This window comes from Prinia subflava, chromosome 2, assembly GCF_021018805.1.
Source record: "Prinia subflava isolate CZ2003 ecotype Zambia chromosome 2, Cam_Psub_1.2, whole genome shotgun sequence".
In the NCBI taxonomy this organism is placed as follows: domain Eukaryota; kingdom Metazoa; phylum Chordata; class Aves; order Passeriformes; family Cisticolidae; genus Prinia; species Prinia subflava.
The window spans coordinates 12014628-12086716 of NC_086248.1; the positions used below are offsets into that span (position 1 = coordinate 12014628).

At 39.1% G+C, this 72089-nt stretch overlaps 2 protein-coding genes across 6 annotated transcripts in view; both read right to left on the reverse strand.

The window, feature by feature from the left end:
• Nucleotides 1-22210: 22210 nt before the first annotated feature.
• Nucleotides 22211-56187, reverse strand: LOC134547828 (AT-rich interactive domain-containing protein 1A-like). The gene is made up of 4 exons (XM_063391940.1): nucleotides 55605-56187; nucleotides 25937-25989; nucleotides 23071-23194; nucleotides 22211-22477 (listed from the first exon to the last, which is right to left on the reverse strand). Exons 1-4 carry the CDS (start codon nucleotides 56185-56187, stop codon nucleotides 22473-22475), a joined length of 765 nt encoding a protein of 254 aa, XP_063248010.1. The 3' UTR covers nucleotides 22211-22472.
• Nucleotides 56188-69790: 13603 nt separating this feature from the next.
• Nucleotides 69791-72089, reverse strand: part of MYCN (MYCN proto-oncogene, bHLH transcription factor) — a 5963-nt gene continuing 3664 nt past the window's right edge. For 4 of the 5 annotated variants that reach the window (XM_063424670.1, XM_063424685.1, XM_063424679.1 and 1 more), the window contains exon 3: nucleotides 69791-71354. In XM_063424670.1, the coding sequence (XP_063280740.1) occupies nucleotides 70753-71354 (602 nt within the window). In that variant the 3' untranslated portion in view covers nucleotides 69791-70752. The remainder of the gene's footprint in view (nucleotides 71355-72089) is intronic. The other variant, XM_063424688.1, reaches the window with a different exon arrangement.

The following is a 72089-nucleotide window of genomic DNA, read 5'->3' on the forward strand; positions in this document are numbered from 1 at the left end:
AGTTCTTTTTACACGATTTCTGGCATTTTCATTTGAGTGTCATGTGATTTTTCCTAATCATTGTCAAAGCAAAACTGTCCAGGTACAGATAACATATAAGAATGTAAAGATGTTTCCTGTCTCTTTCGGAGTCCTTATACTCACTTGAAAAGTTTTGTGTTTGAAACTATCTGGTGATTGCTTACCAGAAAGATATTGTAAGTGAGTTAGAAGGTTTCTAATGCAGAAATATTATTGTCTCTATTTTTCTGTTCAGCCAATTTTTCATTAACACTGTCTTGGTTTAAATAAGACCCATCTCCTTTATGGCTGAATTGAACAAACGATGTTTTTCCAAACTTTAGATAAACGGCAATCCTTACATAATGGTGGGCATTTCCTCTTTGGAGCTCACCACTGAATCAGGACATTCAAACAAACTCACGGCTAAGCTCTTCCCTGGGGCCAGGCTCAGTGTGTCCAAAGCTGTGCTTATTCCATGTGCTTCGGTCAGCAGATATGCAACCTTAGACAATAGCTTCTTTCTGCAAACAATTCCCAGTATTAAGAATGTCATCAGATATAATGGCTATGAGCAGGACAATTCTGCTTTCTTATGAAAGCATTCATAATGGAACAGTCACAGCATGCATGTGTGTGTCTGTGTGTCTGAGTATCTGTGTGTCTGTGTGTGTGTACGTCTGTCTGTATGTGTGTTTGTGTGTGTATGTCTGTGTGTCTTTGTGTCTGTGAATCTGAGTTTGTGTAAGTCTGTGTGAGTCTGTGTCTGTGTGTCTTCAAGTCTGTGTGTCTGTGTGTCTGTGTGTGTGTGTCTGTGAGTCTGTTCTGTGTCTGTGTGTCTGTGTGTCTGTGTCTGTGTGTCTGTGTGTCTGTGTGTCTGTGTGTCTGTGTGTCTGTGTGTCTGTGTGTCTGTGTCTGTGTGTCTGTGTCTGTGTGTCTGTGTGTGTGTCCGTGTCTGTGTCCGTGTCTGTGTCTGTGTCTGTGTCTGTGTCTGTGTGTCTGTGTCTGTGTCTGTGTCTGTGTCTGTGTCTGTGTCTGTGTCTGTCTGTGTCTGTGTCTGTGTCTGTGTCTGTGTCTGTGTCTGTGTCTGTGTCTGTGTCTGTGTCCGTGTCTGTGTCCGTGTCTGTGTGTCTGTGTCTGTGTGTCTGTATGTCTGTGTCTGTGTGTCTGTCTGTGTCCGTGTCTGTGTCCGTGTCTGTGTGTCTGTGTGTCTGTGTCTGTGTGTCTGTGTGTCTGTGTGTCTGTGTCTGTGTCTGTGTCTGTGTCTGTGACTGTGTCTGTGTCTGTGTCTGTGTCTGTGACTGTGTCCATGTCTGTGTCTGTATGTCTCTTTGTGTGTCTGTGTGTCTGTGACTGTGTCCATTTCTGTGTCTGGGTCCATGTCTGTGTCTGTATGTCTGTGTCTGTGTCTGTGTCCATGTCTGTATTTGTATGTCTGTGTCTGTGTGTCTGTGACTGTGTCTGTGTCTGTGTCTGTATGTCTCTGTGTGTGTCTGTGTGTCTGTGTCTGTGTGTCTGTGTGTCTGTGTCTGTGACTGTGTCTGTGTCTGTGTCTGTGTCTGTGTCTGTGTCTGTGTCCGTGTCTGTGTCTGTGTCTGTGTGTCTGTGTGTCTGTGTGTCTGTGTCTGTGTCTGTGACTGTGTCTGTGTCTGTGTCTGTGTCTGTGTCTGTGTCTGTGTCCGTGTCTGTGTCTGTGTCTGTGTGTCTGTGTGTCTGTGTCTGTGTGTCTGTGTGTCTGTGTGTCTGTGTGTCTGTGTGTCTGTGTGTCTGTGTGTCTGTGTCTGTGTGTCTGTGTCTGTGTGTCTGTGTGTGTGTCCGTGTCTGTGTCCGTGTCTGTGTCTGTGTCTGTGTCTGTGTCTGTGTGTCTGTGTCTGTGTCTGTGTCTGTGTCTGTGTCTGTGTCTGTGTCTGTCTGTGTCTGTGTCTGTGTCTGTGTCTGTGTCTGTGTCTGTGTCTGTGTCTGTGTCTGTGTCCGTGTCTGTGTCCGTGTCTGTGTGTCTGTGTCTGTGTGTCTGTATGTCTGTGTCTGTGTGTCTGTCTGTGTCCGTGTCTGTGTCCGTGTCTGTGTGTCTGTGTGTCTGTGTCTGTGTGTCTGTGTGTCTGTGTGTCTGTGTCTGTGTCTGTGTCTGTGTCTGTGACTGTGTCTGTGTCTGTGTCTGTGTCTGTGACTGTGTCCATGTCTGTGTCTGTATGTCTCTTTGTGTGTCTGTGTGTCTGTGACTGTGTCCATTTCTGTGTCTGGGTCCATGTCTGTGTCTGTATGTCTGTGTCTGTGTCTGTGTCCATGTCTGTATTTGTATGTCTGTGTCTGTGTGTCTGTGACTGTGTCTGTGTCTGTGTCTGTATGTCTCTGTGTGTGTCTGTGTGTCTGTGTCTGTGTGTCTGTGTGTCTGTGTCTGTGACTGTGTCTGTGTCTGTGTCTGTGTCTGTGTCTGTGTCTGTGTCCGTGTCTGTGTCTGTGTCTGTGTGTCTGTGTGTCTGTGTGTCTGTGTCTGTGTCTGTGACTGTGTCTGTGTCTGTGTCTGTGTCTGTGTCTGTGTCTGTGTCCGTGTCTGTGTCTGTGTCTGTGTGTCTGTGTGTCTGTGTGTCTGTGTCTGTGTCTGTGACTGTGTCTGTGTCTGTGTCTGTGTCTGTGTCCATGTCTGTGTCTGTATGTCTCTGTGTGTCTCTGTGTGTGTCTGTGCGTCTGTGTCTGTGTCTGTGACTGTGTCTGTGTCTGTGTCTGTGTCTGTGACTGTGTCTGTGTCTGTGTCTGTGTTTGTGACTGTGTCCATGTCTGTGTCTCTATGTCTCTGTGTGTCTCTGTGTGTGTCTGTGTGTCTGTGACTGTACCTGTGTCTGTGTGTCTGTGCATGTTTTAGGAAACATCCACCAGCACACTGCAGGAGCAGCCTGCCGGGCTCAGAAGAGCTGGTTCATGAAAGGTGCCATTTATAGTGCTTTCATAATACCTTAGAATGGAAACATTAGGTAATAGTAAAATCCCAGAACTAGACTTACTAAATTCTGAAAACTTACTCACATTACCATGCTTTATAGGGCTTTAGGGACTTCATAACAACAATCTGTGCAACTGCAGACTTTGTTTAATGAAAAAATAAATAGAAATAGTTACCCAAAAATTAGCCTAAAGACTGGTATTCCCTTGTTAGTGCCCTTTAATAATTTTCACTAGGCCTCCATTTGCACCCTGTCTAGAAAATAAAAGGCTTATTCATGCACAAAAACACAGATCTGCCTTCTCAGTGAGAAATTTTGTAACATTTCTGAATTAGAATCAAATGCAGCAGCTCAAGGTCTTTTTCTGAAAGAGGAAAAGCAGTTAGCTGCATATTGCATTACTTTCAGGAGATTTCTTCGCTGTTGTGTAATTTATCTGACAGTTGCCACAGGGCTTACATGCCACTTTAGTTACCCTACTGATTTTTAAGAGATGGATATGCGTGTGGAAATTAGGGGAGCATTCATTTTTCCCCCTAATTTCATCAAATTACATGCACTGTGATTTTAGATAAATCACACTATTGCACTGTTTCCCCTTGCACATTTGCTGAGTCTTGTGGGTTCTCTTTGGTTTGCCTTTAAGCAGTCACCATTTGCATCAACATGCCAAACGACCGGCTTAGTCTGATGTGTCCCCTAAACTGTGTCCTCTCAACAGCTCTCCTTAATGCTCTGTCATGAATTTGTTTGGGTTTTCTTATCGGGAGGTATCAGAGCCAAAGCTCCAGAATGTCTCACTTTCATACAAGGCTTCCTGTGTATTTTAAATGAAACAGATATAACAAAGGAACCAATGTGTATTTATGCAGTTCCAGTGTGGTAGAAACAAAGAAGTTGGTTGAAAAAGCAGACAGAAATATATCAGCCTTGCAATCTCAAGCAACCCTCAGGCAGGTACAGCACATATGCCTTCTGGCTTTAGTGCAGACAGAATTCAAAAGATCAGCCTTTTCCTGACCCCAGATATGAGCATCTGGCGAAGACCAGCATCCTTCACAATTTTGGCAGTTTGCAAAGACACACACTGGCCTGGATTACAAATCGGAAGCACTCATCGCAGCTGAAAAGTGTATTTTTTGCCATTGGGGTAGTAGGAAACCAAGAGAAACAGACACACACTTGGGAGAGGAGGAGACAAAGTAACACTGCTTTTTCTCTGCTCTTGAAACCTATGATGCAAATATTTATGCATGAAGCTGAGAGGAATTCTTGGGTCATCTTTCTGCCCTGTCTAAAAACATACATCGAAAAGGAGAGCTGACAACAGTGCCTAAGTTTGAAAACGTGCTGATGTCAGAATTTTGCTCTATTTACATGCCTTTGGCAAAGAGCAGCCAACTACCTGCTTATCGTAAATCTCCTCTCTTTCCCTTCATCCTCTCCACTGGAACCCCTCTGATTTTCAATACAGAGCACCAAGCACAAGTGGGTTATTCTGTGCATGAAAGCCGTGCTTGTCAAAGATGCTAAATGCACAGCCCCAGAGACCCACGTCCTCTGCAGTATAGCACAGGGAAAAAAAGATACATCATGGGTAGCAGCACTGTCAGCTCCCTTACTCTGACTTACCAGCTTCACTGAGCTTGAAGAAACACCCACTGGGGCAGAAGGATCATTCATCCTTTATAGTCAGGTTGTTGTCCTAACTGCTAAAATTGCCACGTAGGCTGCTAATTAGAGCCAGTTATGGTTATGGCTTTTGCAGTGCTGACAGCTGTGAACTGGTCACCCAAAGCTTACCCTGAAGGTTGGGCACTTATAAAAGCTATCAGATATAACAATCTGCTACACTGTGGCAGATTTATACCTGCCTAAAGATGAAATCAGAGAGAATAGAGCTGAAAAACCCCTCCAGAGATTGCTTGATCCATCTCCCTACACCAGAGGATCATGTCTGATTCATTTCTGGGAGCTGTTTGTCTAATCTCCTTACATAGGCCTCTTCTAACAGCGACTCCAATTTATTCCAGTGCTTTGTGAGAACTTCCAAGAGAAGGATTGTTTTAATGGTTAGCCTAAACTATCTCCACATTTTCTATTTGTCATATTACTTTCCTCTCTGCATGGTCCTGTCACACACCAGGTAAATATGCCTCTCCAGTCTTTTCTCTGTTTATGATTCTTTCTATCCTTCTCCAAGTGTGACATTTCCTGGATCATTCTCTGATGATCATTCTATCATTTTCTTTGGATTCTGTCCAGCTGGGTTACATCGTCCTCATAACACATATCCCAAAACAGAAGGGACACTGTCACAGCTGAGATTTTGCAAACCTGACAAATTCAGGGGTGTAATTGCAGTGTCTTACAGGTGATGTTCCTGACTATACACCCCAGACTATGTTCATGGGAATGTAGAAACAAGATGCTGCTCACCCATGTGAGTTACGTGAGTCAAATGACTCATTGCTGTCACTCGGTTTCTTCTTCTCCTTTGTCTGACACCTCCTCCCCCACACACCCTGGCCAAACTCCAAAATGTCTGCATAAGCTCTGAGAAGCTTGAAATGTCCTTCAATGGACAGCAATATTATGGATATTAAGGACAGCAATAAATAAAAGGCAAGAAGAAACCTTCATGAGAGTGCAACGTCACACCAGTGCCAGTGGGTGGGAGGAGAATAAGCCTTCCATTAGTAATATAGTGCCCAGCATAGGAATAATCCTGGCTGCTTTCCTGTCACCATCTAATTCCTGCCTTGGTCCTATGTTAAAAACACCCTACATGTCATCTGGAAAACAATCATGTAATTTAACACAGTACTTAACACCAGAGATAGGTTTGGGGACTGATTGGTTTTCTTAAACCTGATCTCTGAATCACAGACAACACTCAAACTGCATTAAAACTGTTATTTTCATGACAGCAAATAACTCTGAGCTCACGTATTAAACTGAAACTCTCATGTACCACAATGCCCCAAACACATAGCTGTCAAACAGATTATTTCTGTGATTGATATAGGATGTATGGATATGACGTCGAGAAAAGGCTGCATTGTGGGACAAATGTCCCTGAGCTTTTGCTTCTATAGTTCCCAGAGAACTGGTATACATTCAAATTACTTTATCTTGGCATAATAAAGTGCAGAATTTCAGTAGAAGCCATACTAGCTCCTGTACTAGGAAACCACAAAATTCCCTCAATTTAGCATTTACAAAAGATATGATTTTTAAAATAACCCATGTAAATAAATATACACACAAACACAAATAGATACATAGAAAGGCATAAAATTATATCTTAGCCATAGTACAATAGTTAGTCATATACTATGCACTCTACTAGGAGCAAAGGGTTTCTGTAAAAATTAAAATATTTGAATATGTATGCCCTTTGGGAATTTCCCTGTTTAAATATTTGTGCTTAGTAAGAAAATGTTGAAGAAATTTAAGAGTAGGCATTACATTTAATGAGGTTCCTGTATTTAAAAAAAAAAAAAACCAAAAACAAAACAACAAACTCTACAAAATCTATAACATATCAAAAAATTCCCATGACAAAAGGGAGCTATAATAGCCTAGGTTCTCCCTTAGAATAAGAAGTAGGCTTGTACCACTGTCAAATGATATTAGCTCTTCATCATACTCATGTCAGTTTCCTGATGAAATAAAGGCTCATATTTTGCCATCAGGGCTGAGCAGTGTCCTTCATCACAATTTTTTACACTGAAATGAACTTTTATTTTGCTAGGAAGAATTTTAGGCTGCGCTAGTCTAAATCTATATGGTGAATGGAAAGAAACAGCTTACCTTTCCATTCATTCCTTCAGGATGCTATCATTAAACTTCAGTGACATTAACTATATATAATTAAGTGTATATAATTTTAGACAATGAAGTTACTTGTTACTTTTCACAACATTCATCCATAATTTCACATTTTATTTTGTATTATAGCTGTAAATAGTACAAAGATACATGACATTTAAGACTCAGAAAGACCTTTGGCCTTTGACCTTAAAAGATCTTCATGTGGAGGCTCATGGTGCATTGATTTTTGACAGTACAGTGACAGAGCCATACAAAAAAGGTATTCATATTGATCAAGTCAGTGGATATTTCAGGTCAAAATGTCAGCAGTTGTCTTTTTCAGCTGACATCCTGGTCTGAGAAAGTTGGATTTAAGGTTTACGTGACTCTGATATTTTGATTTCTTGCCATACATGGCTGTGCCATTAGCTCCCTGGAATGCCTTTCAGTTTCTTCCTTGAAAAATGCTAAATAAGTTCTCACTTTACCTATTGACTGAATAAGAATACAAAAACAACAGACAGCTGTGAGGCATCTGCGTGTCACACAAACACTGTTGGCACAGTTCCTGCATTCAAGAGATCAGCAAGAGCCTAGTAAATAAGCTTTCTTCACTAAAGACCACTTTTGTCCATGATCATTGAAGCTGTGCTTTACTCATACATCCTCTGAATTCCTCTTTTCTTCAGTAATCACACATGCCTGGCATGATGGCTGATTCTATTCTACAGTCCTGGGCCATGTAATTATGTGAGTAATTGGCAGACAAGATGTTGTGAATACCTGAATCCCAGGTTAATTGAAACTAACACCTGCCTGAACTGTGCTGTTGTAATGGATGCAATAATACAACAAGATCAGGTCCTATTGAGTTGCATAATCTTTTCAAGACAAGGTTTTTGATCTCCCTCCTTTGATTTGAGAGAAGTGGTAAACTAAAGTATTATGCCTTTGTTGAAGCTTATAAAAGATGAAGCTGAAGCTGAAGCTGAAAATGAAGATCCTTCCAGTTAACCTACGTTGAGAAAAATCAGTGAGCACAACTCTTTTGCACCTTTCTGTTAGAAAGAAATAACTGATGGAGCGGTCAACACAACTGTAGTTAGTAACAGTATCAGAATTCACCTGAGAGTAACTCAAGTTGTTACCCAGGTAGTACAACCTGCAAAACTTGGATTAACGAGGTACAGAATGGCCAAAATTACCACTACCACCACTGCACATCCCAAGCTGTGCAAGCCTTATGGCACTGCTAAGAAGAGGTTGTTCTAGATGGCATGAGGCTGATTTTCTGTTGCCTTGCTCTTGGTACCATCAGCTCACAGGAAACACGTCCCAGTTTCCTGTTACTTTCTCCCTGACAAAATGCTGACAATGGCACACACCCCACAACACAGACAGACTGGCAGACCTGTCAGAAGAGCAGACAAAGCATTGCAGCAAAGAATTCCACACCAGAGGCCACAAGAACACATATCCTTCACTCAACAAAACCTTTAAGGAAAACATAGCTTTTCTTGTTCTTTAGTGAAATCACGGCACTTTTTTTTTTTTAATCAAATCTTATAGACTATTTTAAACATAGCTTTTACCTGATGTAACCAATTTCTGGGAAGTATTTCAGTTCAAACAGATCTCTATTGAAAGAGTGTACTGGGTCAGTGCAGAAAATGGAAGCAGTTTGGCAATAGAACCTAGAATATAGATAGACAGACAGAAAGACAGATAGATAGATAGGTATAGAGATATAGAGATAGAGATATAGAGATATAGAGATATAGAGATATAGAGAGATAGAGAGATAGAGAGATAGAGAGATAGAGAGATGATATAGAAATATAGAGATATAGAGATGAGATATAGAGAGATAGAGATATACAGAAAGAGAGATAGATAGAGAGATAGAGAGATAGAGAGATAGAGAGATAGAGAGATAGATGATAGAGAGATAGAGAGATAGAGAGAGAGATAGAGAGATAGAGATAGGGATAGATAGACATATATGAAGAAACTAATGTTGTGCAGTTGTTTGCAAAAGCAGAAGACGGTGCTCGATGATCCTAAAAGTCCTGGTTTTTTGAGTTCAACAAGAAATTTCTAAGTTTGAATACATGTTGGTTCTACTTATAATGGTGCAACCTGTATAAAGCCGTTATACACTATGGCAAGCAAATTTAAAAAAAAATAAAAAAAACAAAATGTAGCCAGAAGATTGGAGATTTTCAGAAGCCCAGGGTCCTCAGATTACTTACACAAGTAATCTGATTACAGATTTCTCTGGGAATTGCTTGACCACCCTAGTTGCCTCTGAATATCACAATCAATTTATTTGTCTCAGGACTGATGGGGGGCAAAAAAAGATTTCAGAAATGAAAAGATTTTACTGTAATGACCTGAAGCAAATGTGAGAACAAAATGGGTCCTTTAGAACTCATGAGGGGCACAATCACAACAATTAATAACAAGAACGTGAAGTGAGGAAGAGGAGGGAGTTGGGAAATGGAGTTCCCAAATTTCACCTGTTACATAGGCCTCTGTTTAAATGTAATACAGCTACAAAAGACAGGCTATATACTTTGGCTGACACCTTTGCAGAGACATTTTGACATGAATAAACTGATAATCTTAAACAGGGACAAGTAGTTAAACAAAAGATATTGTGTCTCTCTGGAAATCAGATAAATGTAGAAAGGCTGTAATAAAAGTAACTAAAATATTTCATGATAGACGATCAGTGTGGTTTTAGAAGCTGAACAGCAAACCTGGGCATGTTTATCAAGCCAGTGTTTGTAAAATCTTTCAGTAAAAGGCTCTATACATCTTACTGTATCATTTTTTCCACCCAACAGGGCCTGATTTTTTTTCAAGCTGAGCACTGTCTGAATAGCTTCCCTAATGTCTTTGTTTAGGTCTGGTCTATAGATCCCACCTTACTCCCACTGATGTCAGAAGGAAACTCTCTTAGCAGACATCCTGTGGGATGACAATACCTAATTCTGCATTTGCTTCCAGCCTCTCACATCCACCCCATCAGAAGTTGTGAATAATTCTTATACCTGGTAATATATTCTTATTTTTGTGAGCACAAAGGCTAATAAAGACATTCCTAGTACCTTTTTAAAGATTTTTTTTCTACTAGGACATTATCAAATCTCAATTACTTACTCCAGTGTTAAACTTGAGGTATGAAACAGCGCAAATAAATGGAAAATCAGATGAAAACTGCATAAATGTAGGCTTCATCTGACTCAGCTGCCTCAGTAAAACTCGCAGGTATCCTCTCCAAACCAGATTTCACTGATAAATATCTATGGTACATTAATGCCATCTTATCAAGTGTGCCACCCTCTCACATCATCACCTCTCCTGTAGTAAAGACAAAAGTATGGTCATCCTTTCCACCACACATCTTCTGTCAGAAAGCACAGAGAGTAGTGGAAATTAAGTTCTGTAGTATATATTTGGCTAAGATGCCAACAAAACCCTATGGTAAATTCCCTGAAAGATTTCAAATGCTGAGGTGACAGGCAGCCTGGCTGAGGCAGTGATGGGGGGGGAGAAAGACACTGCACTGCTAGGAGAGAGCCAAAGCTATGTTTCAGTCAAATCTGACCTACTTTAATGAAATCAGGTCATCTGTGAGCTCTTCATTACCCCCAGACTAAACAGTGCAAAACATAGCAGCCAATGTCTCTGCCTTTTCAGAGCACCGCTAATTCTCATTACAACATTGTCATGTATTCCTTAATATATATTGACTTAGTCATCTCACCACACCAAAGCTGGCAAACAGCACTGGGGGAGGAAGGAAGGTAAACATGATTACTGACTTGTAAAAAAAATAAACAAAAAAATTGCAGGGTAAACACAGCTAGGGCTCCAGAACGTGTCCTCAAGGGAATACGGAAACAAAAGGAGGCACAATGGTCTCAGGACATTAGGCATGACAGATGCAGCTCACCTATCACACCAGCTAACTCTGAACTGTAACCAGCAGCCTTCACACACAAAGCCAGGCTGGAGTCAAGCGGAAGCTGGTACTGCAGGCTTGCACTCAAATTCCTCTCACTGCTCAGTCTCCTGTGAGCTAGGAAGGTGACAGATCCATAACAAAAATACATACTGGCAAGCCTTAGCATGATGTCCATGACTGCCTTTCATTTGATACAGAGACAGGCTGTATGTATGTGTTTGTGCAGCTATGGATGTGTCCTCAGATATATTTTATTATGTACAAGTGTGAATCTATTTGTTCTTACACGAGTATGTCTGTGTTTGACAGTAATGTACATTGAGATTTATGCACTGCTTTGAGACCTTAAAAATATATATACCTGTGTATCTCTAGTTGTAAATACATATGGATCTAAAAAACACCTAAATGTAAATATGATTTTTTTTCATTTATGTATAAAAGCACATTCAGCAACAGACACATCCTTCTGAGCATCACATTAAACCTACACTATTTACAGTACACATTTCTCTATCATGAATAAGGTGTATATATATTAAAGGCTACTGTGTTGAAAGGAGAAATGTTTCTCTCTTATAAAAGAATCAATATGTTTTATTTCTATTTCTTGTCACAGAAGTGTAGCATTTACAATTTCTGTTCAGGACTATTAGAAGAGTATTTAGTTCACTTTGGTTTGGAGACCTCTACATGAGGGCATCTGGTTCCATGGGACATGTGGCATTTGGTGCCACAAGGAATGATGTCCACTCTCCTGCTGCAACTCTGATAAGCCACAGGCCAGCATAGGTCCTGTGCCACGCCTGCAGCCTTGTGAGGACATCTCTGGCACCGTAGTTCATCTCAAAAGGCACTGTGCACTAATTCATGGGCAAATGCATTGGGCCCTTGCATTCCTTTACCTGTAGACAGCTATCATTAAAATATTTTTAATGCATCCTAATGATTTTCCCTTTTCCTAACCCACATTTAATTGGTAAATCTATTTGGTGCTTACTACAGAATTCTCTTTCTTTACCTACTATGTCATTGTCCAAATTACCTCTCAGTCTGTCCCTGTCACCTCTGTGGGTGGCTGAGTGTATTTCACCTGGCCCAATGGAGAGGCCAACAGTGCAGGAGTCCACATGTGCCAATGCTTTGGACAGAAGGATTTAGGTGAAATGAAGACTTACAGAGATGACAACTTAGACAGCACAGTCCTGAAGCCATGCCAAACTTCCTCTGGCAATGCCAAGTTAAGATAGTTTGGAGGGTTCTTGCCTCTTTCACTTTTATCTATTTGTTCCTGTTTCTATTTCATTCCCTGCCTTGTACTTAAGAAATGACTGCACAGCTATGCAGGATAACAAATAATCCAGATCTTGGATAAATATCTAACTAATTCCCATTGAAACCAGGATCATACATAGAAATACTCCTCAAATTCTGACCAGTCATTATATTTTTTAATCATAATTTTGATGGCTGGAACTAGGAGGAGGGGCAGCTCCCAAGAGTCCAGCTGGCTGTGACAGACTCTGTGCTTACTGACTAAGACAAAATAGAGTAGCCATATTTTGATTTCTTGAAACATGTGGAAAGTTACTCCCTTCTATCTTCTATTTTTTTACAGCTTCTGCTGCTGCCCAAAATGCTCATTTCTTCTCATTCTAGCCAGCTGAAACTTCTGTGTCATCCATATGGTGGGTTTAAACTGACAGAGAAGAAGGACAGAGAAGTAAGGGAAGGGTGACAAATAAAGGAACAGGTAACTTCCCATGCACTTTTAATAGAGAACACATGACAGTGGATCAAATACAGGAAATCTGAAAAATGTTTAATAAGTATAACTAACAACTATGTCCAAACAAAAGTACTTCGTTCCTGTTCTTTAAAAAAGCTGGTGCTAGAGACTGCTGAGTCTCCTTTATAGGCTTGCAGTGATCCCTTCTCTGAAGGAGGCAGCAGGAGGGTAGGAGAGGCTTAAAAGTTAGGGTAGGACAGTAATTATTGACTGTAAAGACTAGCTGTAGGCAGCGTACTGAGTGGTGGGATTTGGGCAGATGAACATTGACAGCTCAGGGATGTTGCTGAGCTCGCAGTGCCCTGCTGAAGGGCTGGAATGTGCAGGCACACAAAAGCTGCCCTGGGACACCCCCGAGCACTGCTGAGCCAGCAGCACCCATTGGTGCTACCGTGTGCATCAAAGCAGAGGGTTTTCTTGCTCCTCTCGGTGGGATGAGTCTTTGCTCAGTTGTGGTAGTGCTTGTTGTTGCTTTTCCTGTGGAAGGAGATGAACAGGATTGATACAGTAATTTTTCCCTCAGAGGAACCTGAGGCTGTGCTGCATTCTCCTTTCCCACAGGGAAACACCCAACATGCTCTAATTCCTGCAGCAGCAGACCTCGCCCCGGCCCTGCGTGTGCTGCAGCTCCAGCAGAGCCTGTCTGGATGCACATCACACCCAGACTCACATCCCACCTCACCTCACCTCATTTACCGGGAATTTAACCCTGATGGCTCCAAACGTGAGGTCATTCATGGAGTTTTGTCTTGCTACCAAGGCTGTGAGGAGGAAATTGATGTCAGGTAACTGTTGGTGCCTCAACATCATACCTGGAGCTCCACCTGCTAACTCAGTATGTGCAGGGATCCGCTTGGATTCTCCACGGCTGAAACTGAGTTATGCTTTCCATGCACTGTCACTGACATAGACTACTTGTATTTATACTTTTCTGTAAGAGGTTTTAACGCTTAGATGCTTTCTCAAAAGGAGTAGATTTACTTCAGTTTGTATATTATCTTGAAGTAAATAACTAACTGAGAAAATGAGGATTTTAGCACTGAGAAATCCCCTTATCGGTTTTTCTGAAAGCTATTTGTTTTATATTCCAGTATCAAAGATACATCTAATTTCAGGCTTCTCTGGACTACATAAATGTTAAACAAACACTTAAAAGTAGACAGGCTCCCATCAAATGCCAGTAGCCTGGCCAGTGTTCATACCAGTGGTCAGAATTGGTCTAAGTCTGATTTTCTTAAAAACTTGCAGGAAAGTTTCATTGTGAAGCTTCACACCCTCAGTTACAGCTCACTAATCCCTCCAGCACAGTTTAGGGTGTCTCCACCTTGCAATGCAATTCAGCCCATGTAATACTATTTGAAACTGCAGGAAAAGAAAATGTGATAATCTTCAGATATATCTTCTGTCAAATTAATCATGAATTGTTGGTTCAGAGATACCAAATGTCAAAGATCTTTTTTTTTTTTTTCCTTTTTCTTTTACTATAGCCCAGGTATGTACAAGCATTTCTGTAAAAGCTTGTATATCTCTGAGGAGAACAGACAATGCTGCACGTGCAATTTTTTTCTAAGTAAAAGCCAGGCAGACCTAAGGACCCACTTATAACAAGGCAGATGTTCGTAATCCTAATTTTATTATCTCTAAACAGCAGTGTTTGGTTCAATAAACAAAAAGCAATAAATCAGGAAATGTCACAACCATGAAAAAGTGAAAGAGAAACATGAAAAAAATCTGGGCAAAACATTTCTGATTTAGATTATGTGTGACTTTTCTGACTTGTGCCTCAGATATGTTCAGGCTGTGTATGGTATGGGCTGGGTTTCAATAGCTGTAGTATGTCATGAGCACATCAGTGGATTACATAACTGGGAAGGAAAGGGAGAAGTCAGGACTGTATAGTCTGGCAGGCCCCTGAAGACAACAAGCAGTGGACACCATTGAATTACAGAATAACAACACCAGATAGAAAATCTAATCATATAGAGAAGCATCAAACCATACATAAAGGTGCTTGATACAGACTTTTTCATTTTTTCATAAATTACTTTACTAATTTAACTTTGTGTGGAGAACTTTGCTGAACTAAGCTGAGGCCAAAGAAGTGCCACATCATTTCTCTCATAATTTGTAGTTGAAATCCCCTCTAGGACTTATCTGATAGACTTATAGCTTCACATCCACCATAATTAAGGAACTTGCATGGGATTTTGGTTTAACTCATTATATATGCTAGCAACAATACTAAGCATATGCATGGAATTATTGTGTACTCACAGCATTTACTGCATGCATAATTCTCAGCAGTAGTGTGTAAACTTTTTTGCACATCACCACTGTGGACTGGGTTTGCAATCCATCCAATAATTCCCACAATGCCATTTCTATGTAGCTTCTGTAGGAAGAGAGAACATCCTAACATATTGTAGAATGATGCACTGGCTCGTGTGATTTCCTCCAGGCAAATGGAGTAAAATGAGGTTGGGAGGGAAGAAACAACAAACCCTGTGCAGATTGAGGCAGACATTATTTACAGTGATAACTCTTGCCCAAGAAGATGACTCTGTCTGAGCTCTGGAAACAATGGAGAAAGCCTTGAGATCTCCAGAGATAGCTCAGAGCATGAACCATGGAGGTTATTAATTACTTCCAAAGGGTGCTTTCTGTATTGACCCCAAGACACACTTAGTTTCTGCCAATATGTTCCACAGTTTATGCAGAACTACCTTGAAATGAAGCTCTTTAATCTTGTTCAACAAACTAAAATAACTTGACTTGGATAGATATAACCCCAAACCAAGTATTTTATTTTGATTTTGCTAAAGTAAATATTTGATTTTCAGATGAAACTTTTTGCTTTTCAGGTTAAAGCTGGTAATAGGGAAAAATTCAATATAGATATCTCTGCAATGAAAATACATTTGTTTCTTCTAAAAAAAATTCTATTTTTTTTCTGTCTGAATGTTCCTGATCAAGACACAGCAATGGTGTATTCAAATACACACAAAGTATATCCGTTAGATGCATGTACAAAACCACATATTTATTCACTCTTTGGAAAGATATCAACAATCTGCTAGCTGATAGGTCAGGATTCTCCATTTCAGCCAGCTGAGAAAGATGTTAAAATATGGGAAAGCTGGAAAAAAATCATAAAAACAAGCACAAAAAAGACCTCTTCCTTTCTTGGTATGTAAAGAAAATGCTAAATAAACAATTTGCAAGCTCAGTAACAAAAGTCAACACTTAAATCCGTGTGAGTTCTCCCTTTGTCTATTTATTTTTCTGTCTCCAAATATTATATGCAAACTTCAATACAAAGCCAAGAATTAGGTTCCATACATGGAAATGCCTTGGTGATTGTGAAAAATAATGCTGTGGTGTCTCTAGTTGGGAGGTTTGGAAGAAAAAGAATAAAAAAAAAAACCCGAGGAGAAAAAAAAAGGAAAAAAAAGAAACTGTTCCACTTCATCTAGCAGTGCTGCAATACATCACTCCAATTAAATCCCAGCCAATAAGCAAAGGGACGTGTTAAGTAAAATTCATGAGCTTTGAATGCATGTGAATGAATATGCCAATCAGAATCAATGCCACCCATTCATCTGGTGTAACACCATGGTGATGACAATGAGCTTGAAACCAGCCTTTGTTGTCATCAGCTGTGCAGTAGTTGCCACAGCCCCAGCCTGGATCAAATGTGTGGGACATTTAAATCTTCAGCATGGCACCAACACAGAGAACATCTTATTCATGCCAAAAAAGGGGCTATAATCAGACTCCAAGTAAATAATTCAGGATCAGTCCCTTACGAGGCACAGATTACCTTCTTTTAAAATAACCAAAATGCTGTTCCTCTCCTTGCTTGACCTTACTCCACGGACACAGGCACAGCATTTTGTAACTGTGGAGTGTAATTGTCCCTTTGGAAAATCTGTTGCTATATTAATGTCTGTAACTGAGTCTTCTCTGGGCCCTAACTGATACTGCACTAAGGAATATCTTTGCAGAGACCCTGTATCTCAGCCCTTTTGAGCACTGCAGTGGCAGATGGCTAGCTCTCACTGCTTTTACAATAACCATTTCATTTGTGATGCTTGACCTGAATTCCATTCCTTGTTTAAAAGTGTGTCTCAGTTCTCAAATGGTATTTCACAGAATTGCCATTTCCATAGTGTTTCCACATGCTGTTCTCCAAATAACACATTTGCCCATAAAACAGGGTGGAAGAAAAGAATATGGAACTAAGTGTCACAATTGAAAATGTTTAGTCTAAGAATACGTATCCAAATACTGACAGCTTCACTTTTACTGGATTTAAATTACCCCACTGATATTTTCTTATATGTCAGCTTCTATCACTTACAGATCATGCTTATTTTTAGTGCTTTGTACTATGAGTTAGTTCTCTTTCTTCCATTGAGTTGTCAGTAGTTATAACATTGTAAATGTGAAACACTGTGCTAGAAAAACAGGCCTTGGAGTGGTGACATACACTCAACTTCTCTGAATAAATTAAGCATGTATGCTTTCAGTAATAGATCCACCCATTAATCAGTGTGTTTAAAAAGATGTGACAATCACTGCATAGAACTGATAGTCCCCCAGTTTACCAGTGGATATTACTCATTGCTGAATACTTTCTCCGCACATTTCTCATCTTATATTTCAGTTCCTCTATAGGAAATTAATCTTAAGAGGAAGAACAAGTGATCTTAAGGAACTTTATTTGGAAAGAGGTTCTTTCTGAGGTTTTTTCTGCAGCCAATTAAAATCCCAAGCAGAGGAAGCTGAAGACATCATTCAAATACACATCTGATTAAGAAATATTAAACATGAAGCATAGCTTTGCAAACAAAACCTTGTATCCTTTGGTCATTCCCTTCCATTCTCATTCTCTCCATAAGGAGAAAATTAAACCGAGTAGAGGAAATAAATGTGAGGACCACAAAGAGCTAGAGAAACGATGCTGCAGAAAAGATGCTGTCTGCCCCCATTAAGGTTATCTACAACCCTGGACTGCAATCCTTCTGGCAGTGACCTAGTCTTTTCCTACTGGAAGTGACCTGATTTTCTTCTACAGGAATTCTGCAATGTATTTCTAAAGAAAAAAACTACCTTGCCTGAGCTTTATTCTGCACCTTGAAGTGATCCACAATGGTTCTATGCAACTTCATGCAACAAGCCCAGGTATAACTTAGAGACACACAGCAAAGTCACGTTAAACCTTATAGCAAAAGACATTTGTTTAGACTCAGAATGAATGGCAGATTATTTCCAGTTGCAATTAAATCCATACTTTATAGCATTGTGCAGTCAATTATAACTCAGAATGAAACAAATTATATATCTTTGAACATATAAGTATTTAGTTCTTTTAAAAAGAGTGATAAGTGGATGTTTTTATAATTTTGGACAAAAATTTTCTAATCAATCTGTGATAACATGAAAGCATAAGAAAATCCTCTGTTCACACTTCAGCCCTTTGGTTTTTTACCTGTCTGTTGACCTGGCCAAAAATCGTGTTGACAGTAGAAGTAAGGGAATATTGTCTCTCTGTATTTGGTACTGGTTGGGCTGAATCTCAAATCCTGTGGCCTGTTCTGAGCCCCTCCCTACAAGAAAGGCATTGAGGTGGTGCAGCATGTCCAGGGAAGGGCAGGGAGCTGGGGAAGGGTCTGGGTGTCACCAGGTGTGAGGAGGAGCAGCTGAGGGAGCCGGGGCTGTTTGGCCTGGAGAAAAGGAGGCTCAGGGGAGGCCTTGTCACTCTACAACCCCTGAAAGGAGACTGCAGCCAGGTGGGGTCGGTCTCTTCTCTCAGGCAACTAGCAACAGAACATGAAGAAATAGCCTCAAACTGTACCAGAAAAGGTTCAGGTTGAACATCAGGAAGAATTTCTTCACTGAAAGGGTTGTCAAGGGAACAGACTGGCCAGGGAAGTGGGGGAGTCACCATCCCTGGAGATGCTCAAGAAACTACTGGATGTGGCACGTAGTGCTATGGTTTAGTTGATGTGATGGCGTTCAGTCAAAGGTTGAACCTGACTGTCTTGGAGGTCTTTTCCAACCTTGATGATTCTCAATTCAACAACTCCACGACCTTCAAAGACCCAGAAAGCTCTCTGTTTCTCAGTGAGTATGAGGAAAAAGAAATCCCAGAACCATGACTCTTTTTCTCATGTTTATCCTCATGCAGCCACTAAATAAAATGAAAAGCTGACAAAAATTCAGGTGTTACCAAGAAATAACACATATTTCTCCAGCTATTCCTCATGATAAAAATCATGTCACTACCACCAAGGCAAAGCCAGTTTTAAGTCTATTGAAGAGAATGCAGGTACTCATGGTGAAGAGGTTCTGAGGTTTATTTCCTGGTGTAATTTATAATGAAGAGTACATATCTACCTTTCATACACTTGGAACACTCTTGGGAATCTCCTGGAAAACTCCTGATCTCTTCACTTACAACTAGTTATCACATTAAATATATGAAAAATACTGTGTCCCCCATCAAGGACAGAATGTCACCCCAAAAATGACCATACCATTCGTAGACACATGGATAACAGCAACACAACCAGCATGAAGCTTTCAACAAGTTCCAGGTCACCTGAACTCTTTTTTTGCTCTCTGTTCTGTCCCACAAGCTGTCACAGGCTCCTTAGACCTTTCATCTATTTATTCCACCAAATAAATCTAAAGGTTTTGCTTCTCATTGTCAAGAAAGCATTAAGCTCACACCAGTTTGGTTGTACAAAGGCTCTGGTCTACAGCTCTTCTATTAGGAAATAGAATATGTTCTATGAAATTTGTTTTGGTATTCAGAAAGTTTTGTGGGAACTCATTTTTTATGCTGTTCTATTCAGGTTTTGCAGTAAAAGGCTTTGGCCTGAGAGGCAATTACTTTCAGTTATACCTAAGAGGACTGATGGGAAGTAAGTCACAAATTTTGTTGCTTTTTGTGTGTTGCTATGGTTTGAATGTTCATTCAATGAACTATGAACCTTCTTGTATTTGAAAATATATAACTAATTAGATAGGAAACATATAGAATCTGTCTTTCTACAAACATATTTAAAAAACAGATTCATACAGATGATTTGAATAGTTTTAAATGTCAAAATTTTCACCCTTAATCTTACTTTCAAGCAGGTGGTCAAAGAAATTTCATTGCATTTCACAAAACAGATTTTACACAAAACTTAATAAGAAGTTGCTTAGTGGGTATGCAGAGGCAAATTAAAAACAAAACAAACCCCAGAAAAACAATAAGACCATAATATCTTTTGAAACTTGTCATAATTACATCAATAACTTTCTTCAGCAAAGGTGAAGCTGTCGTTACATCTTTTGACTCATTCAACCTTGGAATGTCTTACAAAGAAAATATAGAAAACAATTAACACTGAACACAGTGGTACTTTCTGTATTTTACTGGGATACAGATATTTTACTTGTCTTTTGGTATTAATGACAAATTCCAAACTCATCTCTATTTGCCCACTAATTAGCCACAATTTTCATTGGTAATTACTAAAGCTGGAATTTTTGAAAAGTCTCTAAAGAAAATATACAGATTCACACTGAGTTTTAAAATCTAAGCTTCTCTTGCTGCTTTGGGAGTTTTGAAAATGGACTGCATGTGAAGCTACAGCTGAGAGGTGCTGCATTTATGTTTGGTATAACTCTCAACATTAGAATAAATGTGATATGTCTTATGAGTTAAGAGCTACTGTTGGGTGTTTCTTAAGACCGGGAATACACTTTATTAGATCAGAAGATTTAGAATCAATAGTCTGCAATCACAATAGTGTTCATATATAAAGAATTAGAAAATAAAATGGCATTATTTCAAAAGCATAGCAAGTCACCAATTATTTCAGATTTAGGGAGCTGCTTATGGGCTTACTTGAGATGTAAGCAAATAAGTGCCAATTAATTAGAGTCTGTGACAGTGTTCAGTACCATCTCTTTGATCTTTCACTAGTAGCTGACAACAAAGCACACATACTCACAATGCTTTAGTTTCAGTCAAGTGATCAGCAAAACATGCTCAGCTCATTTAAATAACAGAAGCTGGTAAAATACAGCTATCTTTTATAGCATTAAGCAAAGATTTGTATTCAGATGACAGCCTCTCGCATTTACAGAACACATAACTTGGAGCCATTTGCATCAGATGGGTAACTTGAGTTAAACTTAAAAATGGATGAAGCACAAGCCAGAGGCTAGAATAAATTCCACAATAACTCCCCTGATCAACCATTGGTACTCTGGCTATTTAAACACAGATATACCATTGCTCTGTGAACAGTGTCACACAAACATCTGGGTAGAAAGGCTCACTGTGGGTAGTTCACTAACAGAAGATGCATTTGTTTCAACTATATCAAAATTCAGAGGAAGTATAGACTAACAAAAATAAGTGATGTATACAAGCCAGAATCTAGAGTTCTGAACATGCAGTCATCACACCTTTTCTGAGCTGGAGTATTAGGATTTTTCCTAACAATCTCTCTATGTGTATATAAATTTTTAGGACTTATTAAAAGGAATAGCTATTTTTCTGTGAAAATGGGAGGTTTATAATATAATCAAAATATATATACAGTGACATGCTCAGTTTAAAATTTACAATTTTTAATATAATTTTAGAATGGCATAATTAAAAAAACCTTTTCCATCTGTGTAATATCTTAACCTACAGAGACAAAACAGTCTTGCTTGTCTATTTTCTTTTTTATTGCTCCAAGTATTTTGGATTAGCAGGATTTTGTGGTTCTCTTCTAGGAGCCAAACTGTTGAGAGGAAGCAGAAATTTAAGTGTACTGCTGTTCTAGTTCAGTGGAGCGCTTGGAGTTAAATCCTATCCCTAATTAACGACCCAAGTTGAAGCCATGCCAAGTACTCTGTGGAGGCAAGACTCAGAGAAGACAACTGTGGACAGACACTGATTTTTTCAGGTGCTGAGGACCAGGTGCTGGGGAGAACCCTAGCAGCCCTGTGCTGCAGCAGCAGGGGTCTCCACCTCTGCTGATCCCCAGACTATTTTCTGAGTTTGTGCCAGTGCCAGTGATGGTTCAGCTGACACAACAGCAGAGCTTAGCAAGTCCCAGTGCTCAGGGCTGAGCACTGCCAGAGTTTAATTTGCTCATATGGACTTAGTCCGTATGCATCCATGGGCCCAATGAGAAAAGGACACGAAATTGGCAGGTAGTTTTTGGCACTCAAAAATTTAAAGAGTCTTAGACCTAAACAATGTCTAATTATTTGTGTCTGCTACTTCCAGGAAACAAGCATTTTCTCCAGAGTGAAAAATCTTCAAGAAGCTCTAAGGTTTGGCTGTCTAGAGACCCATAAAGGTGTTTTGCTTTCTGTTTCATTGTATGCATTGTCTTTATTTTTTCCCATTTCTTTTTTCATGATTCAGAGTGCCCCTCTAATGTCCCAGAAATAAGCATGCTCCTCTCCTTAGGCACTAACCTGTAACTTATGGAGCATGAGCTCCACAACCCCAGTTCTCTTTGTGAACTGGCTGATACTCTGCATTAAAGCCATGACTGATCATATCATCCCTCACTCTGACTGTAAGAGTGCCAAGGACAGGAGACAGCTGCTCCTGGGGACACCAACTCCCCAACCCCTGATGTAACATGAGTGATGCCTTGAGAGGCTACTTGAAACAGAGGCTAGACAGTATTAAAGGAATAAAGTAGGTATTTATTAAAAGGTCTTCACAAGATACACCTTGGGCAGTACAAGAGCCTGGTTGTGGCTACACCCAAGATGGATGATAGGTCACACATTTTCACACTTTTACACGTTTTGGTTCATTTACATATTGGGGTCAATTGTCCAATTACAGCTTCAGGCTATGAAGTCCCATCCTCCCAGGTTGCTCTCCTCAATTTGCTGTTGTTCATACTTTTTGGGCCTGAAGCTGCAACGGTGTCCTTGGTTCTCAGGCTGGAAAAGGATTTTTTTGTCTAACTGCCCTGTGAGGAGAACTTGCTAACACTTTATATGAAGTTCAGAGTCACACACCAAGGCAGTACAGAATCTGAAAAGTATGAAAGCTAAAACTAAGGCATTGTGAGAGATGGCAGTGTGACCCCTGTGCAGTGCCTCCTCCCACGTGGCCGTGTCCAGCCCTGAGCTCCTCCCAAGATCGTGTGCAGCATACGTCACACGTGTGTGCAGGAGAAACGCTGGGTGTGCAAGGACTGCTGCTGCATCCGACGGGTTCAGAAACAAGTGGTACATCTATGGAATAAGGGTTCTGAGACTCCCTCCACCTCCCTTCAGGACATGTTGTCTTGGTTTGGAAAGACAGGTATCTGTCAGGGAAAACTGGAGTTTCCCATGGAATGGAGAAATATAAACCCCCCTCCCTTCAAATTATTACAATTTTGCAAGTAGGAGGTTTCAGGCAAAAATATGTGAATAGGAGTAACAGTTCTTTACTAGGAATATTAAAAATGCAAATGCAGTAATACAAAGAAACAAGCAAGCAAACAAACAAAAGTCCTAGAAAACCCTGACGGAGTCAGGAATACAACCTGACACTCTCTCAGTCAGGGTGTTGGAAGCAGTCCAAATAAGTCCTCCTGGAGTGACAGATGTGGTTCTGTTGGAGCAGAGATGATGACAGATGTGGTTCTGTTGTATCCCACTTTCTTCCCCCTTGATTTCAACAGAGCATAGACAATTTTTGTAAAGGGGGGTTAATTTCAAGAAAAATATTCTTCCTTCACACTCTCCTGTGGCCAGGGAAGTGGAGCCCAAAGGTCGTATTTTCTATGCAGAGTATGAGTGGCCAAGTAAGATCAAAAGTTCATCTTGCCCAGCATCCCGTTCTTATCAGTGACCAACAGCAATACCACAGAAAGACATAGTAGTGAAAAATATATCTAATTTCCTACAGCAAAATCTTCCAACCATCAGTGGGTTAATTTAAGTGGTCTTTGAGACCTGACACCTCTGAAATAGTAAGGCTGCAGCTTGCAAGGAGGTTACAAAATCATGTATTAGGCATAGGTATAGCTCAGGGCATCATCACTTACATGTAGACATAAGAAGGAAGGAGGTGGGTACTTTGTCCAAACACAGTCACTGGTTTTATTAAGCTTTTCTGGGTAAAATCACACATTTTAACACTTTTTCAAGAATTTCTTATTTTGGTCTAGCTTAGCCCTGTTCCAAACTGATTTAGGTTGAAACATTATAAGCTCAGCCTAAGCAAAAAGAAATTTAAATGGAGCTTTTTCACATTAGATTAACCAAACTAGTTGAAAATTATAATTTAAATTAAACTGCTGTAGCATTTTAGATGTAGATGTGTAACTGAGAGAACATGGCCTCAGGCACATGTTAAAATATCCAGCTAATCACAGTAGTAAGATGACTAGCCCAGCTCTGAACCACAACATGAATTAGTCTATCAGCTCTCATACTTAATCAAATCAAAACATCACCCTATTTTTTTCAGCCCAGAATACAACATACAGCCTCAAACCACTCACTAGCAATAGACCAAGGAAATAACTACCCTTCTTAGCTTGTTCTGAAATACTGAGACCATCTGCTTGAAGAAACACATGGAAGCTGAACACAAGCTACCAGTGCAGATAAACTTTCCTTTTCCTTAAAATAATGAATTTATTAGAGAGAAAAAGGGACACAGATTCTGCCAGAAGGAAGACTGGAGCTTATTGCAGCAGTCTTATACCCCACTTCAGTCCTCCTGGCAAAAAGTCTTTTGTTTACTGTGAACACACATAACAATTCACAGCAATACACCAACTTAGATGGAGCTGCACAGGCTAATTCCCACTTCAGAGACCTGCCACATCAATTAAGAGATGGCTTATGATTTCATTCTGAAACTTGAAATGCCACGCTGAAAAACTAAGCATTCTCATCATCACATTAACATTCAATACAGCCTTCATGGCCCTTTTGTCATTACAGTAGTAATAATAACAATGCTGGACACTCAGCCAGCTAAAACTGCATGCAGAACTCACTGTTCTGTACAGCCACAAGCAATAGAACTTTTCCTGTCTGGAAAAGGACAAATTATTTAAAAGATTGGTTTGATACTCAGGAATCACTGTTAAAATTGTACTACTGTGCTTCTAGTGAAGTAACTAAAAAAAATTATTTTAACTTTTCATTTATGATAAAATCATGCTCACTCCTTCTGCCAGTTACTAAATTTAAGCATGTAGGTGTTAAGTGATTTAAATTTCTTAATCTCAAGGATCTTAGTTCAAAGCAAGTATTGCAAAATACAACTTTTAAAATTCATTTGAAGTTTAAAGATACTCATTTTCAATGATTTTATGCATATTTTGTGTTTTGTCTCTGCAATTGAAATTGATGTCTTGACAGGCAATAATACCAAGAATTTAAGGAAATTGTATTTTTAAGCACAAAAATTTGTAGGAAATTTAAGTTTAGAAGTTATGTTAATTCCATAAAGAAAGGCATCACACATTCACTCTTTCATTCATATAAGATAAAAACAGTTCCAAAATACCAGAGACTGAAAATTCATTACAAGATTCCAGAGACAGACCTGCTAAATGAAATTTGTTCCTAGAACTTTCAGTGTTAAATGTACCAAGCCCACTTGACAAAGTTGCAAATTTCATTCTTTTTCAGGTTTGTGAATACAAAAATGATTTGGATAGAATTTTTTAAAGGTTTTTGTTTTTTGTTTTTTGTTTTTGTTTTGTTTTGTTTTTGTTTTTGTTTTTGTTTTTTTTGTTGTTGTTTTGTTTTTTGGGGTTTTTTTTGTGGGGTTTTTTTGGGGGGTGGTTTTTTTTGGAGATAGTCATAATTCTTCAAGTAAGATTAAATAAGATTGCCTTTTAAACTTTGCTTGTGGTTATACAGCATAACATAGTATTTGGATGATTTTTATGGCTTTTATGACTATAGCTCACCTTTGAGTAATGAAAGTATTTCTTAAAAAAAGCTGACCCTATACAAAATAATTTGACTCTCATAAAACAAGCCTGTGCTGCAACAGAAACAAATGTAAGCCTACTGGCTTCAAAACCAAGATACAAACCTACCTTTCCACTGAAAGCTGGACACAAGCAAGGATCATCACCTGGAGATTTCTTTTGCAAGCTAGGAAATATGGGCATTTCTGCTGCACAACATGTGGGAATGAGTTTATTATCTCTAGGCAACAAGATACATGTCCTGGGTACACCAGGCTTGATACCAACAGCAAACAGAATTGGTGCAGCAGTCAGTTAGCTAGAACTTCTGGAAACTTTCATGGAACTGGCAAGACAAATATTTTCTGTACAGAAAAAAAGACAAAATTCTGATAAATTCACCCCAAATTCAACCAGTGAGGCCATGTATCTGAACAGGCTTTAAAAAGACATCTCTTCCTCCATAACATACCTTCTGGCAAAGCTTGCCTCGGTGTTGCTGCCTCCATCTCCCCAAGAACTCTACTGAGAAAAATAAGACATATTGGAGTCTTGTAAATTGTTTGCTCAAGGTAGTCCAAGCTAGTTTTTCACACAGGGAGCACTGGAGTTGCCTGGCAAAAGGAATCCCTGTCAATCTGGGTGGAAATAGGTGTATTTGCCCTTGGGTTTTGCATGCTGAGTTTCTTGAAATGCAGAGTCCAACAGCTGAGGCTGAAGATAAACTAAGCAGCCGCAAACAGCTTTGCTGTACTCATGAAAAATCAACAGCTTATCACATTAGCAGTTGTGAGTCATACTCTTAATGTTCCATTTGCATTTGCTGTTCCTGGTAGAGCATGGACATTACTTTCATGTCACATTAATATATTAATACAGCATTGCTCAAATGTGTTCACACTGATCCAGCTGTCTGTGCTATGTAGTACTGTGAGGCACCCCCTGGTACTTTAAATGATCCCACCCTGACCTAAATAATACCTTTTCCACAAGGCAGAAAAGGAAAAAGGAAGGAAAACCACACTACATAAAAGAATGATTAAATGGTCTACAGCCCTTCCACCTGGAAAAGAGAGAACCAAACAGGGAGCATGATGGAGACCTGAAAGCGCAGAGTAGTTGCAGGTCAGAGTTTTTCTGTTGTGTTCCTTTCAAAACAAGAACTAGCAGTCCCAACAACCAAAACTGAATACTTTGTAAAGTGTTTCCTAAATAAGTTATCTCCTTTGAATAGGGTGCAATGGATGTTAAATAAATCACATGATATTTTAGACTAAAATGGAATGAAAAAAAAAAGTTTTCAGGGATGGTCACTACACACACATATACACTCTCATGGACAATCCCCACATTTTTGCCCTCAGAAATTCCGGACTATCCAAGTGATGGAGGAAGTAAGAACATTTTGAGGAAATATTCTGTGTGCTTATTCTGTGCTTTAAATTTTTCCAGAACAACTATATTTTTTCTCTGTAGAAGAAAAGAAGGTTTAGACTGATCTAGAATGACCAATGTTTGTGAAAATGCACTGCAGCAAGATACAACAGCTGAAAGTCCCAATTTCTGGCCCTCTTACACATCTTCTGTGTGATCTGACAAAACTTGCAGCAGATCCATTCACAGGCAGAAATGGTGCCTATTTTCGTACTGAAGTCTCTGGGAATGAAATGGCTTGTTGCTATTTGTAAACCTGAAAATCAGTCACCATTATCCCAGTTGCAAATTTTGCAATAAAAATCTTTCATAGCTGCCCGACACATTGGGGAACTACAGTCTCCAAAGCTTTCAGACACACTCAAGAGCTCAGACTTTGGACAGAAAAACACAAATCTTACAAAACAAGCATGCTGGGTTCTGCTTCGTCCCATCCTGTGTGCCTGACCCGAAAATGGAGGAGATACGAGTGCACTTAGTGATATTTGGATCACCTGTAATTCGTGTGACAAAGGAAGTAGATATCTGTGTTCAGACGGCAAGATCTTGGGATAAGAAATCCTACATTCACTCCTGGCAGTATTTACAACATATGACTGGCAGAAGATGATTCAATTCAGCCTCTTAACCTGACTTTGCCACATCAGATACTGAGCATTTTGGTCCTGTTCAGGGCAAGTTCTGAAGGCTATATATTAATTATTATGGCTATTCAGACACAGAGGTTGAAAATGGCAACCTGTAAGCAGAGAAGCACCTGGTAAGCAGTCCTCAGTTAGTGCTTTTCACCGCAAGGGTAATTACTTACCCACTCTTAGGCAAGTCTTGATTTTTTGTAGGCTCTTAGTGTTCAGAAGATCCTAATCTCTTACCTCCCAGCAGCTTCCTTGAATTACTGTAATGAGCGAATCAGTTTTGTATTTCTATATCAGGAAAGACAGCTCTTCCTCAAAGGTCATGGTTACAGTGACTACTTCCATATTCTCTGGGCTACGACTAGATGAAGAATGTTTTATACCTTTTAGCTCTACCACACATCACTGCTATCAGATATTGCATTGGCAGCAACCAGTAAGAAAAGGAGAGATATGCTAAAGACTTTGTGAACCACTGGGGGAATGACTGGGTTAAACATATCTGAAATAGAGAAACTGGGCAATATGTAACCATACAGCTCAAGAGTTAGAATTGAAGCAGTTTATTTCAGAGTACACTTATAACATGATACCTGCATCCTGTTCACAAACCCACCTGATTAAATATACTCAGTCATTGTAGCATATTGTGGGCCGTACAGAAATGGCCATACTCACCCACTACCACAGCTCCAGTAGACAGTGTTCAGCCTGCAAGCACCAAAGAAATAAGAATGTATGATGCTCATTAGGCCAAGGGATACTCAGCCATTAAACTATTTCTGTTAGGCCCAGCCTATACTATTCAGTGCAATTATGTAAAACAGTGAAATGGTAATTAGTGACAAAGCTCGGTACATGTGAACCTTACAACATGACTTACAAATCTGAAAATAAGATTTCATTAGTCTGTAATTGACCATTAAAGCATGAAATTTTTCTGCACTTTCACCTTCCTGAGATTACTCTTGCTTTTTCACTAGCAAAACTCAGTTCCTGAAGCTATGACACTATAATGCTGTGTCAGAAAAACTGCAGTAAGAGTTTTCACAGCAGTCAACCAGACCAAGGTTAAGGTTAAAACATTATAAAGTGATGTCAGATGCCTCCATTTCAAAATATGTTTTTATGCAGTTGTATGGAATCACTGTAGATGAGGATGTTTACTTCAAACAAAAAGTAAAGCCAGCAAGCAACTGAAAACCAAACAGCTTGAGAAAAGCAACAGATGAATGATAGAATGGAGAAAGTGAGGAAGGGAGGAAGAGAGGAAGGGAGGGAGGAAGGAAGGAAGGTGCAGAAGGCAGGAAGGAAGGAAGGTGCGGAAGGAAGGTGCGGAAGGAAGGAAGGCAGGCAGGAAGGCAGGCAGGCAGGAAGGAAGGAAGGAAGGAAGGAAGGAAGGAAGGAAGGAAGGAAGGAAGGAAGGAAGGAAGGAAGGAAGGAAGGCAGGAAGGAAGGCAGGAAGGCAGGAAGGAAGGAAGGAAGGAAGGAAAGAAGGAAGGAAGGAAGGAAGGGTTTAATTAATTTCTATATGTGTATGGCAGATCAGCAGTGTTCTCAAGCAACGCCATGTCATTGACATAACATCAGTTTTGTTTCACACATATAGAAGTGAAAGAAATCAAAAGACCCTGCATCACTTTTTAAAAATATTTTAGTACCATGTATATGTTATAGCCATATTTTAGATTTTTCAAAAGTTAAATTGACAAATATTCATAGAAGTTTTGTTCATAACCATATGCAAGCAGTGTCTGCCTGTCTGTGTGCATTTACTTGGGGAAGCAAATAATTAATACCAGCATATTATAAAGCAGTTTTCCTTGCAGCAGTCTCAGTTTGATAGGAAAGCTGGATCTTATGATGCATCTTCACACTGAGTAATGCCTTGTTCTCTAAATAATAGCAGGATCAGTGATTTGTGTTTCTTGTGTTCTTGCTTAAAGTGGCATCTTTATTGAAAGAAAAAATGTATTAAAACATGACAACTGACTTGAATGTACAGGGGAGACAAAAGTATTACAAAGAATGAAGAGACATTTATTAGGAAAAGATGTTATAAATATTTTTATAGTTAATATAGGTTTTTTACTCACTATGATTAATTTGGTTTTCAGAATAGACAAAACAATCTTTCAGTGATGCTCTTTCAAAGAATAAATATACAAATCTACACTTGCTGCAGGAGGCAGATGTATACATATACATAGAAATAATAAAAAAAAAAGAAGATAGTTCCTTGTGCTTTTGAACAAAACTGTGCAATTCATAAGATGATTCATGAGTGCAACTGAAAGAAAAAATGACAGCCAATTGGAGGAAGATTTTTAATTTATACCTGGCAAGTACTGATCTTAAAAATGCTCTGATCTGATAGACTGATCTTCATTAATGCTCTCAAAAAAAAAAAGAAAACTCCATGTTCATAAATTCATGATTCATTTCACATTAGGAGGTAGGTTAGCACAGAAGAATGATGTACAAAACCTACAGAGATTAAAAAAACACAAGTGACTGATAAATTCATGTTAGCACTTCTCAGGGAAAAGAATCAGAAATATAAAATATTCAGTGGGAACAGAAATCTGGAAAATACTGCTGTCAACAAGCTATTAAGCAGAAATTATATTGAAAATTTCATTACAAAAGTTGTGAAAATACAGCAGTTTGGCACGGTGTGCAGACATGTCTGATCACAGAATACAACATTTCCAGTGGCTCCTGTCCAACCATACATATAGATCATTATTATACTCTCACCCCACCATATCTAATGAAAACCTGGTTTCTGTTGGCTGTTCCACCAACAAAAGGAAACTGGGGAGACTGTGAAATGTTTCTTTAATGCAGTCCTGTTTCTCAGCACTGCCATGCAGAATCCCCTTTCCTTGAGCAACGAGGAACCAAATTAACAAACCACTCACCAAACTTCAAAGACTATTTTGAGGCCAGCACCTATTTGAAGACCACTAAAATTTTCTTTAGGCCATTGACTATGCTCACCAGCTGTGCTTACACTTGCAAATTTTGCCAGTCCAGGGTGCAGGTCTGCAGTGGTCCATATCACAGCCATAACACTGCAAAATCATGGAAGGGTTAAGGTTGGAAGGGACAATGGAAGGCCAACTAGTCCAGCCTCCCTGCTGAAGCAGAGTCTCCAGAGCACACTCCTCAGGGCTGCATTCAGCGTTTGCATGTCTCCAGGGAAGGAGACTCCACCACTTCTGTGGTCAGTCACCCTCACAGAAAAAAAGGTTCCTCCTCATGCATGGCCCCTATAGCTCAAGTTGTGGCAACTAAAAGCTGTCCCAGCCAACACCAAGGCTATTTCAGGAGTTAGCAAGTTCTCAATAAGGAACTTTGATACAGTCATTATATTTTGGGTAGATATGTGCATTTAGCTGTATGAGTACCTAGCCCCTTGTCCCAAATCCACTATTTTCACCAACATTGAAATTCCAAATAATCATTTCTCAAAGTCTCTTTCAAAGACAAAGAACAGTTTAATTGCACATGTATACAGAAAATGTCTTTTTATCTGTTATTTCCTGACACCAAATCAAACTAAACCCTATTCCAAACTCTTTAGCATTATTTCAGTCAATGCCCCATTTTTTTTTCTAACTATTGGAAAGGGTGGGAGTGAGAGACAGCTTCCTATAAGTCCCTAGAGAACTCCTGCTCTTTCCTGCAGAATTTGTGAGATACGAGTCCAGAATATTTCAGCTTCCCTCTGCAATTTCTTGTAGAACCACTTTGTCTGGGAAACTGCATTAAAGTTTAGAACCATGGTATATGGATTATCCTTCTGCATAAATTTAAGTATATTCATAATTCAGATCTTTGGTAAGAGTTGGTAAGGGGCTGTTACTATGGAAGATACCTTTAAAATTTCTCAAGTGCTGAGCACTTCTCTTGTGCAAGACAGCCCTAGCAACCAAACCTTTTGTTTTAAAAAATTCTAGCATCACATCACAGAGACATTTTCATTTTTGAGGAAACTATACCAATCCTCATTAATACAAAATTACTTTTTTCCAGTTTAAATTGAAATAATCCAATGAGTCATATTTTTCTGCTCTCTTTTAACAGCATCACGATGAAGGTGATGCAAGCTTATAACTTTTCCCAAGTATAACTAATACTGAGCATATATCAGGATAGTACTTTCTATATCCTTTCTAACTTACATTTGACGCCCATCAAAAGAGATGCACTCATTTTTCTTTCAGACAATAAGTGGGTGTCAATGTCATGGATGCTTGTTCCAGAGCTGTATCTTCAAAATCCAATCAAAGTTTTCTACCATCCTGTCATCCCGGGGCTAAGCTGGCCTTCCCAGTGTGGACTGAACACTTTAAAATCTCACAAGCTTTCACAAACTCTTTTATGAATTATCAATGAGGACAACACCCCATGGCAGAGAGGTTCAGATCACCTTTAAGGTCCCTTTCCATGTAAACCATTCTATGATCTCACCTCTTCAAATTTGGTATCTCTTCTCTACAAATTTGGTAGCTGCATCTTTTTGAATTCAAACAGTACTTTAAATTCTCTCAATCATTGGTATATGAATTTATTATTGTGTTTGAAAATGTCAAACACAACTAAGATATTAATGACAAAACCAAAGCACAGTCACTTGGGGAAAGACGTTCTGTTTATCTACAATTTTCCAAGTTACATAGCAGATGTAGGTCCTGTTCTTGCACCTGAGGATGCAGGCATACCACCATGCAAATGTGAATATACAATAGTAATTTATTAGTGAAATAAGCAAATAATACCAAATGAGCTTTCAAATAACAAGCTTTGGTCCCTTTCTCTAACTAACAGTAGACAAATGCCATCGATCTTAGAAATTAATATCAAGCTGATGCTTCCAAATGGAAGCAAAGGTCATAGTGAAATTACAATTTTAGGGAACAGCAACTGTATTATTTTCTTACTGAAATGACTTAACAATTGTTCTTCCATGTTTTCAGGCATTTCATGCATTATTTGGTTCCCCTGTATTTCAGTCTGTTATTCCTTGCTGAGGTACTTAGCATACAAAGCAGAACATGTAGCAGTTTTTATTTAAACCCATCTGATTTACTATTACTAGACACAGCTAAGGGTCAAGACCTGAACTCATTATTATTATTTCAAGCTTCAAGGTAAATGGTTGTACAGGGCTATTGGACAAAAAATATTAAAAATTTAAAAATTGATCTCTTTTAAAAATGTATTTTGAACAGAACTCTGAGCACCTTCATATCATAAATCATCTGGTCCCCTCTGTGTGGTCTCTCATCATAAATTAATGACTTCTTATAAAAGCACCTATGAACTAAAGAAATCTTAAGTATAAAACATAGGTTTGTTTACCAGTTCTTGACATCTTAGTCATAGCAACAGTGTAGGTAATACTGACAATTTTGGTAATATTTTCTGAGACTAATTAAAGCCATTAATTATTTAACTGACTAGCATAAACAGGTCACATTAGCTTTTTCTTATTATTACAATTTGTATCTGTTATAAAACTTTCCCTTTCAAAAGTGTAATAACTGAGCAAAGCCCTTTCCTGTGGAAGTTAGTGTATGTGAGTACAACTTTTGATCACAAATCAGGAAAGTAAGTACCTTGCAAAATCCCAAAAGAGATGGATACCTCTTATATTACTAATTTCTGAAGATTTCCTCAAACCCCCCCCCAAAAAAAAAACCACCAAACAAACAAAAAAAACCCAAAACACACACACAAAAAACCCCCCACCCCACCCCAAAACAAGAAAAAAAACCACCCAAAGAACCCAACAACAAACCCTGAACACCTGCATTATAATTTATAAGGTGGTTAATAATTTCAAGCTCTCCTTTCTTCAGTAGCATTAGTCATTATCTGAAAATATAGATTTAATTTTAAATTGAACCAGCATTAATTTATGAATTTTTATGAGCCACCAATGAGCTTCACAGGAATTGTAATTTCTGCTCCTTTATGTCACTTGATTACTTTTTGAATAGTACACTTTAGATATCTGGACACGATATTTCAGTTCCTTCCGCACACAAAATTTAGCAGTTGAATCTTCTTCTGACCAAAATATGGATTTAATTTTTTTTTAACATCATCCTGTCCTATTAAAAAAAAAAATAGGATTGGCACTAGAAGCATATATCTGTCACTTTATTGAGACAAAATTACTTAGGCTCAGTTTCTGCTGTTGTAAAAGCCAAAAGGGTTTGACAATTCTGAACTGCACTGCTTAGTTCCTATGATGCCACTTTTAAAGGTATGTTTCCACAAAGGAAGAATTTTTCCAAATATAAAACAGCTAGAAGGAGAAAAGGTGTTTCGCTTCAGGAGAAAACATTCTATTAGATTTCTCTTGTCCTTTATCACTCTTTTCCTACCTTTTACATCCAAAAGCTACAAGCAACAGGTCCTTGTTCTGTTGTTTTAATCCACTACCACCAGAAAAATCTGCTCTAGGCAACCACTCTTCTTCCAGTTAACCCATGGAGGCTACAAACAGAAGAGGGGAGAGGCCCAGAGCTGCCCACTTCTACCTTGTTTCTGGAGGCTGCTGGGGATACTGTCTCTGGCCCATCTCATCCTTCTTCCCCCTGGAAAACACTGCTTAAAAGGCATGAACCCTCATGAGAAAGTGAGGCTGTAATTTCTGAAAGCACTGAAGGATTTCGTTCAGTTCTGATCCCACTGAAATGAAAGTTAAGACTCTCGTTGACATCAAGGGGAAACAACATCATCTCAGCAGGGACTAACATGCAGCAGGTTTGAAAAACCCAACTCGCCACAAGCTGCACGCATTACTGTAAAATTAAGGATTTGAGGCACTTCCTTCAACACATTCATACTCTTCTATTTAAACATACATCTTGCAAATGGCAATACAGTCACTTATGCTTGTAGCTAAAATAGTGCCTATTTTGTCAGCTCAGCAGCTGAAGAGTGGGGCAATAACAGGTAAGATCAAAGGGTTTAAATAGCCTTTGGGGTCAGAATGACAAAATGCTTACAGCCTCGAATAGGATATAGTCATTAGGCTGGGGAAATGAACGATTTTGCTGAATGGGCACAATGGTAACTGATTTGGTGTGAAACAATGGGCCTTCACCTCAATGCAAGATCAGGAAGATTTGCTAGGTACACAGGAACAGTGCAGCTTCGTTTTGAAGTTAATATGGGATGAATAAAACAATGGGAGAAATGATCCAAGCGGGGCAACATTAGAGCAAGAACATTGATGGGGTCAGGGTAGTTTGACCTTTAGGGTTAACCAGATCAAAGGGTTTGCTGATTAGCAAAGTTGCTTTTTTTCTTTTTTTAATTACCGTAAAATTGGCATCTCCATGGTTATTCTTTTAGTTACCTTTGCAGGTAGACCTTGTCTATATGAAGCAGAAAAAAAAATTCATGACAAGCTCTTTGTAATTTGAGAAGAGAAGGTGCATCCACTATGGGAAAACATTGTTTTCTTAAGGATAGTACTAATTCCTCTTATAACATAAATGGCTGACCAAGTGCCCACTGTAGTCAATGGAAAAGCTACTTAAAGGCTTCAGAGAATTTTGTCTCTGCCTTAAAAAAACCTATGTAGCTTATTTTACCAATGAACTAGGTTTTCTTTACTATTTTCACTCTGTATTTTGAATGTATGAGAAATTTAAGTCATTGTTTTGATTGCAAATATGATGCCATAACAATAGGAATGAGAAGGACTAAGAAGGTGAGTTTTTACAAATGAATGCAGCGTTCTTCTATATCAGTAACTCATACTTCTGTTGTCCTTTTTTATTTCCAAAGTATTAGAGGCAGACCTACATTGTAGTCTACTCCTCTTGTGAGGTAACAAGAAGGTAGATTTAAAACCTTCACTTACTACACTTAGGCACTTCAGTCTGTATTTAGGTAAATTAATTTAAAAGTGTGGCAATAAACAACATGACTCTGGCCACCAAAACTTTCCATGTTACTCTGCCTCTTCACAGTTGTTTTGATTGTATTACATGAAGGAATTGCCCCAGTATAAATTTCAGTTCTCCTTCTCACTCCCAAAACAAAGGACAATTAATACAAAGAAGGCATTTAAAATAATGCTCAGTTACCTCTGAGTATTGCATTGCCTCCTTTGTTGCATGGAAGTTGTTTCAAATTAGGATAATTGGCCAGGAAAAGAGGGAGCAGATTTAGATGTAAAAACCCAGATACCACTTAGGAAAAGACTGGAAGCTCTGCAGTCCTTCCCCCAAAGTTTTTTGTTTTTTGGTTTGTTTTTTTTTTTTTTTTTTTTTTTTTTTTTTTGAACTTGTTATCCTGAAATCTAATATAATTTCTTAATATTTCTGTGAATTATGTAGAACCTCATCCTCTTTACATCTCCAAATGACCCATTCTCCTTCAGAAAAACTTGTCTATCATTTAAACATCTAGGTTCCAGGGAGTTTTTTCTGGATCCTTGTCCTTCTAATTAAAACACAGCCCTTTGACATGCAAATATCAAAAATCTAAACAAATTCAACATGCTTTCATTGCTTGGTTGATAAACTCAGTTTTATATTTTTAAGATAGTCAAAAAGAACATCTGCCAAAGTCAGACTGGGACTGTATCTTCATATCTCCCAGATGTTATTTCACACATTTTGTGCACACTTTGTAGACAGCTGCATCTACACTCACCTACAGCAAGAGAGAGAGGTCCAAATCCTACTGGTAACATAAAAGTAGCACAGATTTTTGATAACAAAAAAGGGGCATAATTTATCAGAGAGCCATAATGCATTCAAATTATCTTTGAAACTGCACTGTTAGAACCCCACATACCAGCCTTCCACCCAGAAGTGTTTATTTGGAGGCAGACTGGATACTTAGTTCAAAAGACTGATCCATTCTCCCAATCCATTGTTTCAGACCTACACATGCTCTCACAGAAGTAGTGCCTATTTTTTTGTCATGTCTGGGGTACTTTTTAAAGATTCTTCATTAGAAATATCTTCCAAATAAATTCCTTTACAGTTGGAGGGGCCAACTTATTATAAGAATCTATTTCAAACTGGCATTTCTCAAGTCATTTCTCTTTTTGAGAGATGGGTTATAGATCAAAATGGAAGTCTGGAGGCAAGTTATGGAATAGAGAAGTGAAAATGTAATAAATCTGGACTCAGATATTAAATGCTTTTCAGATATGTCCTATAATTTGTTCAAGAAAAATATTTATCTGTAACACAGCTTCCTTAGATTGTAAGAAAAGTGAGAGAAACAGAGCTTTCTTCTTGTCTTTGTTAAACATTCCTACTTGCTGCATTTTAAGAAGCAGGCAATCATACTTCAAATATCTATCCCTGAATTCTAGCATATCTTGTGAACTCAGCACGAGTCATCTCAAAGAAAATTTGGTTTTACAATTGGTAGGATTTTAACAAATTCAGCATCAACAGATGACATCAAAACATGCTCTGCACTGGGAAGTGTATATACACGCTAAGAATCAGTGTAGCCTTTCTACATTAAACCAAAAGAGAAAGCAGGCATTTTTCCAAAGAAGATTGGAAAGCAAGCACAGAGCTGTGTAGACATATCTCTTAAATGTGAATGCATCTGTCCTGAAGTAAGAAAGTTATGTTATTTCAGCTTTAGAGAAAAAGAACTGAGCAAAGAAGTGGAAATTCTAATTCTGTAGCTGTCAGTGGCCACCTTACTGATTTGAGTGAGGTCGAGGTTTCACTTAAAGGCATTGAAGAGGAGCTTTTATTTAATTTCATTTCAATTTCATTAATTTAATTCCTGAGCTCTTAGTCTCAAAGTTTAGCTAATGATTCTGGGTTTTATCAAGGACATAAAACTTCTTGGGGAGCTGAATCTTAAAATCTTTATGGTTTTTAATTACTTGCAATAAACATTTGCTTTAAAATAATTTCCACATTAGCTCTCTGACACTTGCTGAAGTAGTTGCAGGGAACCAAACCAACTCAGACCTACCACTATGGGAGAGCAACCAGGAGGACACTCCTCCTGGACAGTCCTCCTAACCACTGTCCTCCTGCTCAGAAGGACAGTGGTTAGGACATTCTTGGACATTCTGTGATTGCTTTCAAAGATTTTGGAAAGCAACCTTTATGGAAAATATCTGGAACTCCCTCAGACTGGCATAATTTCAGACCTCATAGACCAAGAAGGCATTCAAAGCAAAACTCAGCTCCTGAAGGGATAATTTATATGGAAATTTTGCAGTGTTTGGTATTTAGGAACCTGGATTCTATCCATTGCTAACTTATTATTTTTTTCCTAATTTGCCCAGAAGGCTTATGAAAGGCATTATAAATCCTACATTTAAGAAAATAGATACTATTGTACTCCACCATAGTCATGCTGTCACTTAAGTATATGACTACCAAAAAGATCTCTGCTCCTGTACCCATCCTCGTTCTAGCCAGGATTTATATGGTAGCCCTACACAAAAGGAGAAACATGTTCAAAGAGAAGATCAAGTTAAATGTGTAACTAAGGCTCCAGCTTGGCATCCACTGTGTTAGATCCTAAATCAGCTGCTAGAACATACCTGGTGAGCAGCTGCAGACTGCTGCTGAATTATTGGAGACCTCCCACTTGGTTGCTCTCTGTCTGCTGGATCTACCTCTACACCCTAATTGTACATGAACTGTCATGAAAGGGGAATTCCTGTGCTGAGGGGAGAGGTGGAGGTTTGCTTTGGGAAAGGACAATATGACAGGCTGTGCAGCCACAATGCCTTAAGACAGCACAATGTCACAAATGCAGGTCAAATGAAAATCTCTTACTTTGGGCAAATAAGAAAATTGAAGTATTGGTGGTTTTAGTGCATGCAAATATTTGAGGTTTATTTTGCCTTTTAAGGCTGCAATTTTATGTAAATAACAGATGATTTATGTCAAAGGATGGACATGCTAACACAGTAACCAAGCATAGACTCTGAGAATCCTTGGCACGACATACAAAATCTGAGATGAAGTGTTTGGGACAGAAAAATCTCTCTCCTTGGAGTTCGTGTATGATTACAGTTTACACTGCTGCTAACTTCTGGAAGCCTACAGGAAGCAATGCTCCTGGCAGAACCAGTTCTAAGGGCAGAACTGCAAATCTCAGGCTACTGAAAGCACAGCAGAGGCAGTGAGAACCCCAAGAGAAGCTGGTGCAGAGCCAAGGCTGAAGGAAACACACTGCAGGCACAAGATGAGCACAAGGGGAGGCAGGGAGGAAGCACCCACCCCTGCAGGAATCAAAACCCTGGAAAAGCCTCTCCGCTGCTGCTGCCCTTTTCATCGTGCCCCAGACCTCAGCCCCACATTCTGCAGGAGACAAACAGCCCTGAAAATCAGGCCCCTTTAAAGAGCTCATGCTAAGCAGTCAAAATCAATTAGCAACTCTCAAAGTAGGATGAATGATAATGGATACAGAATTGCCTTGGTACTCAGGGGACTAGGATTCAATTCTTACCTCTCTTAGACTTCCTCTGTGACCTTGGGCAAGCCTATATGTTGCTCTTTTCCTCTAAAGCATGTTTTTATATTTTTACCTCACAGAGACTTTGCAAGGTTTTTGAATCCGTTGATAGCCAAGTACTTAAATTCTATGTCATGAATCTATACAGAGTTTTGAAAATGTAAGATTATGTGATTTTCACCTCCAGACACACTCATCTAATTGTACTATCTTTTGAAGCTATATTACTAGTTTCTGAAATGACCTATCAAAAGATTAAATATTTGAAGAAATATAGCATGTGCAATAATTTATGTTTGTTTTGTTTTGTTTTGTGGGTTTTTTTTTTTTTTTTTTTTTTTTTTTTTTTTTTTTTTAAGAATCTCTGGTAAGGAACAGGAAGAAAATCAACTGATTTTTATTTTTCCACTGAGATGGGTGGACAGCCCAGACAACTAATTCTCTTTTCTTTCAGAATCAGCATCTCATTTACAGGTGTGATGAAATCATCAGGCTGAAAAAAGCAAGGAAGAAACTGAACCACACACCTAGGGCAGAGAACTGTTTCAAAGGCAAAATTTATGATAAGTTATACTTGAAAATCCATAAAAGATGAGAGCACCTTTGAAAAATCACCCTCTATTCACATACAGTGTTTGTAAAGATACCTACTATGCTGGTAACTAAATATTGATACCTGCCAGAAATATTCTACACAAGGTAGCATCTTTCTGGATCTTGTGGTCAGTAAGTCCTGGATATTTTAGAGAGAGAAAAAAAAAAAGTTCCATAAATTTGTGACAAACTAATCCTTATAGCAATGACTTCAAATTTAAAATATCTAAATATATCAGAAGGCACCTTCATGTGTATGTATGAACACATATGTACAGCTTCAGATTCACACATACACAAAGGAAATGCACTAAATTCAGGGTTTGTGTCTTCATGCTTGTAGTCTAAGGGAAATTTCTTGCTGCTTAACCTCTGGGTTTGTTTTATTTTAAGACAGTTACACTTTGCTTTATACTTTAAAAATTAGGGTGCTTTTTCTTCCCCCTATCCTTGTTTCATGCAGATGATGAACCCTTTGAAATGTGCTTGCTCTTGTTGCCCACTAGAAGGAGAGGGGTGAATGCCACATATCTAATTGTGTGTCTCCACAGAAACTTTCCTCTAATTCCTGGTTGCTAACCCACATTCTTTAAGTCCTCTGGCCTCTTTCCCAACACTCCTCCTCTGTCTCACAAAGAAAAGAATTTGCTTTTTTTCCCCCCATCCAAGGTCTTTTCTCATTTCAAAGCAAGCTACTTGAATGACTATTCAGTGTGTGCAGAATGAGGTCTCTCCACAACACTATGCTATAGTAAAAGCCGTGTGTGCTTATAAAGGCTGCTTGAAGGCAGCCCTACCCCACAGTGGCCCAGGCAGCATACACAGCACCCTGACCTAGCCATCTGTATGCAAATCTCCACAGACTAAGTAAACTTTCATAAAAATGTTCTGGCCCCTCTTTCTGTGTGTTTAGCAATTATTAGTGCACATTGGTCCTTTGTGTTATATTATTATGCTTTGTGTGCAGAGGAGACTCCCTGGCACCTGCGCTTGTAGGTGGCAGATGGCAGTTCTTGGCAGCAATACGGAAGTTTTCCTGAATGCAGCTAAGCCACAAACTGGCATCTTTTATTTCTTTATGTGTGTACTGAGGAGAAAGGATTAGTGGTAGATTACCAGTAGCCTATCAAGGTATTTAGCAAAAAAAAAAAAAAAAAAAAAAAAAAAAAAAAGAGTGAGGAGGGAGAAAAAATCTACTCCATGTTTTGAAAAAGAAAAAGGGGGGGAAAGAGGAGACTGTTCAGCAGTAATTTACATTAAAATTGCCAAAAATATAACTATGTATTAATTCAGCCTCTTACACACAGGTTACAATTTTAGCTTTCCCACATGGGTGAAAAATGGATGCCTTGCTGCTAAATTCCTGTTTCCGGAATATTTCCTATGTATTCTACTTCTGTAGAGGTTTAACGTGACTGCTATGTTATTGCTTAAAGCACCTGTGATTGTTGTAAAGGATCACAAGGTGTCCAGCAATCAGATAACACACGAAGCAATCAAAATGCAGCTGGTGCTGGGATATGTAGAGCCACTAAATCAACCACTGCAGCTCTTGGTGCAAAAAAGAAATGTTGGTTAATAACACCTACTTAGAGTCATAGGATGTGGGGAGTTGGAGGTAACTCATCAGGATCATCAAGTCCAACTTCTAGCCGTGCAAAGGACACCCCAAGAGTCACACCATGTATCTAAGGGCATTATCCAAACAATTCTTGAACTCTGTGACCACTTCCCCAGGGAGCCGGTTCCAGAGCCCAACCACCCTCTGGGTGAAAAATGTTTTCCTGATATCCAACCTAAACTTCCCCCCATTCAGCTTCAGGCCATTTCCTTGAGTCCTGCCCAGGGTCACCACAGAGAAGAGACCAGTGTCTGCCCCTCTCCTTCTCCCTGTGAGGATGTTGAAGGCTGCAGTGAGGTCTCCCCTCAGTCTCCTCCAGGCTGAACAGACCAAGTGACCTCAGTCACTCCTCACACAGCTTCCCCTCAAGGCCCTTCACCATCCTGGTGGTCCCCTTTTGGATGCTCTCCAACAGTTTAATGTCTTTCCTATACCGTGGCACCCAAAACTGCCCCCAGCACTCGAGGTGAGGTTGCCCCGGCCCAGAGCAGAGGGGACAATCCCCTCCCTTGCCAGGCTGGCCATGCTGTGCCTCGTGTCCCCAGGACAGGGTTGGCCCTCCTGGCTTCCAGGGCACTGCTGGCTCATGTCCAACTTTGTACCAACCAGGACCTGCAGGTCCCTTTCTGCAGTGCTGCTCTCCTGTATCTCATTCCCCAGACTCTGCACATGGACAACGTTGCCCCTTCTATTTCAAGGCAGGAATGGTTTCTGCGTGAAATCAGATATTAAAGAAATCAATGAAGTGGATATAAAATTTCTAGATGCCAAAAAAAGATATACATTATTGAAGAGTATGAGCTAGGAAGGGTGGGCCCAGTAAAATAGGAGGGAGAATGATTCCTATGGAAAGAAATAGTTGAAGGATGAGGGTCTGGGAAGTTGTTCTTGTTCATTTTCTAGCTCTGTCAGCTCCCAAGGTAGAAGGCCAGCTGTGATTTCTAAGAATGAGTGTTTCTATGACTTATATCATCTTCTTCAGTAACCACATTTCTAGGACTACAAACAGCATCTTAAAAGAGCCTTTTTCTGTGTGTTTCATTTTTATAGCATGTTTCCGTGGTTTATGATTTCTGCCTTTTGGACCATTTTTAATAAATGCTATCATTCTCTTAGACAACATCCAGTGTTAGACTTCTCAGAAGATCACACAGAAGCATAATACTCAAGGGACAAATAGTCTGCTATGGATAGGGTTGGTTCTCACCCCATTAGGTAGGCAAAAGAGAGAGTGTTTGAACCACAGACCTCAGAGCACAGGGAAAATATTGTTTCACTCCAAGGGAAGCTGGGGAGGCTGTACCACAGCAGGGCAACCTTAGGTGGCCTTTTCAGAGCAAAGATATAGGAAAAATATGTGGAAAGGGAGCAAGGCACATAAAGCAGGAAACAGGATGGGGAGAAAAAAATAAAGGGTGGAGAAATGAGGAAGGAAAATAAAAATAAAAGTATCAAAATATTAAGTGAGAAAAATAGTAAAAACAATCAAAGAAAACACACATTCAAAAAATCCCACACTAGAAAAGCCAAACCAACTAAACGAACAAACAAAAATCACCATATCCCAAGATGTATCAGAATAATGCAGAGAGAGAAGAAAACTTGCAGGAAAACAGAGACAGAGTGAAATATAGATTGAAGGTGTTGTACTCAAAAAAAGGGAAAGAATAATGGCATTCTCTCCCAAAAAGTGTAAGAACAATTGATGGAATACAGGCAGAATCTGCCCTTGCAAAAGCCACTTGAGGTAGACACAGTAGCTCGGAACTGGGCTGACCCTTGGAAAAGACAGGGAAGTCCAGTAGCTGCCAGGATCAGCCAGTACAGAGCACACCCCTGCCTGGTACACACAATGGCTGTGCAGATGCCTTCAAACTCCCACTCAAGAACACTCTTAACCTTGCTCCATACGTATTTTACTTGTGACTAATGTGGTTAATGTTGTTGTTGTGTGTTTGTCATCTTTCTGAAGACACAGGTAGTCTCACAAATGAAGGAATGGAGCCACCCCAAAGGCACAGCACCCATCCTTCTGCTACATCCATCACTCCACAAAGTACAGGTTTAACCTGCTAATTTGTCTTTCAAAATTTCTATCTGACTATGGAAGATGACACAGTCTTGAAAACACTGTGGCAATATTGCAGCTATGTTAATTATAGGAAAGGCTGAGAAGTGAGAAAGAAAATGTAAGTATTTTTCAATTACACTAAACAGAGATGTCGAGATTCAGCCTTCCTGCTACAGAGCAATATGTTGTACAGAACTTGAAAAATTACTTTGATTTCCCATGTAGAGGCAATAAAACATTTTCCAGAAGCTAAATTAAAGCATGTATTTTAAAATGCAAAATTTATTTTAAGGACAAGAGGTGCTAGTGTAAACCTATAAAAGGAAGCTATCCATCTTGCAGAAAGAAAGTGCTGCCTTTATTGCACCTCAGTTCACTCTTAAAGACAGAAAATACCCTCCAGGGCAGACAGGACAGTAACTGCTGACACTGACTTTCCTTAATTCATAGAATGACTTATAATTATCCTTTTGGAATAAAAGTTATTTTGGTTCTATCTTCGAACTAGTTATTGGAAGATAATTAAGTATACAGACATGTAGATATATATATACATACACATACAAACACACACAGATGTTTATAAAAGGCCTTCTGGTGTCACATTTAAAAGCTGAAGAACTTTAAAAATGACAGCCCTAGGGCACTAGCAGCAATTGAGGAGCTTGTGACCCCTGCTAGACTGAGCTATTATGAATGTAACAGACTGTAAAGCAGATGCCTGCACTCAGAAGTGCCTCAGGTGCATCATTCTTCCTCAAACATACGGCAAAGACATTGAGCTTACACCATCTGAACTTTTTGAGTTTAGCATTAATTCTTCCTCCCAACAACAGCTGCCTTATGCAGCTGTCAGAAATTACAGCAGGACTCAAAGGAGGAAGAGTTTTATTTCTGTTTCCATTTGTTTTCTTTTCAGTGGTAAGAGGCTGAAGTGATTTTACAGAGCACGGAATTGTATTCACAAAGGATCAGTGCTAACCATTGTTATCTGAGTGTGATGCTCTAGAAGTTAATAAAAAAAGCCTTCCATTCTCCTTTGGAAGGCTCAAAAGGCATCTGCTTCTCTCCAGTGGATAACGGCACCTTGGCACTTACTTGAGTTTACCAAGCATTTAAACTGTAAGTTCAAGTAAGGTGCAAATTCAGAGCAATCTCAAAGGCATTCAGGGAGTGCTAAAATGTCACATTGACTTCAAATTTTTGTTTATCCAATGATATAGAAACTGAAATCCTGCTAGTTCTCTAGGGAAACTGTTCAATATGTTGGCTGACATCACTTTGGTATCTTTCACAAGATGCTTCCAGTTCTGCTGCATCACTGACTGCATTCTCCTCTTTGATTAGCTGATGAATCCATGGGGTTTGTAACTTATAATTACAGAAGGAAAGGTATCATTTTGCAAGTACCAAAACCACATGGCACTCATTAAAATTGCCATTTGTAAGCATACACAACTTTTGATGTCCCACACAGACCCATCCAAGGCTCTGCTTTCTCCCTGCTCAGTTCTCTCATTCCTTTGTGTATCAGGTTGTAGAGCACCTAAGATAAACACTCTCACTTGAGCAAAGGCTGGAAGAGTCACCTGTGGAGATTTGTCAGCTTTGCAGTCTTGCCCCCTACACTAAAAAGCACAAGGCCATACTGAAAAGCACATTCATTTTTCTCATTTAATCGCTTGAAGTTGCTTGTATTAGAGAAATTAGTTTTTAAATGCTGGCTTGAGGTTTAAATGAGTAAAAAAATAATTCTGCATAAAACATACTGTTGGACCCAGATTATTAGACGACATTAAATAGACCACTACAAAAAAAAAGTACCCTTTTTTTGTTAACTGAAAATATGAAAATATATATAAACTGTCCTAAATAAACTCCTAATCTTTTTGCCATGATTGTATTTTTACTCTTCCTGGGAAGGACAAAAAAAGTTATAATGGCATCAGGAGAAATAAAAAACCTCAAAACCCTCGGTTGTGATTCGTGTAATAGTTATACTCTGAAGCCAAGGAAACATTTTTTCAGATCATGCAAACTCAGATTACAGCACATGCTGACGCAGGAAATGACTGAGAACATCCCTACTGATAAGTTAAAGGCTCATTCCTTGGCCCAAAGGCCAACTGGTGTGGTCTGGAAAGGATTATGCTATTAAACTTTTTCACGTTTAGAACAAGAGAGTCACATCCAAACTACATTTTGAGAGAGGTTCCTGGCCTGTTCAGACTCATGAAATTTGCCTGGCAATGGACTGTTTATTGGCCTTGATCAAAGTTGTGCAAGCAAATGTTTGTCAGAATAAATTACCTAGCTTCTCTAATGGCTCTGGCATCTGTAAGTTCACTAGAATAGATAGAACCAACAAGAATCGAACAAGGATTGATCTTTACATGCATTTATTTTGTTCTCTTTCATGATATAAGGAAATCACAGAACAATATTTTATGCATTAGAGATCAGTGGTAGCCAGAAGAATCTGAATAAAACCATTTTAGGTAACTCAGTATAGCCATATCTATCTATCTATCTATCTATCTATCTATCTATCTATCTATCTGTCTGTCTGTCTGTCTGTCTACCTGTCTACCTGTCTACATATCTGCTAGAGGAGCCATTTAATCTCAGACTTGGAAGACAATCTTAACCTGCTAGAGGCCAGAAAAAGACATAATATTGGGGCAGAGTGTCTTTATATCTTTATCTGATATTGGCCACTGCTAAAGACGGGATTCTGGACTTGATGAACTTTAGATCTTCTTCCATGCAACCATAGTGGTGTTTAGAAAGTCTGTCCAGGTTCTAGAAAATTCACTTTTTCAGTCATCCAAGCATACAAACACAAACACTTAATGTGAGATTATTTCTTTTTATGGTTTTCTTTTTCATTTCAATCCACAATCTCAGACACCCTTTATGGTAAACATCTTAAAAAACTGAGTTTGTATAAGAAGGTAAATGAAGACTTGTCCCTTGGGTTTGACTGCGGAATTGTATTCCTGAATTATCTATAGTCTGTAAGAGTTCAAAACCTGATCATTAATGAAGTTTTAGCTTGTCCTATGCCCTAACTCTGCAAGATGTGCATGTGTACAATGATGTTCAATAGAGCTAGGTTGCTTCACAATTTCCCAGTAGATTATTTGAAGTGCTCCAGACAGGATGCCTAAGGTGTCTATTCTTTTAAATTAAGCAAGGTATCCTCATTAATTAGCATACTAGCAGCTTCACTCAAATACCACTGAAATCACTGGAATTTTTCCACTGACTTTGTGAGATTTGGTTCAGGCTCTGTGTAATCCCATCCAGATATTGTCTGATGAGAAAACATGGGTATGCATCAAAATGCTCCCATATTTTGCAAAAGGGATGGGAGTGGGATGAAGAAGCTGAAGGGAAAAAAATGTGAATACTTTCAGCAAGTAACCTTAGAAACTGATCATCGTAAGATGAAAGCCAGTATCTCACCAGAAGGGTGAAACACATCCAAACCTTGACTAAATAATTTTTTATCCAAGTTATCAAGGTGCTTTATTCCTTCAAAGAAAAAGCAATGAAAGTCAGTATGGTCAAATCTTGCAAAACTCAAGCAATTCAGAAAGTGCTCAGCATCTGACAGAATTGAAGCAAAACACCTTTTGAGGGAAGACATCGTCTCACAAATAGGCTTATAGAATCACTTAGGGAGGAAAGAAGTTTTGACATCATCAAGTCCAACCATTAACCTATCACTGCCAAGTCCACCAGTAAACCATGTCCCCAAGTGCTGTATCTACACATCTCTTAACTAAGTCCAGGGATGGAGGCAACCACTTCCCTGGGCAGCCTTTCCCGGTGCTTGACAACCCTTACCATGAATAATTTTTTCCTAATATCCAACCTAAATCTCCCTTGACACATGCGGAGACTGTTTCTTCTTGTCCTATTACTTGCTACCTGGGAGAAGAGCCTGAACCCCATGAGGCTACAGCCTCCTTTCAGGTGATTGTATAGAATGATACGGCCTCCCCTGAGCCTCCTTTTCCTCAGGCTGAAGATCCCCAGCTCCCTCAGCTGCTCCTCATCAGACCTGTGCTCCAGACCCTTCACCCTTCAGCTCCACTGCCCTTCTCTGGACACACTTCAGCCCCTCAATGTCCTTCTTGCTCTGAGAGGCTCAAAACTCAACCCAGGATTTCAGGTGAAATTTCACAACTGGCAAGACAGAGGAATAATCCTTTTACTAGTCCTGCTTGCCAAAAAAAAGTTGATTATTTTCAGATATTAATTTTAAATGGGTGACATTGGTCTCATCTTAGTGCTACTAGAAGCTAGGCATTAATCTACTTGGAACTCCTTTTTGTCAAAGGAGAGATGGCATTCCTAGGTATGAGGTGAATTCCCTTCTAGGGGTGCCTATGTCTCATCATGGGCTGCTGAGACACCCTAGAAGATTGTCTTGGAATATACATATAACTGAGGTTAATTGAGATATAGCAAAGTCTGGGAATGCTGGTACTTTTCTGCATGTTACATAAATTACTGCCCACTTTACTATGCAGATATTTGTGCCACCTTTACAGGGTTGATAGGACTGTCCATTTACCACCCCACTTCCATTTGTGATTTTCACATGGAACTTGACTCACTTCTATAAAAGCAAGGACAGCTGAATCAAGTGTTGTGTCAAAACCAGAGCTAAAGAAACTTCAAAGAAATGCTGTCCTGACAATTTCTCTCTTCACCAGGGGAATGCTACAGAATAAAAATAAAAAATAATAATAAAAATAAACTTTAAAAATAAGACAGACCACAACCATAAACATCAAATTCCTGCAGAACTAGTAAAATTAAAATGTTCCAGGACTGCATATCCAAAGAAGAAAATTTTAGCAACTAAAAAGTGAATGAGAAGGAAATTCCTGAGGAAAAGGTCACAAAAGAGAATGAAGTGAGCAACATAGTACCAGTATATCTTTAGAGAAAAGCTGAATTATTTACCTTATCCCCTTTGCAGTGAACATGGACTAACTTGTGCCTCAATATGTCTGAAATAAGTGTAGTGTACAACATTTACAAACTCAGATTACAGGTGAAATCATGTTCCTAACAAACTGAAAACATGAAATAGAAGTTTAAATGGAAATAACTTCCATTTTTACATAAATCATTATGATACATAATGCATCATAATACTGCATTATACACATAAACTTGAGACATATAATATGTGAGAGATTTTTAAATGTTGCTTGACATTTTTTCATTGGGTGGAATTAACTCTACTGGCCTTGAGACAGATTAAGGGCAACAGGAGGATGTAAAAGGCAGGGCTCATATTCATTGGAGGCTCGTGGCATTTACAGTGTTTTAAACAATCATGTTCTAAGGTTGATTTTGCAGGCTGTCTTAGTCACTATCTCCAGTCAAGGCTCTTGCGTAAATGGGGTTTGTTCTACCCCGACAGTGTGCCTATTGTAACTTGGGGCCACCTGTTAGACAGCATGAAGTGTTGCCTAAAAAAATACACAATAAGCAGATTGTTTGTTACAGTTGTGCACAGACAACTGTATTAGTGTTCTTCTCACCATATGTCTATATAAACAGAGCTGCAGTGAGCTATTCACCAGCGACTCAAACACTGAAGAAGAAGCTTCTCTTAAAAGACCCAGGGCTTACAAGAGTAGGCTCACCTGTTAGACTAACAAGAGGGTTTCAAATACTTGGCTTCAAGGGAGAATTAATTCTTCAGAAGTTTCTGTAGGAAGGTTTATTCTAGAAGCACAATAAAGAAAATCCCCACACAACCAAAAAAATCTACCCCAAATCAACCTAATACTTCACATTTGGTGGTTTCAGTAAAGCAGTGAAAAGGGAAGGGGAGAAAAATTGGCTTCACAGAAGCAGTTGGACTACCTTCCAAATCAAAAATAATACTAGATCATGGTATAATACATATTTTAATTGCTGTTACTGCTGTTATCAAATACACCTTCATCCATGTGTCAAGGCTAAATCTTAAGTCTCTCACAAGATGAATTTGTGAGCTCAGTCAGAAGGATTCTTGCAGTCTTGGGGAGACTACCTTGGACAGTTTTTTCTACTCCTTTCATTTTTTCCCAAGGAGTGATTTTGAGGGAGGGCAGGGAATGTATATGTGTCTTTTTGTTTTGTGAAGGAAAAATGCTACAGCAAAATAACATCACTGATTGTCACAGTGTAAAAAAGGATAGGATAGGATAGGATAGGATAGGATAGGATAGGATAGGATAGGATAGGATAGGATAGGATAGGATAGGATAGGATAGGATAGGATAGGATAGGATAGGATAGGATAGGATAGGATAGGATAGGATAGAATTTACACAAGTCTTTTAACAAGATCCATGCAAGGATTTTTTATAAGCCCAAATCTCAGCAGTGGTGGTGCCATGTGACCATAAAAGGCACATCAAGGCCTGACAAGCTCTGTTCCACCACTGCCTGACAAGATGGAGTATATTAATGTCTACATGACCTCTTGCTCTGGTAGCAGGGAAGACACATGGACCTACAGCCTCTTTGGCTGCCATCCTGCTGCATCAGGTTCCTTTTGGAGCTGCTGCAGGTGTCGGAGAAAAGCCCATTGCAGCGAAGTCCTTCTAGTGCAAGGACACAAAACAGAATGTGAAACAGAGGTCACAACTAGTCCCTGCTCTGCTCCTGCAGCAGCCTCACTCTGTTATCAACTTTCCAAGGGTAAATTGTTACATGACTATCCAGCATCTACAAAGAAGGAATTTTGGAGGGACTTGCAGCATTCTTCCTACACCACTGACGCAAAAAAAAAAAAAAGGCGTTTTTTGGTTTTTTTAGTCTCCAGTTTATTCTCTAACTGCAGCAATTTCTTTTCTAATGATTGCTGAAAAAGTTCACTTTCTGGCTGAACTCCTCTAAGCAGAGCAAATCAACTGTTCTAGCTCCAAATGCATATTGAAATTATTTAATGTGTTAATTGTTTACTCTGATATTGTTAAAAAGTAGCTATGCAGGTCTAGGCACTATTCAAAACAAAAACATTATGAACCCATTTCCGGTCTTTTTTGGTTTTGTCTTGTTTGTTTGTTTGTTTTGTTTGATTTTCAGAAAGGCGTGTTTGCTCTGAGGAGCAGCTTTAAAGAGAAGATTTTTAAAAGGTTCTGCTTCAAGGTTAGTTAACCCACATGTTTTCACAAATTACCATGAAAGCTTTTTCCCTGTGCTGGTTTCTTTCTCTTAACACAAAGAATACAATGTACCCAGTTTTACAGATTATACTGGTCTCTGTTTGGAATAATATTTAACAATACTTTTTAAATCAAGGTATTGTTGTAGGGGTTTTTTTTTTCTCAGCACCACTCTGTCTAATAGTTCTAAATTTCTTTTACTTCACTGTGGAAGCAATTTTATGTCCAAATGCAAGTTACTATCTGAAGTTATACAAGTTTCCTTTTTTACCAAGCCAAAGATCCAGTTAGTTCATGGTTAAATCAGTCCAGTTTGGAAGCAGTTTTCCTAATTCCACATGTGGACTTTGGATGGGTGCTGAAATTCATTCGGAATGGTAACACCCTGACAGCCTTAGCTGAGATGTCATTGTGCATTCAGCAGTCTGTATCATGGGGAGCTCCAGCCTCAAGGATATGGCAGGATAATAAATGGAGGAAGCCTGATTATATTTCATGGACGATTTTGGCCTATCTTCTACAGTTAAGAGTAGCCATGAAGACACCATGGCACAATTTCCACTTTAGTGCTAGCAACCAGAGAGAGTTGTTGCTCTAAGCTTTAACAGAGAGCACTGCTTATGAAACTCTTGGCTAGGAAAATGGCAGAAGAAGGGGAGCAAAAGCTGGTCACAGACTAGAGAATGACTCCTGTTTTCTTTACTCTTCCAGGATCCACTCCAACCATGCCAACTGATGGCTACCAATCAACTTACATTTTGTATTCTTGTTAGTAAGACATAACCCATATTGCTCCTTTTCATTTTTATCTAGGATTATCTAAGATTAAAACCACCATGTCTATGAAAACGTGCCCCATAATCCCACAATCTGCATCTTGTCTGCATAGCCCTCCCAAGAAAGTCAGAATTACAAAGGAGAAGTTTTATGAACATTTTCTTGCAGAGATATCTAAAATATTGTGAGCATGTCTGTACCAAATCACAGACAGTCCCAGAAACAGCAAGAAGTGTGGGCAGAAAAAAAGGGACTCAGAGTGATGGTAGTCCACCAGCCTGCCAGGAGTGTTAGCTGGATTGTTCCACAACTGAACTGAAGTTTATGCAAACAAGCAATGCAGAGGGATGGCAAATTTGGTGCCAAACCCCACTCCAGTATTGACACTCGCACAAAGTGCACTACACAGTTCACAGAACTCACAGAGAATCTAAGTCTTTAGTGGAGAGACCAGTCCCAGAACAAAATCCTAAGCAAGAAAAGGATGAAATGGATTCTGTACAGTATCCAGCTTTTGAAAGGAGTGGCATGTGTACATTTTCCTGTCAGAACAAGCAAAAGATAATCAATCCCCTTACCTCCCAAATTCTGTCTCGGGTTATACGAAATCTTTCATTTTGTTATCAAAACTGTCCTTATACACTTGTGTTCACTTTATTTCTTATTTTAAAAATCTAATTACAATCGACATAGAAAATTTGAAAACTAAATTTGAGGCATTCATTAGTAGTGTTAAAATGCTTGTTTTCTTCAATATTTTGGTTTTGATGAGAAGGAAATAATTAGGAAGAGGAAACAGGGAGTTTTCATATTTTAATCTAACAAGATTAATGTTTCTCCAAACCCCATTTCTTGATGATTTTAAGAGGTGCTACATGCAGATTTCCTTTCATCACAAATCATTGCTTATACAATGAATGTGTAGATTTCAGCTGCTGAAGAAATTGAAATTTTCAGTGGCAGTTTCTCAAGTTGATCCTACAGTTTAAAGGTTTTCTTGAAAAATGAAGTAAGCTACAGTGGAATTATAAAAGCTGGGGTTTTTTCAATGCTAAATACAACTGCACACATATCTAATTCTTTGTGAAAATCTTTTGTGAAAAATCTTTATATAAACTGGCTAACAGAAAAGTTGCAAGGCAATGCACAGTACCCCCCTACATGGCCATGCCCCTCTTTGCTTCACGAGCAGCTTCAGGCTACTTTCCCCTCCAGCTCTTCAAGAAGCTACAGGACAGATGAGGACAAGGAAAAAAGGGGACAGTGGCAAAGCAAAATCAGAAGGGGTCTGGCAAAGGCAGCTAAAACAGCTCCTGTTGCACTGTGCTAGCTGATATGTCAAGTGTATGCATCAGAAACAGAGAAAGCAATAGACAATATGCTAGAATTAGAGGCACTGTGTTTAGCAGCAGCCAGCCTGGCTTCACATTTGGCTAATGAATACATACACAGGTTTCAGGCCTGCTGGTGACATTCACACAAGATGATGAGTAGGAAAATAGGAATTGTTTTTACTGAAACAAAGATTTTTATTGAAAATGTCAATGTTCAATTAAAAAAAAAAAGCCCGAAAACTACAGAAAAGCTAAAATAGAATACATAAATAAAATAACTTTTCCTTTCTATTTTGCTTAAAACTTTTAATTTGAGCCTTCAGAGATTTTGACTAAAAAGAAAAAAAACCCCAGAGAAATAAAAACGAGCAATGCATTTCTATATTTTTCAATTTGACAAAAGTTTTCTGAGTTTTGTCACCTGACTGAAATTTTATCATCTTCTTCATTTGCTTGAACATTAGCAGTTCAAAACCAATCCTTTTAAGTTGTTAAATGACAGAGGTCCTCTGTTATTTAGGTTGTAAATGCCCTGAATCAAAACCTCTGTCAATGGGGGCCTGACAATATTCCTGGCATGCACATTATATTGAGAGCTTCCAGGCTGCTCCTTTAACATATACGTCCATCACTATTTGTTCAGCTTCTTCTGGGATCAAAGTTTATTAAACAAAAGAACAAAAAGCAAGCAAAACAAGAAAATTTCAGACTAAGGCCTCATTTCCTTAAAAGTGTCTATTTTCTCCTGTGCCATTTCTCAGAAGTATTGCAGAGATTTCTTAAGATACTGAACAGAAAACATCTCCCCTGTATCCACCAACAGTCCTGCTGTTAAAATAATTGAAATTTTAGAAAATTGAGAATTCTTTTGGGCATGCAATTTTTTTTTTTTTTTCTTCAGTTTTTGTCTTTTGAGTGCCTAAATGTACACTGGAGCTCTAGAAATGCTAGAGATCCACCTCAAAAGCTTTTTGCTGTTTAGATCTATCCTTATCCAGCACTGCCCTGTTCTGCTCAGTGCACTGGCTCACCAGGAGCCTGCCGGGATATTTCTCTACAGTGAGAGTTTGTTGTAATTAAGCAAAATTTAATTAACTATTTGTATTAGAAATAGTGTCACCAGCAGAATTAAGAAAGGGATGACCCCCTTGTATTCACCACTGGTGAGGGTGAACCTCAAACTCTGTTCAATTTTAGGCCCTTCATGAAAATAAAGACATTGAGGAGCTGGAGCAAGGCCAGAGAAGGGCAATGGAGCTGGTGAAGGACCTGGAGCATAATTTTTACAAGGAGCAGCTGAGGGAGTTGAGGGTCTTTAGCCTGGAGAAAAGGAGGCTCAGGGAATATCCTATCACTCTCTACAACCACCTGAAAGGAGGTGAGGCTCAATTTCTTCTTCCCGGTAACAAGAACTAGTACAAGAGGAAACAGTCTCAAGGTGTGCCAGGGGAAGTTCAGGGAAAATTTCTTTAAGGAGAGAATCGTCAAGCATCAGAACAGGCAGTCCAGGAAAGTGGTTGAGTCACCATCCCTGGAGGTACTTAAAATATGGTGTGGATGTGGCACTTGGGGCCATGGTCTGGTGGTGGACTTGGCAGTGCAGGGTTAATGGTTGGTCTCATTGATCTTAAATGTTCTTTTTGACCTAAATAATTCAGTGACTCTATGACTACCGTGTGATTTAGGAGAAATCATAGAAAATCAACCTTCTGCTAAAACTGGTGTAATTTATCTCACAGGTGTTTAGGACTCCATCTACAAAATGTAAACACATTGCTTTATTCTACTGCATTGCAAAATAAAGACTGGATTTGGATTTTTAGTGGGATAATGCAACCTTTATAGTGACATCAAAATCTTCCTGCACTTGGAGCCTGTTGTAGTTCAGCAAATTTCAATTGAATAATTGTATTGGAAATAGTGTGTATCATCTTGTCTAATGGGCTGTCTGGCCTCTGAATAGTACTGGGTATACCACCAGACTAAGGCGTTAAACAAGTGACCCTACATTCATTTGAATTCACATCCACAACTAAACCAATACACATTTCTCTGCAATACAAGACAGAGGAGTGGGGATACAGAAAATAGAGTGGAAATTAACCCAGGGTGTCAGTTTTCTAACTATTTCCTATTATTATTCTTGTCACATATCAGAAATGTTGAATAACATTTTACTTGAAATCTTAAAACTTTTTTAAAATGTTAGTGCAACCTTTTTATTCTTTCTTGGAATGTTTCTTGGTATAACTGAGTAGTTACAAAAAATTACTTCTCTCTCAGTTTAGAAATAGAGAAATGGGATTAATAATATGAATATGAATTTTTCATGAGCCACATTACTGAAGACTGAAATTCAGTAAGATGTATTTAACTGTGTAATTCCTTATTTTATATTTTTTGACCCATTTAAAACATACTATTTCTGAAAAGTAGTCTTTCTGTGGACTAGCTCCTTGATGTGGTACTTATAATTAGGTGTTAATATATCCATTTTAAACTAAAAGGCCTTCTATTCCCGGTCATTCAAATTGTGAAGGAATACAATACACATATATGTGTGTGTATATATATATGAGATAAAGAATATATTGATCCTAAAGTGGTCATGTATATTTAAAGACTCCAAGGCATTTTTGCTAATTATCCTTCGAGTATTTCGAGTATTTTAATTGCAGTGATTACATGCTGTCTATCAGGAAACTTTTGTCCACTCCTTGCTGTTGCTGGATGGATGCTGGCCTGCATTTTGCTCCATGGCATTACACTGATTGCCATATTTCCCAGATTTTCTATCTCTGTGACATGATTTAGGCAAAGTTACACTCTATAAATCTATTGCCAGCTGTTATTTTCTGCCTTTCAAGCTTCCAAGAGGAGAGCCCACATTCAGGTTTCACAGCCAGGCAACAAAGGGCTTCCCCTGGGCACTCTGCTACTCTTTGAAAACCTAAAGCACAGGGGCTGTGGAAGGCAGAGCGTTTAAATAGCAACATTCATTACCCGGGACGGAGGAAGAAAGGTCAGCATCAGCAGCAAATCTCCTGCCGTAAATCTGCGAGAGAAACAAGCTGCCCGGGACAGCGCGCATTAAACGCTGCCGGGGCAGCGGGACGCTGCAGCCCCACGGCCCCGGCTGGCAGCGGGACCCGTCCAGGGGAACCCCGGGTGCCAGGAGCGATGAAGGGAAGAGTCCCTGGGCGTGTCCACGGGCACGCGTGTGCGGGTGGCTTCCCGCGGGGAGCGTCCCTGGCTGCGCCGGGCGGGCTGCGGGCAGGCCGGGTTGCGGGCAGGCCGGGCCGGGGCCGTGTGCCCGGTGTTGGCAAACACGGCCCTCAGCCGCGGCCGCGCCACGGGCCCGCCCGGGGCCGCCGCCAAGGCCGCCGGCAGCTGCTGCCGTCGCCGCGGCAACGGCCACACAATGGGCGGCAAAGGCGGCCGGGCCGCAGCGAGGGGCTCCGCCGAGCTCCCTGCCCGCGCCCTCACCTCCCCCACGAAAAGGGGACACCGAACATACACAAGAAGGCACAGAAAAGAGTCTTATATCCCACAGCACCTGTCCAGGCACCGTCCCCACTCTCGCCATCCAGGTGTCCGGGCTCCATTTTGCTCCTGCCTCCTCAGGCAGAGGGGCAGGTTTGACAGTAAAAGCTTGCGTTAAAAAATGGGAACCGGATTTAAGTGGGCATTTGCTTAGTCTGTCCTGCCACAATTTTAGAACTCCATCACCACAGAACCATAGAATCATTATGGTTGGAGAAGTCCTCTGAGAGCATCAAATCCAGCTAAAGACCCAGCATCACCTTGTTCACCACTAAACCACATCCCCAAGTGCCACACGTTTTTTGAACACTTCCAGAGATGGTGCTTCCAACACTTTCCTGGGTCTGTGTATCAGAGATTCGAGTTCAGTTTGTACCTCATCAGTCTGGGAGATGGAGGGGGGTCTGTCCCTATCTGAGGGCAGTCCTCTCAGTTTTACTCCACAATGCCCACCCTACAGCTTGATTCTGCTCTCAGAGGTAACCATTCTCCCACAGGCTACCAAAAAAAAAGGCATGGATACAACACACCTCAAAACCCTCCTGACAGGTAACTGAGCTGTCTCGCAGTGCCTCCCCTGGGGAAAGCAAAGGCAGCCTCTCTCACATGTTCAGCTGAAAGAATTTCTCCCACTTGTAAGACATCTACAGCTGTGCATAACCCCATCATGTTTGCACTAATGCAGTAACGTCCCTTTACCTTCCAGCACAGGGTGGCCACATCCAACCTCCTTGCTGGGAGTGCTCTCCGTCCCATGCTAACCCCAGTGTCCCAGGCCACTGTCCCCATCAAAGCCCTGCTGGGATACACGCTGGCCATGTAACTGTGGGGACAATCACAGGCCAGTGTCACCACCAGTGCCCTGGACCTCTTTCGCTTGCTAGTTTACACATAATCTGACAGATCCAAAGCCTAAATCAATAGGCCTTTGGTGGGAACTAGGACAGGCTCAGATGATCTTGCCCTGTCTAATTTTTCAAATTACATTCTTAATTTACAGGTCTAAGTATTTATAGTACAATAACAAGACCAAGACAAAGAAAAAAGAAATAGGATTAAGAATTTCAGAGCAAACAAAAAACCTTGCATTTCTGAAAATGTATAAACTAGACCATTCTGACAAGTCCCAATCATGATCTCTGTACCTAGACAAGAAGACTATTGTATCCAGGGCTGAGTCCATGGAATTACATTTGGGCTTCAGATCTCTGCTGAGCAACTCCAGAGACTACTGGAAAACTCGGAAGTGTAGTGCAGAAAATTCAGGATGCGTCATAGTCTGAGGAAGGCTTTTAAAGCTATTTTGTTTCTTTGAAAGAAAATTGGGTAGGAAAACAACATAGGAGGAGGGAAAGTTTGGGCATAGAATTGGGAAGAAAAAGCTTCTACTTTGAAGCCAGGATATCTTATTCAATAGCTCCGCATAAGTCACTTGGTCTTCCTACCTCACCTGTCCACCTCAGTGCAGAAGGGAGCATTTGGCAGTCCAGCATACCAGGGAATCTTGTTCATGGAAATATACTTACGACTCCCATGCAGACAGTGGAACATTACAGATTTATTAGAGCCTAGTGTGAAAGGCCCTAAAAATGTTGCTGTGCTTGGGTGGGATCATGTACACATAAAAATTTTGATAAATCCTGCACTGCATTGTCCATTTAGGTGGAGAAAGAAAGTAAAACTGCCTTCCCCAAAGAAACAGCTTACTGCAATTTAGGTCCTTATTCACAATCCAGTAAAGTAGAAAATATTCTTGCTGTTTCACTGGTTGGTTCACAGGTACTTGGTATTATTTGTGTTATTGTCCAATTGTTATTCCTTCTTCTACAGTCTTTCTACTCTCTAACCTTTGTTTATTTATCAATATTTACATGTACTGCTCCTAGTAACAAAGCACAAAACCCCCCAAATATACTGACTAGGATGTACTTAATAGAAATAGGAATGTACAGAATAGGAAATGGGATTTTTTCAGCATGTTTGAAAAAATCAACACATTTCCCTTGTAGTGTCTAATAACAAGCATTATTGTCATTTTACAGTTTATGCTAGAAATACACATTATTTCACTAGCCCTGATGAAGCATCTGTACCTCCATGAGCTGAGTCTTGCTTTGCATGTTCTGGATTGGCTGAAGGAAGTGAATCCAGATTTTTTTCAAGATTTCACTGCTGCTCTTAAGACTGCAATATCATTTGTTAGTTTGACTCAAGCAATTTGGAATGACATTTCCAGCTTTTGTTTTCTTACTTTTTTCCTTTCCTTTTACATTTTACTTTCTTGCTCTACAAAACTATGCCCAGTATAACATGAGGATAAAATTGTAATATTTACCTAATAACTTCTGCATTACAATTGTATGGACAGTGCAGATACTAAACATTAGGCAAATTACTGACACAACAATGCAGCACTCCTTTCTGTGGCACAGGATTTCTCTGGAAATGTTATTTTATTGTATTTCATTTAGTGCTTGTTTGTTTAAGGAGGAAGAACAGAGATCGCTGTATTTCAGTTTGATTCAGCAAGCATTCTGGACTTGGTCCAGCAAATCCTTTAAGCGTGTGCTTAAATGTAATGAAATAAAATTTAAGTTCATAGCACTGCCTAGGTATTTAACATACAGCATGGGCTTAAGTGCTTTATACAAAACAGGACAAGAATGGTGAAAAACCTTAAAAATAAGGCCCATGCATTTCTACACACCCTTTTAAAAAACCCTAATACTGTTACAAGGGACATTTTCCACCGCCTATGCTATGAAAACACTGTGTAGTACCCCCTGACTCACCCCCAAAGCCAACTGACTTTACTTGATCTGACAATCTGACAGCTATATCCTGTGTAACTGCTAGTCTGGCCCTTTTTAAAAATATCCTATTAAGTGGAAGCTTTGCCTGGGCAAGGTATGCAGAAATGAGTCACAGGGAGTATATGGAATTTTCTCAGGACTTAGGGCTGTGCCTGTTGTAGCCAAAGGCTAAATCTCTGGTGGAACTTAGGAGTATTCCTCTGAGTACATTGACTTTCCACACCAATCTCTGTTTTAGTGGGAAACATAAAACCAACATGAAACACACCACAAAGGAAGGTGTGTTCTCAGCTTGAGTTATCTAACCCAGGTAGGATAATTTAAGCTGTGGTTGTGCAGCAATTTAAACCAGTCTGACTCCTGACTGCCAGGGAGGGTGGAACCACACCAGCCAACAGTGAGATGGGCACTGGCTGTGCCACAGCCCTGTCTTCAGTTACCAGCCAAGACAAGGAGTCTGGAGATAGCCAGTATGAAATGCTAACAGTGCATATGGCCCCCACTGCTTTAGGGCCCCCACCTGTCCATGTATAGATAAGACTGAAGTTTTAGTGTGTTTTTGCAATTAGATAGACCTGAAGGACCTTTTCAGAGACATGGAAACTAGGTAGAATTGACTGCTGTCCACAATAAAGAGAAACACAGTTCCTTCCTTAGAAGACTTAAAATTCATATGTTATATTTCCACTGTAAAGGCTCTTAACTCTTAGCCAAAGGAAAAGAAAAATCAAAAGCTGGCTTTACAATTTATGAGAAGCTCCCAGCATAAAAAACAAGCAAGCAAGCAAACAAACAAACTTATTTGTTTTGCAGGTTAGATGCCTAGGAATTTATTTGTTTGCATGTTTGTTTCTGCCAAGAGCAGGAACAACATCTTGAATTAGTCTACAGTGAATCAATTCCTTTCCACAGAAGCATTAAACCCCTCTAGGTTTCTTTCATTAACAGAATAATACATATGTTTTGCTTGGTAGTGTTTGTTTGAATTACAACCTCATGGAATTCAGAACAAAGCTAGTGTGGTTGCATGGACCTGCTCAAAATTCTCAAAATTCCATTTTATATAATTTCTGCTACAAGAACTAGTTAAGCATACCAGTTATCTAAAATATACAAGTTTTTCTGCTGTTCCATTTTTCTTGCCATTTCAAGTCACTGCTTGCCAAAAATAATTTTAAAATGGGTATTGCTTTGCATTTTTAGCACATCTCAAAAAAGTGAGGAAACAATTATGCTTTGATCAATGAAAAGAGCATGAGCTAAACATACATATTTTTTCAGCTCTCCTCATGCCTTCACACTAGAGAAAATGTCTTTCTCAAACTTATAATTTGTTTAGTATAGACTTAACATCCCCATGCATTTTACAGAATATAGGAGGAGCTGAGTGCCTCTGGCCAAATTTCTGTAGCTTTCACTCACAAATAAAGAGGTGGGAAGTAAGAAAGCAGAGATATGCACAGGTATAAATGAACAGATGGTGGCTTTTTTTTTTTTTAAATAATATTACATTACCACATATATCTGAAGCTTTAGTGGTACTTTCATTGATAAAGATGAGCACAGATTTGCTTCTCTTGCATTCTTATGTTTTAATCTTCATTTCTGAATGTTGACACTAACACCAGGTTTCTCTGTACATGAGAGGTGCAGTCTCTGGGGATAGAGGGAAGAGAAAAGAGTTGTTGGATGTGGATTGTGTACATGGTTGTATGAAATTGTTCAAGAAGTCTGTTCCTATCCAGAATTCCACACAGAGGAAAACAGGCTTTATAAGCCCCAAGGCACTCCTCTGTGCTTCTGTGAGCAGAATGTCTATCCCTGAGGCTTACAGGAATGCCCACAACCAGGAGAAAAGATTTATCCCAGCACTGAAAGACTGTAGTGTTAGGAAATGGAAAACACATTAGAAATGTGTGCTAACCCCAACTGGAAAATCTAAGCAACTCATTTTATTTCCAGCCAACAAAACCTTCAAGAGAACTTGTGCTGGTTTATGTTCAGGTATCTACATTTAGATCACCACCTTATCCCTCTGGATAAGGCTTGAGGTTTAATTCAGTATAAGGGTGAAGTGAGGCAATGTTCTAGGTGTTTGCATGTTGGATTTTGCCTTGTTTTGTAAGAGCTATAGAATTTCTTGTCTGGAGATTGTTGGTTCACTTTCATCTTCTCATCTCTTATTACTTTTATTATACCTTGGAAGACTAGAAAAACACTGAATTCTATGCTAACCTGAAACTTAAGAGCAGAGGACAAGGATGAGGGCAGAGAATTTGTTTAGTTTTGATCTAAGGTAGATCAAAACCAAACAAAATATTTGGGGCCTGAGAAATGAATGCACAGTCTCTCAAAATTCCCTCATTCACTCAAATCTTCTCCCCTGGGCTAAAGCTAAAATATCTGAGCTGGAAGAAATTGGCTGAAGTGCCTTTTGCTCCCTTGCAGTTTCCTGTGGGTCAGTGAGGTGTACAGCAATCTCTGGTCTGTGTGGCCCAGGAAATTGCAAATATTTTCAGCTGTGTCAGGTTCTGCATATGCAAGTTAGGAGGTTCAAAGGGAAGTTTAATTGACACTAATCCTCATCTTGACTTTTGCTCACCTCCTCCTCTTTTCCCACTAAGTCTTCCCACCTTCCCACCTCAAAGTCACAGAAGCTTTACAAATTTTCTTATAAAAATATATATATTTAACCCTTTGGCAATCTCTTAATGCCCTTTTATTAAATCCCTTAAGTCTTTTTATTAAGTCCAGAGTAATTAAAATTATTATAAACTTCTCTTGAGAGATTATACCCTTTAATCACAATGCATATTTGCTGAAATGTAGGTGACACTTTTGGTATATCAAATATAAAAGTACATTAGGCAAAGATGTTTAATAACAATTTTTCAAGCAAAGATCTCAACTAAGGAGGTTTAAGGCATTAAAAATCATATCTACATGCATTCACAATAAAACATTGAAGGACTTCTAACACTTTTACAGATATACAATGGCACAGCTGTAATCACGTTTCTCAATTTATTTCAACTCCAGCTCCTCAGCTGACATAATCTGTCCTAATGCCATTGACTGCCAAGGTGCTTACCCTGCTCTAGAGCACTCACTTTTCTGGGCAACCAGAACAACTGTCCAAATAAAATCCCTTGGGCCATTATTCCCCAGCCAATGAAAGAAAAAGAAAGGACTTTTCTTGTGAAGTGAGCTTGGATCTCCTGTCTGGGAGCGGAAGTGATAATGCACACACTATAGACCAAAGGCATTCTTACATAGCTGTCAATGGCACAGTTCAGTACAGAAGGTATTTATTTATTCTGATACTTGCTACTAGGCTGATTCCTGAAATTTCAAAATTAAGGAGTTCTGATAACAAAAACTGGCCATCCAATATTTGGGTTTTTTTACTACCATTTTTTCTTAACAGTGAAAAAACCCATTTATGTGGGGTTTTTAAATATTAAACATTTCCATTAAGATAGAAAGAAGGCCAAATGCCTTAATCTTGACTACTTTTAATAGATATTTATTTTCACTCATGCTCACATAACAGAAGCTTCCACGTTATTGCATATTGTCAACACCAGAAGCAGAAAAGAAATGTATGATTTTCTATATCAAAGGAGTTCATGGTAACTTAACTGCTCCTAGGTTAATAATGAATGGGAAAGAATATCAAATATAGCACAATTTAACTTGGCATACCTACAATTTTTATTTAAAAGTCTTGGAAGGTCTGGACTTCTTACTTTATAAACTCCTACTGAAGTCAACAGACTTACAGCCATCTAGCAAGTGTTCACAAAATGGGAATCTGTATTTTAGAGTTAGATAAAAAATTACATTGCGATGTAATTGGGACTAGTAGGAGAGATGAGACTGTAAAGCATGAAAATGACAAAATGACTCATTTAAGTGTTTGAATGAAAGGAGGAATAGGCATAGGGCAATATGGAATAGTTACTGAAGACCACAGAAGCTGTGAAAACAAATTACTTTTTTAAAGAAGCAAAGAAATATAAAAACTACTGGAGTGAGGTTGTAGAAACAAGAAAAGAGAAAAGCTGAAATAATTCAAACTATCAGAGATCAAATAAAAAAGTAGATGTAAAAGTTACTAGTGATTTTTCTAAATGTTCATCTACTTTCTGTTTTTCTCCTGTCATGTTTGTTTGGTTTTTTAAATTTAAAAAAAAAAGTGATATATGCTATCATTTAATTTAAAATGTTGTCAGTATATCACCATCTGAAATGTATCAACATGCCCTGTAAATGAGCTTTGTGTAGGTGTGAGAAGGAGAAAATAAGGTCCTGCCCACCATGCAATATGGTAACGTGAGAGATGTTTTAGGGAATTTTATCAGTAATGCAAGCAATTTTCTGGCAAGGATGAATATTGCTATTTATTGGTGAGAAACAGGGTTTGGGAGAGGATGAAAGAAATCCAAAGATGCTAAAGGTATGGAGATATTATAATAGACAACCAAAGCCAAAAGGATATTCAGTGTTGCAGAAAAGATGAACTAGACAGAACTGGGTTTAAGATTACTTGACTAATTCAAGCAAAACCTTTAAAATGTGTAAGTGAAATGAAAGAAAGACAGGAGTATTTGGACTCAACTTGTAGTTTAAGGCACTGAAATTAGGTGTTAAGCATAGGTGTTTATATGTTCACTCTGTACCTGGAGTGCCTTTTATAGCCACTGGAGAGCTGATCAGTACAGAGAACTGAACCTCAAGAATTAATCCAATTCACCCTAAAACAGACATCCACACCGAATCTTTATCCAGACTTCACCGTCTATAACAGCACCTAGTATCAAGCTTTCAGTTAGGTATCTACAGACATCCAGATTTAGATATCTTAACCCAAACCCCACATTAGACATCTGCAATGTTGGTTCCTGTATCTGGTCCTCGAAAGCTTCTCCATAATCTACACCAAAAATGTGCACTTCCAGGGTGAGATTAATTTGTGTAATTTTAAATAGCTATTTAATGATAAAATTATTGTCCACTAAAAAGATCTATTTTCTTTATTGACTAAAAGGAGTTTATATTTGGCCAGATGAAGCCCCCATGCCTCCTGTAGGGATACTTAGCTAAAGAAAGCAAAAGAAAAGACAAGTAATGAATCAGATCAGCATAAGAATGTTTAAAGACTAAACATAATAAAAATTATTGAAATTACTGAAATCATTACATAGCTTCATTAGCAGCACATGTTTGAAGGAAGTGTTCATAAAGATATGGCTTCACAACAAAACACTTCACAACCAATATTATCTTGTACACCTGAGAAATAATACATTGGGACTGTGGTTTACACAGGCTTGTTTGGCCTGAAGCAGAGTTTTTAGAGAAATGTTTGTAATCATAATTATTGAGGATGTGACTCACGAGTGTTGCCTTGGAACCATTACCAAAACTAACAATTGTGTGAGAAAATGACAAATAAGAAGCCCTCAGAGTCGCAGTTTACAGCACATTTTTGACAACTACGTTTCTAGATAAAACTAAGTATGTTTGCTTTCCTCTTAGATTTTCTTCCCTTATTATCCCTTAATTAACAGTATATGCAATTCTAAGGGGATCAACCCAACATGCTCCAAATTTCTTGTAGAGGAGAAATATTAAGCATGAGCTTGAACTATCTCTTTAAAAATAAAAAATAACTTCCAGGGAGAGGTTATTACATGTCACCACTCTCATTCAGCACATGATTTAGTAATCTAAATATTATCTTCTAGCTCTATAGGACCAAATTCTGAGGGTGACTGAACACTGAAACAGTGTGATTTCCTTTCTGTGACATTGTTCTTTTCTGAACGTTTGCTTCAAAGGAACAATAGAGTGCCAAATCTAATGAAAATATTATAAGACAAATAATTTCTATATTAAAAAGCAAACTCATAACAATATTTCAGGAATATTTTAATATTGATATTAGAAATTTAAAAGAAGAAATTTTCTAAGTGGTTTTAAAAATGTTTTCTGAGGATTCCTAGGTACTAGCCAACATTGAACTGTGTGTATATTAGGTATCTCCTTCATCTCCTACACCATGAATTGCAATATTAATTAGCTGTTGGAATGAATTTGATTAAAATATTAATTACAATGTACTTTTTTGAAGTTTATATCATACTGAAGAAGCAAGATTTTTCCTAAATGTAATTGCCATGTATTGCAGAAGAAAAATCTAAAAATATCCATCCAAATAATATTCTAATTATAGTGATTTGTTCTGTGAGGAAATGAAGTCATTGAACACTAAAACACTAGGTATTTATTTTTGATGGTGTTAGGAAGCAAAATAGAGATAAGTGCCACTGAAATATTTTATTTAATTGCAAGTAAAACAACTATGCCAGTAAAATTAACTATATATCCTACATTCATGCACTGTTTTATTCTAAGTAAAAATATTTATTAGCCTGCAGTTTTCTCCAATCACTGCTTTAAATTTCATGTGGTAAGTAAGATCAAGCTAGATTTCAAGTTACTTGGTTATGCAGCAGCAGTAAAGCAGCCCTGAACACAGTTCCTGTCATCACCCCTTGCATGCTGCAATCACTCTTTCCTCAAGGTCCAGAGCAGTGCCTGGGCCCATTGCAGGTAAAGCCCAATGCAGATGCTCTGGCTGTGCTCTGGGAAGAGCCTGCATCTCTTTGCTGACTACATAAGGAGAATTAGGAAGCTAAGCAGCTAGGTGCTTAAAACTCTGTAATGCTTGTAAAGCTTGTAGATTAGAAGGTGAAACTAGACAGATGTAGACAGCATGACTCATCCTACCCCTAATATAAAACTGAGCTATATGTAGCAGTTAGACAGCAGGACTCTTGGTATAGTTTTATGATTGATACACAGAGACAATCTAACTCAGCTTCAGACAGCATAGAAGCCAGTTCCTCTCCCTAAATGTGTGCAGTATAGAAGACAGAAAGCAGTAAACACTTAATGCAATATATGTTGAGAAATAAAGAACACAGAATTAAAAAAATTAAATAATCTTATTTTACCATAAAATGAAAATGTCTCCACTTACCTAAACAATATCAGATGGAAATACTATATGATGGCAAATAACTCACAAATAGAGCAGCCATAATAGCATATATGGAGCCTAAAAATGATTATGCATATGAAATGTAACAATTCAGAGATCAATAACGAATAGGTCATAATTCTGTTAAAAGTTTGGTAAATTTTAAGTCTGAAAAGTCTACACACCCATCCTTTTCACCATGGAGTTAAAAAATACTTGCCATTAGTTATGATTACACTGTAGATACTTTTTTTTTTTTCTAATTTCTGCATTACTTAGGCGGGTCATATTGTGATCATAAATACAGGAAACAAAATATCTTCATTTGCTTTTTCTTCAAATGGCCAAGTGGACAGCCTTGGAACTTCCTCAGTTAAAAGATGCACTAGGCTTTATTTAGCAGGGCTCATGGATCAACACTTATGGAATCCCTTGTGTGCACACAGCGTGTATGTTAATCTGTACATCCAGCACACATACAAGGAACCTCCATGGTTCACAGATCAAGAATTCATTTAATCTTCTCCGAGGTGACTGTTGCACAAAAATATCAATAATTTCATCGAGAGAAGGATCTGGCCAGACAGGGCACAAAGCTGGATGATAATCACAGATCTGCAGGCAGCAGGAATTATCATGTCAATACAACCCAGCAGCAAAATGTCTGGTTTATGGTGGCCAATTCATTGTGGGGTCAGAACAAGCAGATAGGCAGCAAAAAACTACTGTAGGGCAGCAAATTGGACAGGTAGTCCAGCAGAAGTGAAATCTTGTCTTGGCACAGCCTAAGGGCTCTGAATTCAGGCTTGTCAGTGCTCCAGGAGCAGCCAGAAGCACTGAGGCAAAACTCACCATGTTGGCTCTACAATCAGCTTCTGTTCCACGTCTTGCACCACTGCTTTCCTCTGAGATTTCTGGAAGTGTTGTGTGTCTCGTGTTTCTATTGAAATCCCTGCTTAATTTAAAAGCATTGCTGTGACACCTCAAATCTCTTTAAGTTTGATGGCTTTGTGTTCCTGAGAAGAGACAGGGAAGGGAAAAGGGAAATGGGAATGGACACAAGAAAGTAACCCAGGTATAGATCATGCAGCATTTGGCAATTGTACATTAAAATTAATTTATTATCTCAAAATTAGTATTTTATATAAAATGACATCTGATTTAAATCAGCCAGAAGCCAGGAAATTCAACCTTGAGAATGTCACCTACTTGAAGTCTTTTTATTCTAGGTTGGTTTATCAGTGTACTTCCCAGGAGCAAACAGTAAAATATATGATCTCTCAAGGAGTCCTGCCAAGACCTGGTGATAAGTTGCTATAACAACAGCTTGGGGCTTGAGAAATGCACTTCCCTTAGCACTCACGGCAACAGGTGACCGAGTGGTAATGATGCCATTAACACATTTCACCTTTTTAAGGTCTCCCACTGGTGTTCCACTTATACTAATTTATGGAGGAATAATTTCATTTTGGTGTTACAAGTCCCTTGTGTTCTTAGTGGTATTTTTAAGAAAATAAACAGGAGGTGGGAAGGAGAACATCCTCTGGGATATGTGATTTTGGAGAAAACCACCATCAGCAAATTCTGTCATGTATGAAAAAGAACTTGGGAACTTTTATAGCAAATTCAGTAAGACTGAGATCAACTTAATTCAGTTTTCTCTATAGGAATCACCAATATCTGCTTTGTAATATGCAGCTATTAAATACTTGCCACATATGATTCTCCAGACAGATATGTTTGCATGTGTTATGCAAAAGTAGGTATGTATTAAACAAACAAACAACAAACAAACACCAAAAACCAAAACAACAACAAACCCCCCCACACACACACAAAATGCCAAACCAGAACCAACCAAAAAAACCCCAGGCAATAGTGTCTCAATTCACTATTTGATTGAGTCCTTACTCCCCACTCTAGATACATTTGCAAAAGAATTTTTTGTTATGGCTGTGGCTATGATTCTTTTAATATAGTCTAAATGCTTGGTTCCTCCAAGACAAGACAGAACTGGCTTATCTCAAGAAAGAAGTAATTGCTGTCTTCAACTCCCTAATGGGAGTTTACAGACAAGGTGCAACCACCCTCTTCCAGGAGGAGGTTAAACACAAAAAGACAGGAAGCAATGGACAAAGATTGCAACAAGGAAAATTCCAGATAGTACAAAAATTTGTATCAGTCATGGTAGTCAAAAACCACGTGTTGTCCAAAGAGGCTGTGGAATCTCAATCCTTTAAGATATTCAAGCCTTGGTTGCATGACCCTAAGCAACCTGATCTGACCCAGAGTTCACTCAGAGTGGAGGATTTCGACTAAAGTTTTCCATGAGTGTGAAGGGGAAGAAGGGGATGAGGAAGGGTGGGAAGGGGCAGGGGAAGGGGAGGTGGAGGGGGAAGGAACTTTACTTCTTCAAGAATACTCATTTGACAGGTACCTTGTTTGAAAACAGTACAACAGGAGTTCAACAGAAATTGCTAAAAAGAAGAGGGTTAAAAATTGTTTTAGCTGTTAAAATTAAATGTACTCTGTAATTGCTCACACCAATTGTCTCTCTACTGTTTTATCACTGTAGCTGGAAAGTGGAAGAAGCATGTCAAAGGAATCAAAACAAAGATTCTACATATGGAACAACTGTGGTTAAGTCTGAATTTAGATCTTAACTCTAACCAGGCCAGTTCTTCAAATGGTTGTGTAGGCCTAGCTGAATCCAGTGTTACACCAATTTATGCCTCTTCAAGATCTGGATGTACTGCACTGGTCTATGTACAGTTCTTGGTGGTCATGGTACAGAGGCTGCCTGGAGCCCAAGGGCATACAGGTTATGAGTGCATCAACAATCTGTAGGGATAACCATATGGCACATCCATTATATGGGGGCTATTTTGCCCCCAGGCTGCTCTTCCTGTTACCTCATGGCAAATATGGGATTTCTGTACCTCCATCATGAGACAAGCTACTTCCTTTGTGGCTAAAGCAGGGGCAGATAGGACAGGTGAGCTTCTTGCAAGTGGATCCTGACAGTACTTACTGGCCATTTGGTCATTAATTCCTATCCTTTTTTTTTTTTCAGATTCAGTGTGAGGAAAGATGACATCAAAAATACCTGTTGAGAGTAGAAAATAAAACAACTCCCTGCTCTCATGATCTTTCATAAAATGACCAGCTTTCATAGATTTGTGTGTGTTGTTCCTGTCACACCGAATACCAGCTCCTGAGACAATCAAGTTCCATGTTCATCTGATGCACGCTACCTGGTTCTGCATCTTCCCTGACGTTTTCAATTTTATCAGCTAATGTGGCAACAAACAGGACCTTCAGCTACAAACAACAACATGAATTCTCCACTTCAATGATGGACACCTTTAAGGCTTTCCTAATGCAAAAACAGCAGCCAAGTTAAGATCTTTGTTTACTACAAGTATTAAATTTTCTATGCTTTGGCAAGTCTACCTCCATCATTTACTTCACCTGTCTGCTAGAGGCCCGGCCCTTGGCAGAAAAGTTTACTAGTCTTGTTTCTGATGCCTCACAATTCTCTGGGTACAGTGACATTTGAGGAGTCTTTGAAAGACACAGGAGTCATTCCATTAAGTGTGGTACATCTGGTCCCCTGGGATGATCCTGACAACACAAGTATGAAATAACAGGAACACAGTTCTTACTACAATAATTTTTAACCAGAAATGGAAATGTCCTGCCCAGCTGACCTTTGTAAAGTGTCACCTATAGTATAAGTGTTGAAGTGCCAAGGGTATGGGACCATGCTTTTTGTATTTCATCAATACTGCAAAGTTAAAGATTTTATTTAAAAGAAAAATAGTAAATGGCACATCATGTAATTGCTATTTATTTTCATAAACATGAGGTATTTCAAAGTGCTATAAGACGCAGCACTAAATGTACATCATTGGAAGAAATTAAACACAGAACTTTGCAGTTACCCAGTTCTATGCACCAAACATTAACAAATACATTAACTGGAAGAAACAGGCTAGGAAAAGGCATATATAGTAAATTTCTTTACAAAAGTTTCTTAGTTCAAAAAAGTGATAAAGTAATATCTACTCAAAACTTTCACAACTCATTTTCATACGAAAATATAAGTATCAAATTTAGTTATGTATCAGCATCATACTAAAGTATACAGGCAATGTAAGAATTAGTACAGTACATAACAGAGATTAACAATATATTTGTATACAAAAACATGCTCCTCAAACATTGAGGTATTACAGTACTTAGGTATGAACTTCCAGTCTAATACTGGCAGCAAAAGCCACCTCTCATAACCCAAGACATGTACAAAAGGCAAGTGTGTAGATGGTATTTACAGAAATTCCCACAGGGGTACAAAATGCCAACCCCTAAAGTAACATCTGTTAGAACATAAGCACCATAAAACTTAGGAATGAACATTTCAAAACTGAACTAGATGTCATCAGCAGCTCCAAATGCTCACAACACTTTAAAAAAAAAAAATCCCCACCATCTACAGTTCTTAAGAAAAAACAAAGGCAGTCCATTGTTGTTTGGTAGCCTTGCAATGAACTCCTTGCAAGAACATCCATTTGCTCCGTACCCGGATAATATAGTCTGTCGATCACTTCAGGGACTGGATTGAAATTAAAACCAACATTCTTAACGTCAAAAAACACAACTTTTTTATAAAGAATCAAAAATGTGCAAAGTGGCAATGACTGTCCAGATCAGCCAAAAACAAAACAAAACAAAACAAAACCAAAGTTTAGCAAGTCCGCTTGTAATCTAGTTTCTTTAGTAATTGTTCTTGTCTGGCTTGCAATTTTTCCTTTTCTAGCAGTAACTTCTGCTCCTCTGCCTGAAGAGAATGAACATATTCAGTGGCTTTTTTCAAGATCACAACTTTTGCAGCTTTCTCATTTTTAACCAGTTCTGGCACATGGTCCCTTAGCGTGAGGAAACTTGACCGTAGATCATTACGTCGTTGACGCTCCAGGATATTATGGTTGCGTCGACGTTCGCTGTCCTCTGAATCAGAGTTTCGAGGACTTGAACTCTTAGGCTTTGGTTGGATCGTGGGTTTTACTGGACGGGGCACCTCAATTTTCAACTTTTTCTGTGGTGGAGCCTCTTCAGTCTCCACGAATGGAGAAGGGGCGGCATAATTATGCTGCTGGTGAATTGGGGCACAACGCTTTAGTATCAATCCATTCTGCTGTGTCCTGACTGATGAAAAAGTGGTATTTTTAGGACGCACTGTAATAGTAAGGGTGGTAACAGACTTGTTGCTAGAGGAGCGTCTTTTCTCCACTGTAACAACATCTATTTCTTCTTCTTCATCCTCTTCTTCCTCATCTTCATCATCTTCTGGTAATAAAGGACAGAAAATAAAATAGATGTTATCCTCCCTGAAAATACCCTGACCAAGTATCGGTATTTACTGACAAAATATATCCAGTAAAAGCAGTAATGAAATAACTGATGGCAAAACCAGGGTGCGCCCACCACCTGCAGGCAGATATAGATCTGTTAAAGTATGTAATACTCATGAAATCAGCTAAGAACAGGGATTTCTGAAAGCTCAGTAAGTTTAATTAGATGGGGTTTTTAAACACATCTAATTTTCAATCAAAATGGGGCTACCACCCACACAATCACAGAGCCAGAAAAGAATTTTTACACAGAATTTATGTAGTTTGAATGGAATCATCGAGCTGCGACACAAAAGGCAAGCACAGAGCCACAACACAGCCCCTGCTTGGTAGAAAAGCAGCCGGAAAACGAAACAATCGCTGGGTTTGTTCTGAGGCAGAAGGTGAAGCTGCTCCAGCCGGGGACCCTTTAAGCCGGCGCTTGGTGCACTGCCAAGAAGACAGCTGTTGGAAGTGCTTCCTCACCCAAAGCTGTCAAACCAGACATTAAAGGGACAGCAGGCTCTGAAACCCGGGACGGATCACCAAGTTTGTGGCGGCGGTCATAGGGACCAGCTTCCCTACACACGCTAAACCCCGGTTCAGCCCGAGTGGACTTTTCTGCGTGCACGCACAGAGAATGTCTGGGGCATTTTTGGGTTCTCTCAGTACAAGCGCTGCTCTAAGGGTT

Excerpts from the sequence above, each read along its gene's own strand:
- LOC134547828 (XM_063391940.1), bottom strand. The coding sequence starts at position 56,187 with ATGGCGAGAGTGGGGACGGTGCCTGGACAGGTGCTGTGGGATATAAGA. Across the intron at positions 25,990-55,604 it reads CCTTTCTTCCTCCGTCCCGG|TAGAGTTCTTGGGGAGATGG; the intron begins GTAATGAATGTT and ends TATTTTTCTCAG. Across the intron at positions 23,195-25,936 it reads GAGGCAAGCTTTGCCAGAAG|GGGGAAGAAAGTGGGATACA; the intron begins GTATGTTATGGA and ends GTTGAAATCAAG.